Consider the following 72089-nt stretch of genomic DNA (forward strand, 5'->3'; position numbering starts at 1 on the left):
GTTTGATAGAATTCTGCACTAAACCCGTCTGGACCTGGGCTCTTTTTGGTTGGGAGACCTTTAATGACTGCTTCTATTTCCTTAGGAGTTATGGGGTTGTTTAACTGGTTTATCTGTTCCTGATTTAACTTCGATACCTGGTATCTGTCTAGGAAATTGTCCATTTCCTGAAGATTTTCAAATTTTGTTGAATATAGGTTTTTATAGTAAGATCTGGTGATTTTTTGAATTTCCTCTGAATCTGTAGTTATGTCTCCCTTTTCGTTTCTGATTTTGTTAATTTGGACGCACTCTCTGTGTCCTCTCGTTAGTCTGGCTAAGGGTTTATCTATCTTGTTGATTTTCTCAAAGAATCAACTTTTGGTTCTGTTGATTCTTTCTATGGTCCTTTTTGTTTCTACTTGGTTGATTTCAGCTCTGAGTTTGATTATTTCCTGCCTTCTACTCCTCCTGGGTGTATTTGCTTCTTTTTGTTCTAGAGCTTTTAGGTGTGCTGTCAAGCTGCTGACATATGCTCTTTCCTGTTTCTTTCTGCAGGCACTCAGCGCTATGAGTTTTCCTCTTAGCACAGCTTTCATTGTGTCCCATAAGTTTGGGTATGTTGTACCTTCATTTTCATTAAATTCTAAAAAGTTTTTAATTTCTTTCTTTATTTCTTCCTTGGCCAGGTTATCATTGAGTAGAGCATTGTTCAATTTCCACGTATATGTGGGCATTCTTCCCTTATTGTTATTGAAGACCAGTTTTAGGCCGTGGTGGTCCGATAGCACGCATGGGATTATTTCTATCTTTCTGTACCTGTTGAGGCCCGTTTTTTGACCAATTATATGGTCAATTTTGGAGAAAGTACCATGAGGAGCTGAGAAGAAGGTATATCCTTTTGCTTTAGGATAGAATGTTCTATAAATATCCGTTAAGTCCATTTGGCTCATGACTTCTCTTAGTCTGTCTCCATCTCTGTTTAATTTCTGTTTCCATGATCTGTCCATTGATGAGAGTGGGGTGTTGAAATCTCCCACTATTATTGTGTGAGGTGCAATGTGTGTTTTGAGCTTTAGTAAGGTTTCTTTTACGTATGTAGGTGCCCTTGTATTTGGGGCATAGATATTTAGGATTGAGAGTTCATCTTGGTGGATTTTTCCTTTGATGAATATGAAGTGTCCTTCCTTATCTTTTTTGATGACTTTTAGTTGAAAATTCATTTTATTTCATATTAGAATGGCTACTCCAGCTTGCTTCTTCTGACCATTTCCTTGGAAAGTTGTTTTCCAGCCTTTCACTCTGAGGTAGTGTCTGTCTTTGTCTCTGAGGTGTGTTTCCTGTAGGCAGAAGAATGCAGGGTCCTCGTTGTGTATCCAGTTTGTTAATCTATGTCTTTTTATTGGGGAGTTGAGGCCATTGATGTTGAGAGATATTAAGGAATAGTGATTATTGCTTCCTGTTATATTCATATTTGGATGTGAGGTTATGTTTGTGTGCTTTCACTCTCTTTGTTTTGTTGCCAAGATGATTAGTTTCTTGCTTCTTCTAGGGTATAGCTCCTTATGTTGGGCTTTACCATTTATTATCCTTTGTAGTGCTGGATTTGTAGAAAGATATTGTGTAAATTTGGATTTGTCATGGAATATCTTGGTTTCTCCATCTATGTTTATTCAGAGTTTTGCAGGATACAGTAACCTGGGCTGGCATTTGTGTTCTCCTAGGGTCTGTATGACATCAGTCCAGGATCTTCTGGCCTTCATAGTTTCTGGCGAGAAGTCTGGTGTGATTCTGATAGGTCTGCCTTTATATGTTACTTGACCTTTTTCCCTTACTGCTTTTAATATTCTTTCTTTATTTTGTGCGTTTTGTGTTTTGACTATTATGTGACAGGAGGTGTTTCTTTTCTGGTCCAATCTATTTGGAGTTCTGTAGGCTTCTTCCATGCCTATGGGTATCTGTTTTTTTAGATTAGGGAAGTTTTCTTCTATGATTTTGTTGAAGATATTTACTGGTCCTTTGAGCTGGGAGTCTTCACTCTCTTCTATACCTATTATCCTTAGGTTTGATCTTCTCATTGAGTCCTGGATTTCCTGTATGTTTTGGACCAGTAGCTTTTTCCGCTTTACATTATCTTTGACAGTTGAGTCAATGATTTCTATGGAATCTTCTGCTCCTGAGATTCTCTCTTCCATCTCTTGTATTCTGTTGGTGAAGCTTGTATCTACAGCTCCTTGTCTCTTCTTTTGGTTTTCTATATCCAGCGTTGTTTCCATGTGTTCTTTCTTGATTGCTTCTATTTCCATTTTTAATTCCTTCAACTGTTTGATTGTGTTTTCCTGGAATTCTTTCAGGGATTTCTGCGATTCTTTCAGGGATTTTTGCTATTCCTCTCTGTAGGCTTCTACTTTTTATTAATGTTTTCCTGTGTTTCCCTTAGGGAGTTCTTCACGTCTTTCTTGAAGTCCTCTAGCATCATGATCAAATATGATTTTGAAACTAGATCTTACTTTTCTGGTGTGTTTGGATATTCCATGTTTTTTTGGTGGGAGAATTGGGCTCCGATGATGCCATGTAGTCTTGGTTTCTGTTGCTTGTGTTCCTGCGCTTGCCTCTCGCCATCAGATTATCTCTAGTGTTACTTTGTTCTGCTATTTCTGACAGTGGCTAGACTGTCCTATAAGCCTGTGTGTCAGGAGTGCTGTAGACCTGTTTTCCTCTCTTTCAGTCAGTTATGGGGACAGAGTGTTCTGCTTTCGGGCGTGTAGTTTTTCCTCTCTACAGGTCTTCAGCTGTTCCTGTAGGCCTGTGTCTTGAGTTCACCAGGCAGCTTTCTTGCAGCAGAAAAGTTGGTCTTACCTGTTGTCCCGAGGCTCAAGTTCGCTCGCGGGGTGCTGCCCACGGGCTCTTTGCAGCGGCAGCAACCAGGAAGACCTGTGCTGCCCCTTCCGGGAGCTTATGCAGCCTCAGGAGTGCCCACCTGACCAGGCAGTGAGGTCTCTTTCCCACGGGGTCTGGGAGCAGAGAGCTGCTGCGGGCCAGGATCCGCGGGTGTGGGACTTCCGGTAAACACAGGAAGTGCCCGGTCCTAGAGGAATTCTGCCTCTGTGTGTCCCGATTTCACCAGGCAGCCTTCTTGCAACAGACAAGTTGGTGTTACCTGTGGTCCCGAGGCTCAAGTTTGCTCGCGGGGTGCTGCCCACGGGCTCTCTGTGGCGGCAGCAACCAGGAAGACCTGTGCCGCCCCTTCCGGGAGCTTCAGTGCACCAGGGTTCCAGATGGCCTTTGGTGTTTTCCTCTGGCGTCTGAGATGTATGTACAGAGAGCAGTCTCTTCTGGTTTCCCAGGCTTGTCTGCCTCTCTGAAGGTTTAGCTCTCCCTCCCACGGGATTTGGGTGCAGAGAACTGTTTATCTGGTCTGTTTCCTTCAGGTTCTGGCAGTGTCTCAGGCAGGGGTCCTGCTGCTCCTGGGCCCTCCCCCACGGGAGCCCAGAGGCCTTATACAGTTTCCTCTTGGGCCAGGGATGTGGGCAGGGGTGGGCAGTGTTGGTGGTCTCTTCCGCTCTGCAGCCTCAGGAGTGCCCACCTGACCAGGCGGTCGGGTCTCTCTCCCACGGTGTCTGGGAGCAGAGAGCTGCTGCGGGCCGGAATCCGCAGGTCTACTTTGTGTTATATCAACAGCAGAATTTCTACTGAGATGGGAGAGCCTCCATCATGCGGAAGACTCCTTTGTGGCTGTATCTAGGAGTTGTACATGCCTTGGCAGTGGTATGGCTCACTCAATCTGTGCATGAGTATATCAAAAAACATGTGGGTGCTGAGACAAATACCACAGCTGCTAAATGGTGATAGGTTTAAATAGTTCCAAAAGCTACAACCAATAAACTCTCCAAGTTTATTTGGTCTTCGTCAAAGCAATCAATATCATATTTTCAACATTTTCTTCCAGGAAGGGTATTTTCCAAAAATAAGAACCAATTGTCACTTTGACATTTGCTTTACAAACTGATCAGATATGTTGACTTCCCTGTTATATTTCACCCTTTAAAGAAAACACATTGTCCAGATAAAGTGTAACTAACTCAGTGGCTGGAGAGGTTTTAAGACAGGGCAAAAGCTCTTAATGTCCCAGTAAAATCAGATTGTGGGTTCAGCTCTTTGCTCCCTTAAACATATCTTGCTGTGACAACGAATTCTACATACTAAGGACCAAATACAATGATTTCTGACAGTGAAAAGAATTCCTCTACAGGATTTTGAATAAATTATTTTACTAAGCTCCTGGCAAATGTTTAAATGGGTTCTTACATCAATCTCTAACATTAAAAATTAATCATGATAAAAGAAGTTCTCATTACTGGACTGCAGGTGGACCATTTCATCAAAAAGTAGACAATTTTAGACCATTATTAACAGAGTTTCAAACATGAAGGGAAAGTCATGGGGTTTGTTTGCAATGGGCTTTTCCCACTTTATGTTTAAATTTAAGAACAGAGTCGGTGTATTTTCACTTTAAAATTGAAATTGTGTCTTGTAAAAATGTATGCTGTCTGCTGCAAAAATCTGCAGTGAATCATTGACCTGCTTAGATCTGCAGTGCTCACTCAACAGTTTGTACAAATGGGTAAGGACAAGAAAGCAGACTCAAGTCTGACCACTCAGTTCAGTCCCAGACAAAGGAAAGCATGCATTGGCCGAGTTAGAAGCCTGCTTCAGAAAATGACCTAGGCCTGACTATGGGCAGCACCAACAGCAGAATTTGTGGTGAGGCTCAGTATTAGGTGAAAGTGTGGACCCCCTTCTGTAAGTGGTAATACTCACGATGAAAACAGCAGAACTCTCCCAAGCTTGGCCTCTTGTGGACGTGGGATCCCCAGTGACGACCTGAGCAATGGTCTCTCTGTGATTACAGGAAACCCATGGCAATATTTAAGAGAACGAAAAGGACTAAAGCACCTAGGTTATAAACTAGCTCTATATCCATGTGATATTGAAGGGTGTTGTAGACCCACACTTCATACTTTTACCTTATTATCATGACTGCACTTTCTACCTGATATAAAAGATGGCAGGGAGAGTAAACCTCCCAAAGGTGGAGACTTGCTCCTTATCCTAACAGTTACCTCAGAGCACAAAACCCTACATTAATCTGCCTATTTATCAACTCCCAGTGGCAGAGGCCCTTCTAATGAGTAACATCAGGATACACTACACCACAAGGACAAATGAATTTTGCTATGCGATGCATAAGTGGGAAGTAAGGGGTTTCACACAAGTGTAGTGCTCCAAGTAACAAGTTTAATTCCCTCAAACAATACATAAAGCTCTGACAAACATCATTTACAGAGAGAAGGAGCTAAGGCTATCACTGCAGATAAAATTATGCATCTCAGTTATTCTGACACCCAAGGCAACTATGTGACACATATGCTAGGATCAAGAGTTCTGTGGGTGAACAGTCTATAAAGTGCCAGGATGTGAAAGCCAGCTGCTTCACAGATCCCTAGATGATTAATCCAAGAGTAGCAACTCAGTCAATTGCAGTCTTAAGAGTAAAGGGAAAGTCTTCACTGTCTTTAATATTATTCATTTGTTTGCTCTTACAAAACAGTTTTCCCAATACACAGGGAACATGACAGGCATGTGCATCAGATCAATAAGTGTTACTAAGCAAGCATAAATCTGAACCCTGAATCAACACCACTTAATTTTCCATTCTCAACTTAACCTTGCATGTTGTCAGAGACAGATATGTACTTGGTTTTCAGAAAATGGTTCTCTTGATGCTCTGCCAAAGGCCTGTAGAGTATGATCAGAAAATAGCAGGGAATAAAGCAAAATGTGTATGGTCTGCTAGTCAATCATCACTCTGAGGGTCAGTCTCCTACCCCTTTAGATTCTGGAAGATATGGTCCTCATTTTTACCATGGTCAAGTCTCTGTCTGTTTGGATTTGTAAATTACTGCCATGTTTTTCCCATCAGTTGCCTTTGGACCTGAAGCCAGACTGTGATGTTCCTGGTCCTCTCTTAAGATAGAGTTGCTTAATAGGAACTGATGTGTGCTCATCTGGAACATCCGGGGACTCTAGTGTCCACTTGCAAGTGAGCAACATCACAGGAGGTGACTGGTTTGCAGATAGAACAACATGGACCACTGTGGAGAAATGAATTCAAAGAGCACAAGAAAGCAACTATGAAATTAACCTCCAATGAGCCACAGGCAGGAGGCTGATGAGAAAACAAATGCAAGACAGGCCTTCCACCTTCCTCTGTTGCAGACCAATGATTCTCAACCTTCCTAATGCTGCGACACTTTAATACAGTTCTTCATGCTATGGTGACTCCCACCATAAAATTATTTCATTGCTACTTCATAGCTATAATGTTGCTGCTGTTATGAATTCTAATGTAAATATCTGATATTTGGGATAGCTGATGAGACCCCAGTGGGGTCAATATCCACAGGTTGAGAGTCACTGTTGTAAGCCAAAACAGTGGGCCACTGGAAGTAAGACAGAGTTATCTTTAGTGCATGAAATCAGAAAGTGAAAATAAGGTACATGACCAAAAAAACAAGGCAACTGTGAGTCATCTGTGACAGGCTTTCTTATTAAAGACACTTCTCAACAGAAATGCCACATTGTCCTTTTGCCTGTTTGTTTTTATTTTCATTTGTGTGGTTTTATGGGGTCTTTTATTCATTTTTCCATTGCTTTTTTATTTAAAGAAGGAGAGAAAGAACATAAAGTTTGGTGGGGAGGGTCTTAGAGTTTGGGGAAAACCATAATCAAAAAATATTATGTAAATATTTTAATAGAAAAGCCATATTCATTCTTAAACATAATAGACTGAGCTCCAGTTACATCCCAAGACTTGTTCCCTACATACATTGACATGACACCGATGAAAGTATCAGCCTCATTGCCACGCCTGGGGACCTGAATTTGATCCCTGGGAATTATATGGTGGAAGAGGAGAACTTACTCTGTTCTTTGACCTGAACATGTATGCCATTGTGTATACATGCATACATGCACAAATAAATGTAAAAACGTTCTAATGAAGAAAGAATATCCTGCAGTCTCTGCCTTTGTGGCATCTACTGAGTGGGAAGATTGATAGTTGAACATGTGGTTCTCTGTCGCTATAAGTGTAAGAGACATCTCGTGTTTGTTTCATGTCACAGCATTAACCAAGCACTTCTTTCCTCAGTTGCATCTTCAATATCCATGACACACAGGGATTATGCTTACTACTAAACAGAAGAAAGCACATTAAGTCAGGAAGTGACTGAGAATAACATTTTCTGCACCCTCTTTAAAATGTACTAACTTACACTCACTTTGAAGGACTACTGTGAAACAGAGGACATGCAAAGTGCCCCGAATGACATCTGCCATGTGCCCCATATCAAGTGTACACAGAGACATGTGGCCCACATCAGGGATCCTCAGAGTATCCTTTGGTTATCTTTCATTGTCAGACAACTTTGCCAGACATGCTTTGGCTTATAGACAAGAGAGGAAAGGATGACAGAAAAAGGATCCGGCACAGGATACATTTACCTTTAGATGACTTGTGAGCATCAGAGTAGAAGAAAGAGCCGTTGCTTTAGAAAGAAAATTAGTCTGGAGTGAGGACAGTGAAAGAGAGGCTTATTTTCTGGTTATCAAAATTGTCAAGCAAATTGGTATTTATACCTACGGTTTTGCATACTGACTGTCACAGAGTCAGAGCTACAGAGTCTTTAAGCATGTTTCCAATATCACAGTGTGGCATACAAACTTTGATGCTCTCAGTATTTCCTGCCGAGAAGAATCCGCTCCTGGAAATGCTGCAAACAGCGGGCACCACTCATGAATCTGAATGACAGTTTTATTAAAATTGTCTCTAACCTTCTTGCTGGAAAAAAACTGTGCCAAAAAAAGCATAGCTTTATACTCCTTGTGAACTCACAAAGGCAGCAATGGAAAAATATATGATGTACAAATCAAAAACTAATGAGAAAATATCTAAGAGTTTTCCCAGGCAATATGTGGAGAGGTACAGAGGTAAGACTCAGAGACTAACAAATGTATTTTACTTTCTACTAGTGTGGTCAGTTTTCTTTCCTGGTCACCTTAACATAGACAAAGTTACCTGGACATTTGTGAAAGTCTACAAATGTATTTAAATAGTGCTTCAGGCTTTAGTTTTGGGTAAGAATCATCATCCCGAGAAACAACTATGAGAACACGGTCATGCATCTAAGACACATGGTACACCCACTCTCCAATTGCATTTTGTATAGATTACATAATTACAATGACTGTTGTGCTTTCTGCGTCGCATGAGTTAGCAATGTTCCTGCAGACTTTCAGGTATCCTTAAAGCAGACTCAGTGCGGATTCATTTATTAATAAGCATCCTTTGCCAAAGAAAACAGCTCTTTTGGCACCTGCAAAGTACAGAAGTCCTGTTGTTCATGGACTGATGCTCCGCCCCCACCACCCCCATTGAAAGAACTCTTGATCTCTTACAACCACAGCTACACCTTCTCAACCTCTGATGTAATTTCTAGTTCAGACCCTGGAGTTTCAGCACTGGCCCATAGTGTATGCTTTTTCACAAAAGCTGAATTTAAAAACTGGATAGCTTGAACAAAGAAATTTCTTATAGTTCTGAATATTAGTCCTATCTTTTATATATTGAACATCCATTATCAAACTAGCTTTACATATCTGGACAGTGTGTGTCTTTTTTATCCAGAAGCTAAAGCAATTTGTGTACCATTCCTAAAGAATTGGGATATTACACATTTGACTGTATTTTTAATCTTTAAAATAAGTTCAAATTTCTCATGTTGGCAGTTTTTAATTTCAATGTGAAGACCTCTATTTAGCCTTCTTGCTTTGTCAGACCAAGTAATGATGAATTTCTTATACTTGTTTTTTGGTCTGGAACAGTGTTTATTGCCTTTTCATTTCTGAGGGCCAGATTTTCTGGAATGCACCCTTTCTTGGCATTTTCTTTATTGTCACAATGTGGACTGTCCTTCCATGCTCCTCTGCCTTCTCTGGTTTGTACACAGGAATCTGCTGAAGGTCTAATGAGGCGTTCCTGATAAATGACTGGTCACTTGTTCATGCTATTTTCAACATTTTTCTCTTTGTGGTTAACTTTTGGAATTGGAGGTAATATGTGTTGGGGGGCTTCTTGTATATAGGTGGGACTCTGTGGCTTGATGTGTATGAATCTTAGTACCCACTGTAAATTTCTAGATAGAAAACCCTGTTTAGGTTTTAGTTATTTAGATGCAAATGATTGAAGTCCACACAGGGAAGGGAAAAACCCTGCTGGAACCTGGATTTCTGCTCATTATCTCACGTTTTACTCCGTTTCTCCTGCAAATGTCCTTTACATCCCCAAATTCTCTGAGAGACTCTGGACAGAATGTCCACTTCAAGAAAGGCTTTGAACAAGGCTTTCCTCACACCAACCTCTGTCTCCTGACCTTTATTACCAGTGTAATAAAATGAGGGTAGATTGACCTCTCTGGCTAAAGTATTTCTTACTAAATTATCCTTTCCACCGTATGGGAATTGACTAGCAGCAATTAAATCTATGGAAAACGTGTTTGCTTGCAACCTTAACAGTGCTCGCATGACTGGTGTCAGACAGGTGCTAGAAGCTTTCAGCTCTAAAGTGTTGAGTTCATCATCATGCAAGTTAAGTATAAATTCCACCTTATAATCTTATTAAATCAGCAGTTAGCTGTTAAGCTTGTCTTAAACTTTTTAAAGAGAGACAGTTTCTAATTAGACCTGAAGAAGAGTCTTTGTAGCTAGTGACTTCTGTGAAAGGGAACAAATCATGGTATGTAGATGAAGGGAAGAGACCACAGTGTGGGTGATGGACAAATGCAGGATCTGACTGATTGAGACTGCTTCTAACTAAAGCTGAACTGCGGGCCTGGGCACGCTTATATTTTTGATGAAATTTGGACCTTGCCTACACATAATCTGTTCTAAAGTTTCCTGATATAAACCTGAAGACCTGAAATCAGTCTTTTTTTTTTTAAAGAATTATATATTTATTTTAGGTATATGGGTACACTGTAGCTATCCTCAGACATACCAGAAGAGGGCATCAGTCCCCTTTACAGATGGTTTCTGGGAATTGAACTCAGGACCTCTGGAAGAGTAATCAGTGCTCTTAACTTCAGAGCCATCTCTCCAGCCCCAGAAATCACTCTTTTGTGGTAAATGCAGCAGATTTTTCTTAGGATTTCTAACACGTGCACACTCATACCCAAACTCATACACCCAGCCACATACACACTGACACACACACACACACACTCACACATATTCACACATACTAACACACACTCAACAAAGTCACATATACTCACATACATATGCTCACACACACGCACACTCACAACTCATATACAAATATTCACATATACATAGACACGTACTCACAGACACTAATGAACAGACTCATACTCACATACACTCAATCACACTCATTCTCTCTCTCTCTCTCACACACACACACACACACACACACACACACACACAAACACACACATAGCCAACACCTGCCAGGAAGTTTTCTTATTTATAAACATAATTCAGGAATGGAATGCAGTTGGGTTTGTGCCTTTTTGTTGTTATCGACACAAGGAGATAATGGAAGAAAATGATGAATTTAAGGAAACAATAAATACATATCACAAATTTATATTTGTGATGCTCAGGGCTTATGCTCATTTTCAATGTCCCAGATATGAATAGAGGAACAAATCCAACCACTTGTTTTCTGCAAACCTCAGAATTTATTCATATTCCCCATGTGCCCTTGTTGATACGCAAAACACAGCTCTCACCTCAAAGGGGATAAGAGTTTCTTTCTGAATAACCCTAACTCAGGTTATGGTGCCTACCTAGGAACACAGATTTAAGTTACCCCACTTCCAATGTGAGGACTGTTTGATGAAGGTTTTATAGTAACAGAATGAGGAAAGTTATAAATTAAGGCACCTTTCAAGAACATTAACTAGGCTGGTTATAGAAAAAGTGGGAGGGGGGCTAGCCTCAGATGTTGTCTGATGGTATTCCTAGCCTTTTAGTTTGTAGAAACTATGGCTTTGTTATGTAAATAACACAAAAGGTTTTTAATCTATTAACCACAGGATGTTAGATCAGACACCTAGGTAGGCAAGGCTGGCTATTTAGGGGATAAACAGCTTTGTAATTAGACTCTATACCTGCAGCCTTCCCAGCTCTTCACATAATCATTTCATAGTGAGCTAATCAGTCTCACAGGGTTCAGATGAAGGTGTCATTTCTTTCTGGAAACTTCCATACATGTTATAACAAAGTAGGGAAGAGTCTGGTATGAACCCCAGATGCCATTTGATAGTATTAACCCCTTGGTTAGGTGGAGCCTGGAAGTATATTTGGAAATTCCCAGTGATCACTTAGCAGTGATCACTGAGATATTGAGTCAGTTCCAGGGAAAACAACAAATTAAATTGGCTAACAATGCCCCAAAGATAATAAGGTTCTAGTCCTGCAATATTCCAATCCCTCGCTATCACAGATATTCTAATTCATCAGTCAGCCTTGCAGAAAGGTCAGTAAAAGCTGGGACTCTTTTCTGGAATTTTCCTTTGCATCTTTTAAAAACTTGAAGCTTCTTTCTAAAAGGAATTAGGATGGCAGCCAAGAAGCTTGTCCATCGCTCCTGAGGAATACCTGTGCGTGGCTAGGACGTCCATCAGGAATAAAGGTGTTTTAGAGACATCTATATTGAGTACCTCTCAGTGACTAGGATTAGTCTAATTGTTTAACAATTGTCTAATTTCCTAGGAAATTGGAGTTTCCCTAAGAACTTCCTGCTGAGAGATGAAATGATCGGTCGAGGCCCTGGGGGAATCCAGAGGAGGAACTTAACTCCAGTAGAAAGTCTTAAAACTTATCAACTGGCCTTGCTACAGGCTGATCTTATAATGGTAGATAAGGGTGGGGAACACACTTTGGGCAGGTTGCTTAGGCCTTCACATCTAAAACTTCTGTTTAAACCTTAACATTGGCCTGGGATGCTGGACTTGGGTGTTCACTGGGTCTTCATCCCCTTTCCCAAGGTGGCCACAGGAAATCTTTCCTTCCCTTGCTTCTCTATTAATCTCTATGGTTCAATTGGCTTATCAAGAATCAATGGCCAAATCTGGCTTTGGGGGCCACAAGTTATGACTCCCAAGGTCAGAAACATGAGGGATGCCAAGCCTAGTTGCAGATGTCCAATTACCACTATAGGCAGTTAATATTTCCAACTTGATGACCACATTTCTAAAGGATGACTCCCAGGTCCTAGACAAACACTCTGGGTTTTAAAGTAAGCAACAGTCCCATTTCACTCAGAAAATAAGATTTGCACACATCTCAGAGAGACAGAGAGAAACCTAGCAATTGTGTGGTTTTCCAAGGAGATGCTCCAGTAAATGGGAAAACTAGAAGTTTCCTTCCCTTAAATTCAATGAGGAGAATTAAGACTTTAATTGTTATTCTGTATCTGCTTCACATTGAGAAAGTGCTGTAGAAAATACCACGTTCAATTTCAATTCATTTTAAGATGGTTACAGCTAAACTGGAACGAAATCTCTTCTGCAGGTGATGTTTGTAAGACCAGACATTTATTCTTAGGAGGATTTCCAGTAATCAGTTGCTAACAGCATTTGAAAACAACATAATGAGGACAAGAATTCAGCAGAACATGAAGAGCCTCGTGATGCTTATTTGTACTGTCCTAGGAGTTAGCCAGCCTTAGTAGTTGATCACTAAACTGTTTTATTATGTTTCAAAGCATTTTTAAACACTTTAAATCCATCCTTCTTGTGGGTAAACACAGAGGGCAGCTAAAATTCAAGTTCCAAACTGTGAAACAAAGATCTAGGGTAACCCTCTAACCTCAAGTGATGAACGAATGAATCTGAATAGCAGAGAATTTGGAGTCCAGTCCCAACCTCTCAGCTATTATTGTGTACACTGATTCCCTTCTGGTCTTCTGAAATGAGTCACTAGAAAGGTGTGATTAATTATGCAGAAGGCCCACAGTACCTTTTGCTGTAATCATTAATAAATGCAAATTACACAGATTCAGAAAAATATGGTGATCGCTAGAAAGAAAGCCAAGAACAATGTTTCTTCCACTTTTTAATAGACTTGCATTAAAAATACAGAAACAGGTTAAGGGTTTTTCTCTTTCAACATGCAACTTTTACAGTGCTGAGCCCCTTATGGAACTTGCTCATTTTTCTTTTCATTTTTTTCTTTGCTTTATTTGAAAGAATAATTTCTTCATCAATAGTACTCAGATGAAAGCAGCTTTGAGCTTTCAGAAGAGAACAGAACTGTTTCAAAGCCAAGCTGGTGCTGAGAATACACTATTACCACTTTACCATGAGAGGCCCCAGCTGAGCAGGGGCATTAGCCAAGGTCAAAGCAGAAAGATGAGCATTCATTAGAATTTCCTACTAAAAAACCCATTTTAAGTCGTTCTCATAAAAATCTCATATAAAATGTAAATCCGTGCTCATCTATTCTTCAGGAGCTCTATCATGATCCACTCTCTATTATCTTGTCTGGTTTTGAACAAAATATCAGTCTTTCATTCTATCAGAGAGAGGGAATAGCTTCAGACTTCCGCATCCTGAGTTACAAAGAATAGAAGCAGACACCAGGAGATGGCGTTCATCTGCTCCTGTCATATTATTTCTTTGGGATTTTGCTGTTTGCCATCATCAACTTCAAATCTAAAAAAGGCAGTTAGAAAACTGTCATGGAATATAATTCATGTACTATACTTTTATACTATTTAAACAAATATGTTTAACTTTATATGGTGAACAATACGATTTCAATGATTGAGATGCATCTTTAAATACTGTTTTAATGTATACCACTTTGTGAAAAACAGTATAAATGAAAAAAAACTTAAGTCAACAAAATGTTCCCCCCACATTCCACTATTCATGTTGAACTATCATCTGATAATGCCACTGTAAAGTTATTCAAATGCTACTTTGTTCTACTGCTCTATTTGACTGAATAAACCATTCTTGTTAGTTAAAAATACACAAAATGTGTTTTTGTTCCCTGGACAGTAAAATCCTTAGTAATATAGTGATCTTTTCAGAAGGTACATATGTAAAAAGAATAGTAGTTATGTACACACATGTGCTATTTGTTTGTAGGCAGGTGCACATAAGTGCAGGTGCCCCTAAAGTGTAGACAAAAGTATCTGATCACCATGGAACTGGAGTTACATGGTGAGTCCCCAATACAGGTTCTAGGAATGAATTTTCCGTACTCTGAAAGAGCAGTCTGAGTACTTAACCACTGAATCATCTCTTCAGACTCTGAAGTGACATTTTAAGGAAATGGACATAATGTATTTCATTTCCTGCCTTAAGTCCTTGCGAAAATGAGAGGATGTTTTTCCAGTGTATAAGTGGGTTTGCCTTAAATAGTTGGATACAGATTCTCTCTCATACCTTCCCTTATCAAACAAAAAGTCCAGGACCAGGTTTGAAATATTGCCCTTTGACCAGGGGTTTCTACAGGTCCTCTCCCCAGACAAACATCAAAAAACAAAACAAAACAAAACAAAACAAAACAGAACCAGACTATTACAATTGCTGTTTGATGTTCGCTAGAACTAGACGGTAAAACGCTGTTGCTGAACACATCATTTATTTGAGTCATAAGGCATTGAGATATCAAGTACTTACTAACTTGCAAACTAACTTCCTACTTGCTAGTGTCCATAGTACCTAAAGTTGCTATACAAGAATATGCAGCTTTGAACCCTGCTAACTACAATAATTATTAATATAACTGGATATACTCACTGGTGTAACAGTGGCATGAATGTTATGGAGGTTAACCAACTATATTCTCTTTGACTTTAAGACTTGCTCTACAGATTAATGTTCATGCCTGGTACACAAACTCAGCCAACAATCCTAGACTACAGTGGTCATCAACCCTAGAGGAGAGCATACTACCATTACTCTGTTAAACAGATTTAGTGTCCAACAGCCTTCTAAATACCTATCTCTATATTTGTGCACTGGTGCAGATCTCAACTCTCATCAGCGATGCTTTGGTTTTCAGTGAAGAACACTTCATAAACACTCACAGCTGGTCTGAATGCAGAGTAAATGTATTCATGAATTCACAGGGACTATAATAATTGAATGAACAAGACCTGCACAAGATCAAGCCAGTGAAAAGTCCAGCATTGCCAAGGAGCATTAGCAGTTGAAGTCCAGTGGGCAGGAAAAATCAGTTCTCTTCAGGGAGGTGACCCCTGGTAGATTGCCCATGTTCCAGTGGATAGCCCTACATCCATACTTAGGATCAGAACTAATGGAGCTCACTGGATTTTGAAAAGAAGATACAATGTTATGAGGGTGATATTGTAGGGACACAGAATGAAGAGTAAATAGTTAATATGAGCAAAACATATTTGATGTGTTTGAATAAGATGTCTCCCATAATCTTAGGCATTTATTACTGGCTCTTCAATTGGTCACAGTATTTAAGCAGGCTTAAGAGGTATATTGCTTTACAGTAGGAAGCAAATCACTGGAGTGGTCTTTGAAAGTTCAAACACATGAGCTACTCCTGTATCACTCTTTATGCTTGGCACTTAGAGTCTGAAGGCATAAAATCTCACTTCATGCCACCATTCTCATGGGCCCACTCTATCATCAGACTCTTATCCATTTACAACAATAAGAACACATCAAGCCTTCCTTCTATCCATTGCGTCAGTATGATATTTCATCACAGAAATAGAAAAGTAACTTATATAGAGATTAGTAGTAGGAATAGGCTCTTGTTTTACCATTGTTTTTTGGAGGCATGTAGAAAACATTGAGACTTTGAACCAGGAAAACAGTTAAATGCTGTAAACAGAGCTCAATAGGCCATCCTAGTAGAACTAAAAAGACAGTAGTGCTGAAAGCAATGTGGATAATGGAGAGGAAAGGAAATACAAAATTTACAATTTGGAGAAAAAGAATGCTGGAAAGCTTAATGCTACAGCCAAAGTTTTGCAAAAGAGGCTGAAATAGCTAAGGGCATTATTGCCATATGGTGAGGTCATGGGTTTGGAACATGAATACAAAGAAGGGAGCCCTCAGGGCAAGGTCCAATCCAGCTAATCTTCCAACTTGCAAAGAAGATTATAAGGTATTTTCTGTCCACAAAAAGCTGCAATCAATAGATACTGCTAATGTGATTCAAGGAGGTCAGGGTCCACCCCAAGTAGGTTGTTATACATGGCAGTATTGTCTGTAGCCTTGTCTCAGGCCAGTTGGTTGGTGTTCCTCCTGATGTCTGCCTGCCTAGAAGTCTGATCTGCTTTTTATGTGTCACCATGTTCCTGTAAGTAACCTCTGCACGCGTGTGTGTGTGTGTGTGTGTGTGTGTGTGTGTGTGTGTGTATGTGTGTGTGTGTGTGTGTTTAGGAAGAGCCACACAGCATGTGCAAATATTTTAAAATGGAAAGTGAAATGGTCATATTAACTTCAAACAAAATGAGTCTTCAAACAAGACATGCTTTGAGCTGGAGAGATTGCCCAATGGTTCACACCACTGACTGCTCTTCCAGAAGTCCTGAGTTCAACTCCCAGCAACCACATGGTGGCTCACAACCATCTGATGCCCTCTCCTGGTGGGTCTGAAGACAGCAACAGTCTGCTGATAATTAAAAAAAAAAAAAAAAGACATGTTTTATGAGGGGTGGGAAGGGGTTTATGAAAACAAAAAACCTTATGTGCTTGTACATATTTAAATAGATTCAAATTCCACACCAAAAAAGAGCAAAACATTAATGTTAAAATAGTGGGGAATTGAGCATACTTCTTTCCATAATGGTGGAATACAGACATATAGGCACCTAACAGGCAAAGAGGACTCAAAAATCACCTTCAAACCTTCTTGGCAGAACAAACTATGGGCTGAGCCTTCAGAACAAGCTGCTTAATAAGACCCCAGCCAGAAAATCCATGAGAAATAGTCAGTCCAACAGATGTGCAAATCACAAGAAAAAAAAAACTTAGAAACAGGAAAGAGTTGAGCAATGACTCTTCCAGAGATCAGAACTACTCTACTCCTGAATTCAAGAATAATGAGTCAAGTAAGATGCCAGATGAAGACTTAGAAAGGTTTCTGGTAAACATAATGAATGACCTCAAAGAGGACACAAGCAATCACTCAGACTAGGCCACTGGGGGAAAAAGTCATCAAGATAGATGGAAAGTCAGCAAATACACACTATTAAATATCTAATCAGTTCAGGAGGAAACAGTAATGCTAACTTTAATATAATAAAAACTCCATCATAACAAAAATATGAGAAATCAAAATTATTGTAAAATAATAAAAAAAGTTCTAAGAAGGAAATATGTTTTAAATACTTATGTTAGAAAGGCTGATAGAGTTGTCTTAAGACAAACTAAAAATCAATATAACCAAAGAAAACTGGAAAAAAATGAAAACAGCAAAGTAACTATAAAGTAGGGGACAAAGATATTGGGTTTTTTTTTTTTTTGGTCTTTTTTTCGGAGCTGGGGACCGAACCCAGGGCCTTGTGCTTCCTAGGCAAGCGCTCTACCACTGAGCTAAATCCCCAACCCCAAGATATTGTTAATAGAGACAATGAATACATTCAAAAGAACATTCTTTTAAAGATAAAAGAAACAGACCAAATCTTATAGACATCAGGAAAATCCAAAAATAATATTAAATATGATATATTAAATAATTAAAACAATTTTTAAAGACAATATGAACGACATGTATGTACACACACACATATCGAGGAGTAAGAAATTAGAGGTTACTTACTTACTATGGTGGAGGTCCCAGGGTTTTTGTTGGAATGCTAGGAGGGCACACAGGACTCCAGATATTTTGCCATGTCCCTGTCTATTACAGTCAACAGTCAGCAGAAGAACAAGGTACAAGGAGGAAACTCAGGAAGGACTTCATGGCCTCTTTCCCAGTCATAGAGGACACATTTATTCCCTCTAGGAATAAGCAATGGTGGTGGATGGGAGGTTTGGAGCGCCACAGAAATGTCTTACATTATTTCATTTTAAAAAATGCAGCCCAAACAGTTTCTAGCTACATTCTACCCCAACTGCTAACAGAAAATTACTTTAATCTACAAATTCTTTAAAATTACCTATCAGCATAAAGGGGCAATGTTCTAAAAATCTACAATAACTAAATTGACAGCCTTTGTCACTTTGTATGCATATTATTTGTAACATTCACAAAGCTTAGAAAAGAAAACGGGGTTGGGGATTTAGCTCAGTGGTAGAGCGCTTGCCTAGGAAGCGCAAGGCCCTGGGTTCAGTCCCCAGCTCCGAAAAAAAAAAAAAAAGAAAAGAAAAGAAAACAATGTCAATAGACAAGAATAGTTCTTTCTTTGGAAAAAAATCATAAAATAGAATGTAAATGCTATACTCTAAGAACAAAAATAAAAGTATTTGCCTAACAAAAATCTATCAGAAATGCACTGCAAGAATTATCATTAATGGATATTTTATGAATATCCTTAGAACCAGAAATAAGTGAAGGGAATGGAGGTGCTCTGTTTTGTTTTTCTATTGCTATGGTAAAACATTGAGACGAAAAGCAACTTGGGAAGAAAAGCATTTGTTTGGTTTATAATTCCAACGAATAACGGAGGGAAATTGAGTCAGAAACTCGAGGCATGAACCTGGAAGCAGGAACTAAACCAGAGACAACAGAGGGGTGCTGCATACTGGCTTGCTCTTCATGGATTTATCAGCTTTCTTTCTTATGTCATCCAGGGCCTCGTACCTAAGGTTGGCAGTTGACAGTAGGTTTTGCCTTCTTACATTAATCATCGATAAGAACCTCAGCTGAGATTCACTCTTCCAAGATGATCCTAGTTTGTAGCAAATTGACAAAAACAAAAACAAAAACAAAAACCCTAACCTACACAGAGCTAGTTAAATTTCATTATATACATACATGAAATTGTCAAAGAAATAAAAAGATAGGCATACCTTCTATTGCTACTTCAAACCAGTGTCATTTTTTAAAAAGTACTACATGATTCTGAATGATGAATGGCAGATAATAAGGAACTTGAAGAATGGAAAACAAGAAATACAACACATATTTATAGGCTTTCTCCTATAAAACATTAGAATTCATGAGCATGTATAGCAAGTTTACTAGGTACACAAGAGTAATACAGAAAAAAGTTAAGTTTATGTGCACTAGTAATTATGATTTAGAACATGTAACTTCTTGAAAGACACATTTTAAAATCAATGGGAGATATTTTATATCTAGAAATAAAATTAACCAAAGATATATAAACTAACATTAAAATGTAAAAGTTTATTGAAAGACATTAAAAATCTATATAAACGGAGAGCAATAAGTTGCTCGAGGATAGAAAGTTATAAAATGATAGGATTTTAATTCTATGAAAATTGATTTATTAATTCAATATAACAATCGAACTTCTAAAACTGCTCTCTACAAAAGCCGAGGAGCTAACACTAAATTGAATAGTGAAGCACAAAGAACCAAGAACTGCCAAGATATTTCTGAAACAAAAAACATTTTTTCTCTCATAATACAAAACTATCCCTAAATGTATCCATGAGAAAGGCACATCTAATTAAGTCCATAATTGAATGTTTTAGCACCTACATTTTAAAAACAATCTGATACTGCCAAGATGTTTAGTAATTGGAGGAATTATTTGAGGCTTTTATACAGATTTGACTGGAATCTAAGTTGGAAAAGGTACTTTTAAAAATGCATAATGTTCTCTTATATATGTAAACATTAGTGTTACTAATAACCCAGCAACTATACTTGGAGGAACAAACTATAGGATTGCACAGGCACTCATACAAACACACACACACGAATGCATGCATATATACATACATGTATTTACATATTTACACATACCAGAAGACTGTACAAAAACACATGATGCAACACAGTCTACAAAGGAGACTCGGAAAAAAACCTTATGTGCGTATTTAATAGAAAAACATTGCATACAAATGTGCATGTATTAATAGTTCTGATTGAACATAAATTAATTATTATACATAACATAAACTATTATACACAACTGTCTAGAAGATTCTCAAGTACAGTGTGAAATTTAGTAGTCCACTGTGAGTTAACTTATGAACATCCAAGTCTTCTGTAAGATCAGGGTTAAAAATCATGTTCCTGAAAAGAAGCAACCTGTCCTCCTGTCACAAACATCTAGGTGGGATTGAATATTGTCCATTAAGGGGAGTGGCTAGATGCAGAGAGGAGTGTCTAGAATTAAGTGCAGTGAGGGGAGCATCCGTGTGAGGGGGTTGTGGATATGTGCCTGGCTTGGCACGTTCAAACCTGAGCTTCAGGAAGGACGCCTTTTTCCATTATCAGATCTTTTCACTGAGATACCTGGAAACAGTAACACTCCAAGCAATGAGTATGCTTCAATCCCAGATTTGGTTTATAACATCTTTCTCCAGTAAAAACAACCAGGGTTTACTGGATAAATGGCTAATATCTTAGCAGATTTAAGACCCTAGTATAAGAAGAATTTCAAACATCATATTGAGCCAAAAATTAATAAAAGAGGAGATGAATCAAAGATGCTTAACACATTAAGAAGATAAAAGTTCCAGCATTAATTATCTTTCCCTGGACAAATCCAGAACAATTTAAACATCAAAATCATCAATGGTGGAATAGAATAAATGAAGTAAAAGGAAGTCATCACTGCTACTAACAAAGTTTTGTTGGTAGTATTCTGGAAACATGATTTTGAAGGCCTTCCACACAAAATGACATTCATTACAAAAGAGAATAAATAACCCTATGGCAGAATCCTGGTGGGAACCACTTTAATCATTGATCAAAATTAATGTGGCCCGACTAGAAGCAGCTGAAGTCATTTCTTGCATAATGGAATGCAGTGTGAACAGAAAGATCACTTTGTGAAATGTCTGCCAGAGTTACTACAAGGAAACCTAGACTCAAGTTGATTACGCTTAGACAAAACTCCAAGTCAGACCTCTTAAAGAATCATCACAAAATCTAAGAAAGCACCCAGGACCGATAGAACACAAAAGGGACAACCTACATGTTCTGGGTCATTTGAACTCACCACTTTCACTTGAGGGCCTTATTGCAATAATCTGTAAGGCAGAACAAAAATCAACTATTTTAAGAAAATAGTGTATCTGCTATAGTTTCAAGATTTTGATGGTCGCCTTAAGAATCACCCCCTTCTTCTGTTAAACTTACACTAACATATTCAGAGATGATGGGGCCTTAAGCTCACAAATTGTTTTGACATGGCCAGAAGAGAGTCCTATGCAGTGTCCCTGTACTTTGCTCTGTAAATGTGATGTGCCTTTTAGTTATGTCAAGAAAAGAAGGAAAGACGTGATAAGCATAACACTGGTTCCTCTTGGGATTGAAAGACAAGAAAAGAGAAGCCATAACAGAGCTAACATGCCTCCCCAACATTATGTCTGAAAACTAATTTGCAGGTGTACCTTTTGTGTTATGGTTTGCATATGCATTCTGCCTATATATGATACTGTAATGATGTTAAATCCATTGTTCATAGACCCCTGACTGAGAGAAAAGCAAACCAAACCCGGTGTTCAGCTGTTCTACTCATTATCCACATAGTCTTGGGAAAGATGATTGAACCTTCAGGACTTGAGTTTCCTCATCAGCAAAATGAAAACCATGGCACCCACATCTGACTGACCATTAGGTAAGCAATGTACATGTCAACAAACAAAACTTTAATAGAAGTTTTAAATACTAGTGAATAAAACAATAATAATTATTGCCAATTATTGCATGGTGATTATCTATTATTGGATGATTCAGTTTTTCTGTCTGCTATGTTAAAATGAATCCTGATATAGGAACTTTCCTGCAGAAATATTACCAAAGTGGAGAAGGGACAAATTAGACCTGTTGGAAAACTAAAAATGGGGAACAAAATAATATTTTAAGACACATTGGAACTTACTGCTGAAGAGCTTACACACACACACACACACACACACACACACACACACACACACTTTTTTGGTGCTTTCCAAAAAGTTACAACTTTGAGTCCATACTGTTGTAGTTTCCAAACCTTAAAACAAATAAACTTTATACTGTCATTTATCCAAACAGACTCTGAGGCTGATCTCTAGGTTTTGTCTTCACAGTGAGTTATTGCATCTGTCACTCAGGGTTACTTAGCTTAGACCTGTGCTGTCACAGATTTTCATCATGCAAGATGCTGAGAGACCAGATCTTGGGTTCAGACTCCATCTTAGAGAGACTGGCCTAAGGTTAATCAACAAGCCGGCACTTAGCACCAGTTTCCAGATTATTCCTCAACAAGCCTGCATCTAACGCTAGTTTCCAGGTTATTCCCAAACAAACCTACACCTAGCACTGGTTTCCAGGTTACTCTCTAATAATACTAGCCTGGCACTTCACTTCCTAACAACCGATCAGGAGGAAAACGGAAGTTAAGTTTACAGTTTTACTACCAGAACCAGCCAATTATTTTACAGGGCAACAAGCTTCCACAATAGACACCCAATCAGATGTGTGCCAGGCTAGAAACCGCCTTGCTTCTTTGCTTATCCCTGTAAATGCTTGCTTGAAACTGGGCTCAGGGATTCACCTTTCTGTCCTGCTGTGTCAGGGTCCGCAGCAGTGAACCCAGGCTTGAGCTTGAATAAAAAGACCCTAGTGCGATTGCATCGAAGTCTGCTCCTCAGTCTTTTTGGGGTTCTTGAATGGACATAACACTACCAAGATAGCCATATGAAGGGGTGAGGGGAAGGAGTCAAGCAAAAATCTTGATCCTTATACCGGCTATCTACCAGGGCATTTTCAACACAAATAATTGAGCCTTTGCCTTCAATTCCCTCCCATGGACGCAGGTATAATCGTTCTTACACTCAAGCCTTGTGGAAGGAAATGAGGTAGCTCCCTATGCCAAGGAAGGCAAAAGGCAGCAGACAGTTCAAGCTGAAGCTTGAAACATCTCATAAGTAGATAAAGCTTCCCAAATGTTCACATTTCTGCATAAATGTCCCATGGGGTCCTTAAGAGCTGAGTGTAATAAAAATTCTATCTGGTCAGATAGGTGACTTCCTAGAACAGTGTGTCTTATAGGATACTAGAGTCATTCTATAATTCAGTGATTATAATAACATAATTCTGCTAAACATTTCATATTTTCATGTTTTAAATATGAAGCCATTATTAAATAAAAGTCACCCTGATGCACGTATAAACCTAATATAGTATGTCTATGTTTCTGATAAATTACAAAGAAATGGTAGACATTATAATTTTGGCCTGGGTTGGTTAACTTTATTCTGTATATAAAGTCACACAGAGGTGATAAGGCAAAAAAAAAAAAGAGCAAGATATAGAAAAGCTATAGGGACCACTGTAACAGAGTAACACAGCATGACTGTTCTACTTGGATATAAATGAATCTAGGTAACAGTTATCTACATTATGATAACAAACCAATCACCAAATCCCAGGAAATTAGTGTAAATTTCTTATCCACAATCTATATCCACTACAAGTCAGCATTGGGCTCTGCACTGACTAATCAGAGACATAAGGAAACAGAATCTATGCCAACTAAGACCTGGGAGCCTGCAGTTCACTCTGGCTACTACAGCAATGGACTAGTGTTAGAGGACTGTGAATGGCCCTTGAATGTCAAAATCACTTGGGCATAGCAATCTTCTGATGTCACATAGAAGAGGGTAAAGAAAGGAAAGAAGATCATGGGTGTCCCAAGCGAAAGGAAGGGCAGTTTCATTGATGTCCAGGGACTCCTCCTAACAAAGGGAAGGCTGAATAGAGACAAAGAAACTGGAGAAACCATAAAAATACTTGAAGATGAACAACAATGCCAAACAACCAGAGCTTCCAGGGACTAAGCCACTACCCAAAGACTACACATGGACTGACCCTGGGCTCCAACCTCATAGGTAGCAATGAACAGCCTAGTAAGAGCACCAGTGGAAAGGGAAGCCCTTGGTCCTGCCAAGACTGAATCCCCAGTAAACGTGATTGTTGCGGGGAGGGCGGTAATGGGGGGAGGATGGGGAGGGGAACACCTATAGAGAAGGGGAGGGGGAGGGGCTAGGGGGATGTTGGCCCAGAAACCGGGAAAGGGAATAACAATCAAAATGTAAATAAGAAATACTCAAGTTAATAAAGAAAAAAACAGAAAAAAAGATCAAATTAAAAAAAATACTTGAAGATGATATTTGCCTCTTAACTGTGGCATTGGTTTGCTTGCTATTTGTTTTTTAGTGAACCATACCAATTTAGCAATTCTAAATACCAATATTCTTTCTAGTTTACTATTTCTACTGCCACTTTTACAGCTGCTCCGACTGGTTGTAAGAGATTTACATGTGTCACCTTTCTGTATTGGTTAAAGTCATAGTTCAAAGACTGACAATCATTCTTCAGTCAATGCTAAGCCACATTTTCAGAGACTTCATCCACTATTTTATGCATATATTAGTGGTATTTCTCATATATTTAAATTTCAGCAATATAAATGATACAAGCCTCTGATTATTACTTCAAGTATTTAAAATACAACTCATACAGAAGCACAAGATTAAAGATTCATTACCACCTATAGTTTGCATAAATATTACTTTCAAGTTTGATTAAAAGTTAGATATGCTTTTTATTTGTCTGCCTTTTAGTAAGAAAGGGAACACTGTTTTATAGGCCCTACACTTAGTTAGCACAGTGTTGTCTTAAATTTTTTCGCAACCTACTTTTAATAAGGGTTCAACTTCTCTTCTATCCCACCACCCAGCAGAGGTAGTGGAAAAGAAAAGTTATTAGGATGTGGGGGAAGTGGACCTGTTCAGTAATAGTTCTTTGGGGATTAGCTCAATCATCTTTGTCAGCAGTTCAGTTTGCCTAGGCAGGCAGACACTAGGAAGGACCACCAACTGGCCTGAAACAAGGTTGCCAAAGGAGCCTCATGAGCAGTTCTTGGGTGAGTTTCTCTCAATGGCAGCATTACCATAAGTTGAGCTCCAACAATGCTATGTAAAGTGACCCAATACATGCGTGTTGTTAGCAAGGAATAATGAGGCAGAACAAAGCAAACCAATGCTCAATGCTCATCTCCCACTATCTGTGGGGTCATATTTATACTCCTGCATCAAGGGTCCTTTCATGTGATTACTATAGCCAAACATCCGTTCATCTGTGTCTGCTTCAGGAAAACATTCTTTCGTGTGTCTGCTTTAGGAAGACATTCTTTTACATGTGTCCCCAGGAAAACATCATTTGATGTATCTTTCCAAAGAAACTACAATTGTCTACTTCAGCAGAGCGATTCAGCTAAGTTCTCACAGCTGCAAAGAATGAGACACATTTTTTTTTATTTTGAGTATTTCTTATATACATTTCGAGTGTTATTCCCTTTCCGGTTTCCAGGCAAACGTCCCCCTCCCACCTCCCCTTCTTTATGGGTGTGCCCCTCCCAACCCTCCCCACATTACCGGCCTCCCCCCAACAGTCTAGTTCACTGGGGGTTCAGTCTCAGCAAGACCCAGGGCTTCCCCTTCCACTGGTGCTCTTACTAGGATATTCATTGCTACCTATGAGGTCAGAGTCCAGGGTCAGTACATGTCTAGTCTTTAGGTAGTGGCTTAGTCCCTGGAAGCTCTGGTTGCTTGGCATTGTTGTGCATATGGTGTCTCGGGCCCCTTCAAGCTCTTCCAGTTCTTTCTCTGATTCCTTCAACCGGGGTCCTGTTCTCAGTTCAGTGGTTTGCTGCTGGCGTTCGCCTCTGTATTTGCTGTATTCTGGCTGTGTCTCTCAGGAGCGATCTACATCCCGCTCCTGTCGGTCTGCACTTCTTTGCTTCATCCATCTTCTCTAATTGGGTGGCTGTATATGTATGGGCCACATGTGGGGCAGGCTCTGAATGGGTGTTCCTTCAGTCTCTGTTTTAATCTTTGCCTCTCTATTCCCTGCCAAGGGTATTCTACTTCCCCTTTTAAAGAAGGAGTGAAGCATTCACATTTTGATCATCGGTCTTGAGTTTCATTTGTTCTAGGTATCTAGGGTAATTCAAGCATTTGGGCTAATAGCCACTTATCAATAAGTGCATACCATGTATGTCTTTCTGTGATTGGGTTAGCTCACTCAGGATGATATTTTCCAGTTCCAACCATTTGCCTACGAATTTCATAAAGTCATTGATTTGATAGCTGAGTAATATTCCATTGTGTAGATGTACCACATTTTCTGTATCCATTCCTCTGTTGAAGGGCATCTGGGTTCTTTCCAGCTTCAGGCTATTATTAATAAGGCTGCGATGAACATAGTGGAGCACGTGTCTTTTTTATATGTTGGGGCATCTTTTGGGTACATGCCCAAGAAAGGTATAGCTGGATCCTCAGGCAGTTCAATGTCCAATATTCTGGGGAAACTCCAGACTGCTTTCCAGAATGGTTGTACCAGTATGCATCCCACCAACAATGGAGGAGTGTTCCTCTTTCTCTACATCCTCACCAGCATCTGCTGTCCCCTGAGTTTTTGATCTTAGCCATTCTCACTGGTGTGAGGTGAAATCTCAGGGTTGTTTTGATTTGCATTTCCCTTATGACTAAATATGTTGAACATTTCTTTAGGTGTTTCTCAGCCATTCGGCATTCCTCAGCTGTGAATTCTTTGTTTAGCTCTGAACCCCATTTTTAATAGGGTTATTTGTCTCCCTGCAGTCTAACTTCTTGAGTTCTTTGTATATTTTGGATATAAGGCCTCTATCTGTTGTAGGATTGGTAAAGATCTTTTCCCAATCTGTTGGTTGCCATTTTGTCCTAACCACGGTTTCCTTTGCCTTACAGAAGCTTTGCAGTTTTATGAGGTCCCATTTGTCGATTCTAGATCTTAGAGCATAAGCCATTGGTGTTTTGTTCAGGAAATTTTTTCCAGTGCCCATGTGTTCCAGATGCTTCCCTAGTTTTTCTTCTATTAGTTTGAGTGTGTCTGGTTTGATGTGGAGGTCCTTGATCCACTTGGACTTAAGCTTTGTACAGGGTGATAAGCATGGATTGATCTGCATTCTTCTACATGTTGACCTCCAGTTGAACCAGCAACATTTGCTGAAAATGCTATCTTTTTTTCCATTGGATGGTTTTGGCTCCTTTGTCAAAAATCAAGTGACCATAGGTGTGTGGGTTCATTTCTGGGTCTTCAATTCTATTCCAATGCTCTATCCGTCTGTCTCTGTACCATTACCATGCAGTTTTTATCACTATTGCTCTGTAATACTGCTTGAGTTCAGGGATAGTGATTCCCCCTGAAGTCCTTTTATTGTTGAGGATAGCTTTAGCTATCCTGGGTTTTTTGTTATTCCAGATGAATTTGCAAATTGTTCTGTCTAACTCTTTGAAGAATTGGATTGGTATTTTGATGGGGATTGCATTGAATCTGTAGATCGCTTTTGGTAAAATGGCCATTTTTACTATATTAACCCTGCCAATCTATGAGCATGGGAGATCTTTCCATCTTCTGAGGTCTTCTTCAATTTCTTTCTTCAGTGTCTTGAAGTTCGTATTGTACACATCTTTTACTTGCTTTGTTAAAGTCACACCGAGGTACTATATATTATTTGGGTCTATTATGAAGGGTGTCGTTTCCCTAATTTCTTTCTCGGCTTCTTTCGCTTTTGTGTAGAGGAAGGCTACTGATTTATTTGAGTTAATTTTATACCCAGCCACTTTGCTGAAGTTGTTTATCAGCTTTAGTAGTTCTCTGGGGGAACTTTTGGGATCACATAAATATACTATCATATCATCTGCAAATAGTGATATTTTGACTTCTTCTTTTCCGATCTGTATCCCCTTGACCTCCTTTTGTTGTCTGATTGCTCTGGCTAAAACTTCAAGAACTATATTGAATAAGTAGGGAGAGAGTGGGCAGCCTTGTCTAGTCTCTGATTTTAGTGGGATTGCTTCAAGTTTCTCTCCATTTAGTTTAATGTTAGCAACTGGTTTACTGTATATGGCTTTTACTATGTTTAGGTATGGGCCTTGAATTCTTATTCTTTCCAGGACTTTTATCATGAAGGGGTGTTGAATTTTGTCAAATGCTTTCTCAGCATCTAATGAAATGATCATGTGGTTTTGTTCTTTCAGTTTGTTTATATAATGGATCACGTTGATGGTTTTCCGTATATTAAACCATCCCTGCATGCCTGGGATGAAGCCTAATTGATCATGGTGGATGATTGTTTTGATGTGCTCTTGGATTCGGTTTGCCACAATTTTATTGAGTATTTTTGCGTCCATATTCATAAGGGAAATTGGTCTGAAGTTCTCTTTATTTGTTGGGTCTTTGTGTGGTTTAGGTATAAGAGTAATTGTGGCTTTGTAGAAGGAATTCGGTAGTGCTCCATCTGTTTCAATTTTGTGGAATAGTTTGGATAATATTGGTAAGAGGTCTTCTATGAAGGTCTGATAGAATTCTGCACTAAACCCGTCTGGACCTGGGGTCTTTTTGGTTGGGAGACCTTTAATGACTGCTTCTATTTCCTTAGGAGTTACGGGGTTGTTAAACTGGTTTATCTGTTCCTGATTTAACTTCGTTACCTGGTATCTGTCTAGGATATTGTCCATTTCCTGAAGATTTTCAAGTTTTGTTGAATATAGGTTTTTATAGTAAGATCTGATGATTTTTTGCATTTCCTCTGAAACTGTTGTTATGTCTACCTTTTCATTTCTGATTTTGTTAATTTGGACACACTCTCTGTGTCCTCTTGTTAGACTGGCTAAGGGTTTATCTATCTTGTTGATTTTTCTCAAAGAACCAACTTTTGGTTCTGTTGATTCTTTCTATGGTCCTTTTTGTTTCTACTTGGTTGATTTCAGCTCTGAGTTTGATTATTTCCTGCCTTCTACTCCTCCTGGGTGTATTTGCTTCTTTTTGTTCTAGAGATTTAGGTGTGCTGTCAAGCTGCTGACATATGCTATTTCCTGTTTCTTTCTGAAGGCACTCAGCGCTATGAGTTTTCCTCTTAGCACAGCTTTCATTGTGTCCCATAAGTTTGGGTATGTTGTACCTTCATTTTCATTAAATTCTAAACAGTTTTTAATTTCTTTCTTTATTTCTTCCTTGACCAGGTTATCATTGAGTAGAGCATTGTTCAATTTCCACGTGTATGTGGGCATTCTTCCCTTATTGTTATTGAAGACCAGTTTTAGGCCGTAGTGGTCTGATAGCACGCATGGGATTATTTCTATCTTTCTGTACCTGTTGAGGCCCGTTTTTTTTTTTTTTAAACTGTATTTTTTTTAATTAACTTGAGTATTTCTTATACATTTCGAGTGTTATTCCCGGTCCCGGTTTCCGGGCAAACATCCCCCTCCCCCCTCCCCGTCCTTTTGGGTGTTCCCTTCCCAACCCTCCCCACATTGCCGCCCTCCCCCCCACAGTCTAGTTCACTGGGGGTTCAGTCTTAGCAGGACCCAGGGCTTCCCCTTCCACTGGTGCTCTTACTAGGATATTCATTGCTACCTGTGAGGTCAGAGTCCAGGGTCAGTCCATGTATAGTCTTTAGGTAGTGGCTTAGTCCCTGGAAGCTCTGGTTGCTTGGCATTGTTGTACATATGGGGTCTCGAGCCCCTTCAAGCTCTTCCAGTTCTTTCTCTGATTCCTTCAACGGGGGTTCTATTCTCAGTTCAGTGGTTTGCTGCTGGCATTCGCCTCTGTATTTGCTGTATTCTGGCTGTGTTTCTCAGGAGCGATCTACATCCGGCTCCTGTCAGTCTGCACTTCTTTGATCCATCCATCTTCTCTAATTGGGTGGCTGTATATGTATGGGTCACATGTGGGGCAGGCTCTGAATGGGTGTGCCTTCAGTCTCTGTTTTAACCTTTGCCTCTCCCTTCCCTGCCAAGGGTATTCTTTTTCCTCATTTAAAGAAGGAGTGAAAATTCACATTTTGATCATCCGTCTTGAGTTTCGCTTGTTCTAGGGATCTAGAGTAATTCAAGCATTTGGGCTAATAGCCACTTATCAATGAGTGCATACCATGTATGTCTTTCTGTGATTGGATTAGCTCAGTCAGGATGATATTTTCTGGTTCCAACCATTTGCCTACGAATTTCATAAACTCGTTGTTTTTTTTTTCTTTCTTTTTTTTTTTTACATTTTTTTTATTAACTTGAGCATTTCTTATATACATTTCGAGTGTTATTCCCTTTCCCGGTATCCGGGCAAACATCCCCCTCCCACCTCCCCTTCCTTATGGTTGTTCCACTCCCAACCCTCCCCCCATTGCCGCCCTCCCCCCACGAGTCTAGTTCACTGGGGGTTCAGTCTTAGCAGGACCCAGGGCTTCCCATTCCACTGGTTCTCTTACTAGGATATTCATTGCTACCTACGAGGTCAGAGTCCAGGGTCAGTCCATGTATAGTCTTTAGGTAGTGGCTTAGTCCCTGGAAGCTCTGGTTGCTTGGCATTGTTGTACAAATGGGGTCTCGAGCCCCTTCAAGCTCTTCCAGTTCTTTCTCTGATTCCTTCAAGGGGGCCTGTTCTCAGTGCAGTGGTTTGCTGCTGGCATTCGCCTCTGTATTTGCTGTATTCTGGCTGTGTCTCTCAGGAGCGATCTACATCCGGCTCCTGTCGGTCTGCACTTCTTTGCTTCATCCATCTTCTCTAATTGGGTGGCTGTATATGTATGGGTCACATGTGGGGCAGGCTCTGAATGGGTGTGCCTTCAGCCTCTGTTTTAACCTTTGCCTCTCTCTTCCCTGCCAAGGGTATTCTTCTTCCCCTTTTAAAGAAGGAGTGAAGCATTCACATTTTGATCATCTGTCTTGAGTTTCATTTGTTCTAGGCATCTAGGGTAATTCAAGCATTTGGGCTAATAGCTACTTATCAATGAGTGCATACCATGTATGTCTTTCTGTGATTGGGTTAGCTCACTCAGGATGATATTTTCCAGTTCCAACCATTTGCCTACGAATTTCATAAAGTCATTGATTTGATAGCTGAGTAATATTCCATTGTGTAGATGTACCACATTTTCTGTATCCATTCCTCTGTTGAAGGGCACCTGGGTTCTTTCCAGCTTCAGGCTATTATAAATAAGGCTGCGATGAACATAGTGGAGCACGTGTCTTTTTTATTTGTTGGGGCATCTTTTGGGTACATGCCCAAGAAAGGTATAGCTGGATCCTCAGGCAGTTCAATGTCCAATTTTCTGAGGAAACTCCAGACTGCTTTCCAGAATGGTTGTACCAGTATGCATCCCACCAACAATGGAGGAGTGTTCCTCTTTCTCTACATCCTCACCAGCATCTGCTGTCCCCTGAGTTTTTGATCTTAGCCATTCTCACTGGTGTGAGGTGAAATCTCAGGGTTGTTTTGATTTGCATTTCCCTTATGACTAAATATGTTGAACATTTCTTTAGGTGTTTCTCAGCCATTCGGCATTCCTCAGCTGTGAATTCTTTGTTTAGCTCTGAACCCCATTTTTAATAGGGTTATTTGTCTCCCTGCAGTCTAACTTCTTGAGTTCTTTGTATATTTTGGATATAAGGCCTCTATCTGTTGTAGGATTGGTAAAGATCTTTTCCCAATCTGTTGGTTGCCATTTTGTCCTAACCACGGTTTCCTTTGCCTTACAGAAGCTTTGCAGTTTTATGAGGTCCCATTTGTCGATTCTAGATCTTAGAGCATAAGCCATTGGTGTTTTGTTCAGGAAATTTTTTCCAGTGCCCATGTGTTCCAGATGCTTCCCTAGTTTTTCTTCTATTAGTTTGAGTGTGTCTGGTTTGATGTGGAGGTCCTTGATCCACTTGGACTTAAGCTTTGTACAGGGTGATAAGCATGGATCGATCTGCATTCTTCTACATGTTGACCTCCAGTTGAACCAGCAACATTTGCTGAAAATGCTATCTTTTTTTCCATTGGATGGTTTTGGCTCCTTTGTCAAAAATCAAGTGACCATAGGTGTGTGGGTTCATTTCTGGGTCTTCAATTCTATTCCAATGCTCTATCCGTCTGTCTCTGTACCATTACCATGCAGTTTTTATCACTATTGCTCTGTAATACTGCTTGAGTTCAGGGATAGTGATTCCCCCTGAAGTCCTTTTATTGTTGAGGATAGCTTTAGCTATCCTGGGTTTTTTGTTATTCCAGATGAATTTGCAAATTGTTCTGTCTAACTCTTTGAAGAATTGGATTGGTATTTTGATGGGGATTGCATTGAATCTGTAGATCGCTTTTGGTAAAATGGCCATTTTTACTATATTAACCCTGCCAATCTATGAGCATGGGAGATCTTTCCATCTTCTGAGGTCTTCTTCAATTTCTTTCTTCAGTGTCTTGAAGTTCGTATTGTACACATCTTTTACTTGCTTTGTTAAAGTCACACCGAGGTACTATATATTATTTGGGTCTATTATGAAGGGTGTCGTTTCCCTAATTTCTTTCTCGGCTTCTTTCGCTTTTGTGTAGAGGAAGGCTACTGATTTATTTGAGTTAATTTTATACCCAGCCACTTTGCTGAAGTTGTTTATCAGCTTTAGTAGTTCTCTGGGGGAACTTTTGGGATCACATAAATATACTATCATATCATCTGCAAATAGTGATATTTTGACTTCTTCTTTTCCGATCTGTATCCCCTTGACCTCCTTTTGTTGTCTGATTGCTCTGGCTAAAACTTCAAGAACTATATTGAATAAGTAGGGAGAGAGTGGGCAGCCTTGTCTAGTCTCTGATTTTAGTGGGATTGCTTCAAGTTTCTCTCCATTTAGTTTAATGTTAGCAACTGGTTTACTGTATATGGCTTTTACTATGTTTAGGTATGGGCCTTGAATTCTTATTCTTTCCAGGACTTTTATCATGAAGGGGTGTTGAATTTTGTCAAATGCTTTCTCAGCATCTAATGAAATGATCATGTGGTTTTGTTCTTTCAGTTTGTTTATATAATGGATCACGTTGATGGTTTTCCGTATATTAAACCATCCCTGCATGCCTGGGATGAAGCCTAATTGATCATGGTGGATGATTGTTTTGATGTGCTCTTGGATTCGGTTTGCCAGAATTTTATTGAGTATTTTTGCGTCCATATTCATAAGGGAAATTGGTCTGAAGTTCTCTTTATTTGTTGGGTCTTTGTGTGGTTTAGGTATAAGAGTAATTGTGGCTTTGTAGAAGGAATTCGGTAGTGCTCCATCTGTTTCAATTTTGTGGAATAGTTTGGATAATATTGGTAAGAGGTCTTCTATGAAGGTCTGATAGAATTCTGCACTAAACCCGTCTGGACCTGGGGTCTTTTTGGTTGGGAGACCTTTAATGACTGCTTCTATTTCCTTAGGAGTTACGGGGTTGTTAAACTGGTTTATCTGTTCCTGATTTAACTTCGTTACCTGGTATCTGTCTAGGATATTGTCCATTTCCTGAAGATTTTCAAGTTTTGTTGAATATAGGTTTTTATAGTAAGATCTGATGATTTTTTGCATTTCCTCTGAAACTGTTGTTATGTCTACCTTTTCATTTCTGATTTTGTTAATTTGGACACACTCTCTGTGTCCTCTTGTTAGACTGGCTAAGGGTTTATCTATCTTGTTGATTTTTCTCAAAGAACCAACTTTTGGTTCTGTTGATTCTTTCTATGGTCCTTTTTGTTTCTACTTGGTTGATTTCAGCTCTGAGTTTGATTATTTCCTGCCTTCTACTCCTCCTGGGTGTATTTGCTTCTTTTTGTTCTAGAGATTTAGGTGTGCTGTCAAGCTGCTGACATATGCTATTTCCTGTTTCTTTCTGAAGGCACTCAGCGCTATGAGTTTTCCTCTTAGCACAGCTTTCATTGTGTCCCATAAGTTTGGGTATGTTGTACCTTCATTTTCATTAAATTCTAAACAGTTTTTAATTTCTTTCTTTATTTCTTCCTTGACCAGGTTATCATTGAGTAGAGCATTGTTCAATTTCCACGTGTATGTGGGCATTCTTCCCTTATTGTTATTGAAGACCAGTTTTAGGCCGTAGTGGTCTGATAGCACGCATGGGATTATTTCTATCTTTCTGTACCTGTTGAGGCCCGTTTTTTTTTTTTTAAACTGTATTTTTTTTAATTAACTTGAGTATTTCTTATACATTTCGAGTGTTATTCCCGGTCCCGGTTTCCGGGCAAACATCCCCCTCCCCCCTCCCCGTCCTTTTGGGTGTTCCCTTCCCAACCCTCCCCACATTGCCGCCCTCCCCCCCACAGTCTAGTTCACTGGGGGTTCAGTCTTAGCAGGACCCAGGGCTTCCCCTTCCACTGGTGCTCTTACTAGGATATTCATTGCTACCTGTGAGGTCAGAGTCCAGGGTCAGTCCATGTATAGTCTTTAGGTAGTGGCTTAGTCCCTGGAAGCTCTGGTTGCTTGGCATTGTTGTACATATGGGGTCTCGAGCCCCTTCAAGCTCTTCCAGTTCTTTCTCTGATTCCTTCAACGGGGGTTCTATTCTCAGTTCAGTGGTTTGCTGCTGGCATTCGCCTCTGTATTTGCTGTATTCTGGCTGTGTTTCTCAGGAGCGATCTACATCCGGCTCCTGTCAGTCTGCACTTCTTTGATCCATCCATCTTCTCTAATTGGGTGGCTGTATATGTATGGGTCACATGTGGGGCAGGCTCTGAATGGGTGTGCCTTCAGTCTCTGTTTTAACCTTTGCCTCTCCCTTCCCTGCCAAGGGTATTCTTTTTCCTCATTTAAAGAAGGAGTGAAAATTCACATTTTGATCATCCGTCTTGAGTTTCGCTTGTTCTAGGGATCTAGAGTAATTCAAGCATTTGGGCTAATAGCCACTTATCAATGAGTGCATACCATGTATGTCTTTCTGTGATTGGATTAGCTCAGTCAGGATGATATTTTCTGGTTCCAACCATTTGCCTACGAATTTCATAAACTCGTTGTTTTTTTTTTCTTTCTTTTTTTTTTTTACATTTTTTTTATTAACTTGAGCATTTCTTATATACATTTCGAGTGTTATTCCCTTTCCCGGTATCCGGGCAAACATCCCCCTCCCACCTCCCCTTCCTTATGGTTGTTCCACTCCCAACCCTCCCCCCATTGCCGCCCTCCCCCCACGAGTCTAGTTCACTGGGGGTTCAGTCTTAGCAGGACCCAGGGCTTCCCATTCCACTGGTTCTCTTACTAGGATATTCATTGCTACCTACGAGGTCAGAGTCCAGGGTCAGTCCATGTATAGTCTTTAGGTAGTGGCTTAGTCCCTGGAAGCTCTGGTTGCTTGGCATTGTTGTACAAATGGGGTCTCGAGCCCCTTCAAGCTCTTCCAGTTCTTTCTCTGATTCCTTCAAGGGGGCCTGTTCTCAGTGCAGTGGTTTGCTGCTGGCATTCGCCTCTGTATTTGCTGTATTCTGGCTGTGTCTCTCAGGAGCGATCTACATCCGGCTCCTGTCGGTCTGCACTTCTTTGCTTCATCCATCTTCTCTAATTGGGTGGCTGTATATGTATGGGTCACATGTGGGGCAGGCTCTGAATGGGTGTGCCTTCAGCCTCTGTTTTAACCTTTGCCTCTCTCTTCCCTGCCAAGGGTATTCTTCTTCCCCTTTTAAAGAAGGAGTGAAGCATTCACATTTTGATCATCTGTCTTGAGTTTCATTTGTTCTAGGCATCTAGGGTAATTCAAGCATTTGGGCTAATAGCTACTTATCAATGAGTGCATACCATGTATGTCTTTCTGTGATTGGGTTAGCTCACTCAGGATGATATTTTCCAGTTCCAACCATTTGCCTACGAATTTCATAAAGTCATTGATTTGATAGCTGAGTAATATTCCATTGTGTAGATGTACCACATTTTCTGTATCCATTCCTCTGTTGAAGGGCACCTGGGTTCTTTCCAGCTTCAGGCTATTATAAATAAGGCTGCGATGAACATAGTGGAGCACGTGTCTTTTTTATATGTTGGGGCATCTTTTGGGTACATGCCCAAGAAAGGTATAGCTGGATCCTCAGGCAGTTCAATGTCCAATTTTCTGAGGAAACTCCAGACTGCTTTCCAGAATGGTTGTACCAGTATGCATCCCACCAACAATGGAGGAGTGTTCCTCTTTCTCTACATCCTCACCAGCATCTGCTGTCCCCTGAGTTTTTGATCTTAGCCATTCTCACTGGTGTGAGGTGAAATCTCAGGGTTGTTTTGATTTGCATTTCCCTTATGACTAAATATGTTGAACATTTCTTTAGGTGTTTCTCAGCCATTCGGCATTCCTCAGCTGTGAATTCTTTGTTTAGCTCTGAACCCCATTTTTAATAGGGTTATTTGTCTCCCTGCAGTCTAACTTCTTGAGTTCTTTGTATATTTTGGATATAAGGCCTCTATCTGTTGTAGGATTGGTAAAGATCTTTTCCCAATCTGTTGGTTGCCATTTTGTCCTAACCACGGTTTCCTTTGCCTTACAGAAGCTTTGCAGTTTTATGAGGTCCCATTTGTCGATTCTAGATCTTAGAGCATAAGCCATTGGTGTTTTGTTCAGGAAATTTTTTCCAGTGCCCATGTGTTCCAGATGCTTCCCTAGTTTTTCTTCTATTAGTTTGAGTGTGTCTGGTTTGATGTGGAGGTCCTTGATCCACTTGGACTTAAGCTTTGTACAGGGTGATAAGCATGGATCGATCTGCATTCTTCTACATGTTGACCTCCAGTTGAACCAGCAACATTTGCTGAAAATGCTATCTTTTTTTCCATTGGATGGTTTTGGCTCTTTTGTCAAAAATCAAGTGACCATAGGTGTGTGGGTTCATTTCTGGGTCTTCAATTCTATTCCAATGCTCTATCCGTCTGTCTCTGTACCATTACCATGCAGTTTTTATCACTATTGCTCTGTAATACTGCTTGAGTTCAGGGATAGTGATTCCCCCTGAAGTCCTTTTATTGTTGAGGATAGCTTTAGCTATCCTGGGTTTTTTGTTATTCCAGATGAATTTGCCAATTGTTCTGTCTAACTCTTTGAAGAATTGGATTGGTATTTTGATGGGGATTGCATTGAATCTGTAGATCGCTTTTGGTAAAATGGCCATTTTTACTATATTAACCCTGCCAATCTATGAGCATGGGAGATCTTTCCATCTTCTGAGGTCTTCTTCAATTTCTTTCTTCAGTGTCTTGAAGTTCGTATTGTACACATCTTTTACTTGCTTTGTTAAAGTCACACCGAGGTACTATATATTATTTGGGTCTATTATGAAGGGTGTCGTTTCCCTAATTTCTTTCTCGGCTTCTTTCGCTTTTGTGTAGAGGAAGGCTACTGATTTATTTGAGTTAATTTTATACCCAGCCACTTTGCTGAAGTTGTTTATCAGCTTTAGTAGTTCTCTGGGGGAACTTTTGGGATCACATAAATATACTATCATATCATCTGCAAATAGTGATATTTTGACTTCTTCTTTTCCGATCTGTATCCCCTTGACCTCCTTTTGTTGTCTGATTGCTCTGGCTAAAACTTCAAGAACTATATTGAATAAGTAGGGAGAGAGTGGGCAGCCTTGTCTAGTCTCTGATTTTAGTGGGATTGCTTCAAGTTTCTCTCCATTTAGTTTAATGTTAGCAACTGGTTTACTGTATATGGCTTTTACTATGTTTAGGTATGGGCCTTGAATTCTTATTCTTTCCAGGACTTTTATCATGAAGGGGTGTTGAATTTTGTCAAATGCTTTCTCAGCATCTAATGAAATGATCATGTGGTTTTGTTCTTTCAGTTTGTTTATATAATGGATCACGTTGATGGTTTTCCGTATATTAAACCATCCCTGCATGCCTGGGATGAAGCCTAATTGATCATGGTGGATGATTGTTTTGATGTGCTCTTGGATTCGGTTTGCCAGAATTTTATTGAGTATTTTTGCGTCCATATTCATAAGGGAAATTGGTCTGAAGTTCTCTTTATTTGTTGGGTCTTTGTGTGGTTTAGGTATAAGAGTAATTGTGGCTTTGTAGAAGGAATTCGGTAGTGCTCCATCTGTTTCAATTTTGTGGAATAGTTTGGATAATATTGGTAAGAGGTCTTCTATGAAGGTCTGATAGAATTCTGCACTAAACCCGTCTGGACCTGGGGTCTTTTTGGTTGGGAGACCTTTAATGACTGCTTCTATTTCCTTAGGAGTTACGGGGTTGTTAAACTGGTTTATCTGTTCCTGATTTAACTTCGTTACCTGGTATCTGTCTAGGATATTGTCCATTTCCTGAAGATTTTCAAGTTTTGTTGAATATAGGTTTTTATAGTAAGATCTGATGATTTTTTGCATTTCCTCTGAAACTGTTGTTATGTCTACCTTTTCATTTCTGATTTTGTTAATTTGGACACACTCTCTGTGTCCTCTTGTTAGACTGGCTAAGGGTTTATCTATCTTGTTGATTTTTCTCAAAGAACCAACTTTTGGTTCTGTTGATTCTTTCTATGGTCCTTTTTGTTTCTACTTGGTTGATTTCAGCTCTGAGTTTGATTATTTCCTGCCTTCTACTCCTCCTGGGTGTATTTGCTTCTTTTTGTTCTAGAGATTTAGGTGTGCTGTCAAGCTGCTGACATATGCTATTTCCTGTTTCTTTCTGAAGGCACTCAGCGCTATGAGTTTTCCTCTTAGCACAGCTTTCATTGTGTCCCATAAGTTTGGGTATGTTGTACCTTCATTTTCATTAAATTCTAAACAGTTTTTAATTTCTTTCTTTATTTCTTACTTGACCAGGTTATCATTGAGTAGAGCATTGTTCAATTTCCACGTGTATGTGGGCATTCTTCCCTTATTGTTATTGAAGACCAGTTTTAGGCCGAAGTGGTCTGATAGCACGCATGGGATTATTTCTATCTTTCTGTACCTGTTGAGGCCCGTTTTTTTTTTAAACTGTATTTTTTTTAATTAACTTGAGTATTTCTTATATACATTTCGATTGTTATTCCCTGTCCCGGTTTCCGGGCAAACATCCCCCTCCCCCCTCCCCGTCCTTTTGATTATTCCCTTCCCAACCCTCCCCCATTGCCGCCCTCCCCCCCACAGTCTAGTTCACTGGGGGTTCAGTCTTAGTAGGACCCAGGGCTTCCCCTTCCACTGGTGCTCTTACTAGGATATTCATTGCTACCTATGAGGTCAGAGTCCAGGGTCAGTCCATGTATAGTCTTTAGGTAGTGGCTTAGTCCCTGGAAGCTCTGGTTGCTTGGCATTGTTGTACTTTTGGGGTCTCGAGCCCCGTCAAGCTCTTCCAGTTCTTTCTCTGATTCCTTCAACGGGGGTTCTATTCTCAGTTCAGTGGTTTGCTGCTGGCATTCGCCTCTGTATTTGCTGTATTCTGGCTGTGTCTCTCAGGAGCGATCTACATCCGGCTCCTGTCAGTCTGCACTTCTTTGATCCATCCATCTTCTCTAATTGGGTGGCTGTATATGTATGGGTCACATGTGGGGCAGGCTCTGAATGGGTGTGCCTTCAGTCTCTGTTTTAACCTTTGCCTCTCCCTTCCCTGCCAAGGGTATTCTTTTTCCTCATTTAAAGAAGGAGTGAAGAATTCACATTTTGATCATCCGTCTTGAGTTTCGCTTGTTCTAGGGATCTAGAGTAATTCAAGCATTTGGGCTAATAGCCACTTATCAATGAGTGCATACCATGTATGTCTTTCTGTGATTGGATTAGCTCAGTCAGGATGATATTTTCTGGTTCCAACCATTTGCCTACGAATTTCATAAACTCGTTGTTTTTTTTTTCTTTTTTTTTTTAAATTTTTTTTATTAACTTGAGCATTTCTTATATACATTTCGAGTGTTATTCCCTTTCCCGGTATCCGGGCAAACATCCCCCTCCCACCTTCCCTTCCTTATGGTTGTTCCACTCCCAACCCTCCCCCCATTGCCGCCCTCCCCCCACGAGTCTAGTTCACTGGGGGTTCAGTCTTAGCAGGACCCAGGGCTTCCCATTCCACTAATTCTCTTAGTAGGATATTCATTGCTACCTACGAGGTCAGAGTCCAGGGTCAGTCCATGTATAGTCTTTAGGTAGTGGCTTAGTCCCTGGAAGCTCTGGTTGCTTGGCAATGTTTTACAAATGGGGTCTCGAGCCCCTTCAAGCTCTTCCAGTTCTTTCTCTGATTCCTTCAAGGGGGCCTGTTCTCAGTGCAGTGGTTTGCTGCTGGCATTCGCCTCTGTATTTGCTGTATTCTGGCTGTGTCTCTCAGGAGCGATCTACATCCGGCTCCTGTCGGTCTGCACTTCTTTGCTTCATCCATCTTCTCTAATTGGGTGGCTGTATATGTATGGGTCACATGTGGGGCAGGCTCTGAATGGGTGTGCCTTCAGCCTCTGTTTTAACCTTTGCCTCTCTCTTCCCTGCCAAGGGTATTCTTCTTCCCCTTTTAAAGAAGGAGTGAAGCATTCACATTTTGATCATCTGTCTTGAGTTTCATTTGTTCTAGGCATCTAGGGTAATTCAAGCATTTGGGCTAATAGCTACTTATCAATGAGTGCATACCATGTATGTCTTTCTGTGATTGGGTTAGCTCACTCAGGATGATATTTTCCAGTTCCAACCATTTGCCTACGAATTTCATAAAGTCATTGATTTGATAGCTGAGTAATATTCCATTGTGTAGATGTACCACATTTTCTGTATCCATTCCTCTGTTGAAGGGCATCTGGGTTCTTTCCAGCTTCAGGCTATTATAAATAAGGCTGCGATGAACATAGTGGAGCACGTGTCTTTTTTATATGTTGGGGCATCTTTTGGGTACATGCCCAAGAAAGGTATAGCTGGATCCTCAGGCAGTTCAATGTCCAATTTTCTGAGGAAACTCCAGACTGCTTTCCAGAATGGTTGTACCAGTATGCAATCCCACCAACAATGGAGGAGTGTTCCTCTTTCTCTACATCCTCACCAGCATCTGCTGTCCCCTGAGTTTTTGATCTTAGCCATTCTCACTGGTGTGAGGTGAAATCTCAGGGTTGTTTTGATTTGCATTTCCCTTATGACTAAATATGTTGAACATTTCTTTAGGTGTTTCTCAGCCATTCGGCATTCCTCAGCTGTGAATTCTTTGTTTAGCTCTGAACCCCATTTTTAATAGGGTTATTTGTCTCCCTGCAGTCTAACTTCTTGAGTTCTTTGTATATTTTGGATATAAGGCCTCTATCTGTTGTAGGATTGGTAAAGATCTTTTCCCAATCTGTTGGTTGCCATTTTGTCCTAACCACGGTTTCCTTTGCCTTACAGAAGCTTTGCAGTTTTATGAGGTCCCATTTGTCGATTCTAGATCTTAGAGCATAAGCCATTGGTGTTTTGTTCAGGAAATTTTTTCCAGTGCCCATGTGTTCCAGATGCTTCCCTAGTTTTTCTTCTATTAGTTTGAGTGTGTCTGGTTTGATGTGGAGGTCCTTGATCCACTTGGACTTAAGCTTTGTACAGGGTGATAAGCATGGATCGATCTGCATTCTTCTACATGTTGACCTCCAGTTGAACCAGCAACATTTGCTGAAAATGCTATCTTTTTTTCCATTGGATGGTTTTGGCTCCTTTGTCAAAAATCAAGTGACCATAGGTGTGTGGGTTCATTTCTGGGTCTTCAATTCTATTCCAATGCTCTATCCGTCTGTCTCTGTACCATTACCATGCAGTTTTTATCACTATTGCTCTGTAATACTGCTTGAGTTCAGGGATAGTGATTCCTCCTGAAGTCCTTTTATTGTTGAGGATAGCTTTAGCTATCCTGGGTTTTTTGTTATTCCAGATGAATTTGCAAATTGTTCTGTCTAACTCTTTGAAGAATTGGATTGGTATTTTGATGGGGATTGCATTGAATCTGTAGATCGCTTTTGGTAAAATGGCCATTTTTACTATGTTAACCCTGCCAATCTATGAGCATGGGAGATCTTTCCATCTTCTGAGGTCTTCTTCAATTTCTTTCTTCAGTGTCTTGAAGTTCGTATTGTACACATCTTTTACTTGCTTTGTTAAAGTCACACCGAGGTACTATATATTATTTGGGTCTATTATGAAGGGTGTCGTTTCCCTAATTTCTTTCTCGGCTTCTTTCGCTTTTGTGTAGAGGAAGGCTACTGATTTATTTGAGTTAATTTTATACCCAGCCACTTTGCTGAAGTTGTTTATCAGCTTTAGTAGTTCTCTGGGGGAACTTTTGGGATCACATAAATATACTATCATATCATCTGCAAATAGTGATATTTTGACTTCTTCTTTTCCGATCTGTATCCCCTTGACCTCCTTTTGTTGTCTGATTGCTCTGGCTAAAACTTCAAGAACTATATTGAATAAGTAGGGAGAGAGTGGGCAGCCTTGTCTAGTCTCTGATTTTAGTGGGATTGCTTCAAGTTTCTCTCCATTTAGTTTAATGTTAGCAACTGGTTTACTGTATATGGCTTTTACTATGTTTAGGTATGGGCCTTGAATTCTTATTCTTTCCAGGACTTTTATCATGAAGGGGTGTTGAATTTTGTCAAATGCTTTCTCAGCATCTAATGAAATGATCATGTGGTTTTGTTCTTTCAGTTTGTTTATATAATGGATCACGTTGATGGTTTTCCGTATATTAAACCATCCCTGCATGCCTGGAATGAAGCCTAATTGATCATGGTGGATGATTGTTTTGATGTGCTCTTGGATTCGGTTTGCCAGAATTTTATTGAGTATTTTTGCGTCCATATTCATAAGGGAAATTGGTCTGAAGTTCTCTTTATTTGTTGGGTCTTTGTGTGGTTTAGGTATAAGAGTAATTGTGGCTTTGTAGAAGGAATTCGGTAGTGCTCCATCTGTTTCAATTTTGTGGAATAGTTTGGATAATATTGGTAAGAGGTCTTCTATGAAGGTCTGATAGAATTCTGCACTAAACCCGTCTGGACCTGGGGTCTTTTTGGTTGGGAGACCTTTAATGACTGCTTCTATTTCCTTAGGAGTTACGGGGTTGTTAAACTGGTTTATCTGTTCCTGATTTAACTTCGTTACCTGGTATCTGTCTAGGATATTGTCCATTTCCTGAAGATTTTCAAGTTTTGTTGAATATAGGTTTTTATAGTAAGATCTGATGATTTTTTGCATTTCCTCTGAAACTGTTGTTATGTCTACCTTTTCATTTCTGATTTTGTTAATTTGGACACACTCTCTGTGTCCTCTTGTTAGACTGGCTAAGGGTTTATCTATCTTGTTGATTTTTCTCAAAGAACCAACTTTTGGTTCTGTTGATTCTTTCTATGGTCCTTTTTGTTTCTACTTGGTTGATTTCAGCTCTGAGTTTGATTATTTCCTGCCTTCTACTCCTCCTGGGTGTATTTGCTTCTTTTTGTTCTAGAGATTTAGGTGTGCTGTCAAGCTGCTGACATATGCTATTTCCTGTTTCTTTCTGAAGGCACTCAGCGCTATGAGTTTTCCTCTTAGCACAGCTTTCATTGTGTCCCATAAGTTTGGGTATATTGTACCTTCATTTTCATTAAATTCTAAACAGTTTTTAATTTCTTTCTTTATTTCTTACTTGACCAGGTTATCATTGAGTAGAGCATTGTTCAATTTCCACGTGTATGTGGGCATTCTTCCCTTATTGTTATTGAAGACCAGTTTTAGGCCGAAGTGGTCTGATAGCACGCATGGGATTATTTCTATCTTTCTGTACCTGTTGAGGCCCGTTTTTTTTTTTTTTAAACTGTATTTTTTTTAATTAACTTGAGTATTTCTTATATACATTTCGATTGTTATTCCCTGTCCCGGTTTCCGGGCAAACATCCCCCTCTCCCCTCCCCGTCCTTTTGATTGTTCCCTTCCCAACCCTCCCCCCATTGCCGCCCTCCCCCCCACAGTCTAGTTCACTGGGGGTTCAGTCTTAGTAGGACCCAGGGCTTCCCCTTCCACTGGTGCTCTTACTAGGATATTCATTGCTACCTATGAGGTCAGAGTCCAGGGTCAGTCCATGTATAGTCTTTAGGTAGTGGCTTAGTCCCTGGAAGCTCTGGTTGCTTGGCATTATTGTACTTTTGGGGTCTCGAGCCCCGTCAAGCTCTTCCAGTTCTTTCTCTGATTCCTTCAACGGGGGTTCTATTCTCAGTTCAGTGGTTTGCTGCTGGCATTTGCCTCTGTATTTGCTGTATTCTGGCTGTGTCTCTCAGGAGCGATCTACATCCGGCTCCTGTCAGTCTGCACTTCTTTGATCCATCCATCTTCTCTAATTGGGTGGCTGTATATGTATGGGTCACATGTGGGGCAGGCTCTGAATGGGTGTGCCTTCAGTCTCTGTTTTAACCTTTGCCTCTCCCTTCCCTGCCAAGGGTATTCTTTTTCCTCATTTAAAGAAGGAGTGAAGAATTCACATTTTGATCATCCGTCTTGAGTTTCGCTTGTTCTAGGGATCTAGAGTAATTCAAGCATTTGGGCTAATAGCCACTTATCAATGAGTGCATACCATGTATGTCTTTCTGTGATTGGATTAGCTCAGTCAGGATGATATTTTCTGGTTCCAACCATTTGCCTACGAATTTCATAAACTCGTTGTTTTTTTTTTTCTTTTTTTTTTTTTTACATTTTTTTTATTAACTTGAGAATTTCTTATATACATTTCGAGTGTTATTCCCTTTCCCGGTATCCGGGCAAACATCCCCCTCCCACCTTCCCTTCGTTATGGTTGTTCCACTCCCAACCCTCCCCCCATTGCCGCCCTCCCCCCACGAGTCTAGTTCACTGGGGGTTCAGTCTTAGCAGGACCCAGGACTTCCCATTCCACTGGTTCTCTTACTAGGATATTCATTCCTACCTACGAGGTCAGAGTCCAGGGTCAGTCCATGTATAGTCTTTAGGTAGTGGCTAGTCCCTGGAAGCTCTGGTTGCTTGGCAATGTTGTACAAATGGGGTCTCGAGCCCCTTCAAGCTCTTCCAGTTCTTTCTCTGATTCCTTCAAGGGGGCCTATTCTCAGTGCAGTGGTTTGCTGCTGGCATTCGCCTCTGTATTTGCTGTATTCTGGCTGTGTCTCTCAGGAGCGATCTACATCCGGCTCCTGTCGGTCTGCACTTCTTTGCTTCATCCATCTTCTCTAATTGGGTGGCTGTATATGTATGGGTCACATGTGGGGCAGGCTCTGAATGGGTGTGCCTTCAGCCTCTGTTTTAACCTTTGCCTCTCTCTTCCCTGCCAAGGGTATTCTTCTTCCCCTTTTAAAGAAGGAGTGAAGCATTCACATTTTGATCATCTGTCTGGAGTTTCATTTGTTCTAGGCATCTAGGGTAATTCAAGCATTTGGGCTAATAGCTACTTATCAATGAGTTCATACCATGTATGTCTTTCTGTGATTGGGTTAGCTCACTCAGGATGATGTGTTCCAGTTCCAACCATTTGCCTACGAATTTCATAAAGTCGTCGTTTTTGATAGCTGAGTAATATTCCATTGGGTAGATGTACCACATTTTCTGTATCCATTCCTCTGTTGAAGGGCATCTGGGTTCTTTCCAGCTTCTGGCTATTATGAATAAGGCTGCAATGAACATAGTGGAGCACGAGTCTTTTTTATATGTTGGGGCATCTTTTGGATATATGCCCAAGAGAGGTATAGCTGGATCCTCAGGCAGTTCAATGTCCAATGTTCTAAGGATCCTCCAGACTGCTTTCCAAAATGGTTGTACCAGTATGCAATCCCACCAACAATGGAGGAGTGTTCCTCTTTCCCCGCACATCCTCGACAGCATTTGCTGTCCCCTGAGTTTTTGATGTAGCCATTCTCATTGGTGTGAGGTGAAATCTCAGGGTTGTTTTGATTTGCATTTCCCTTATGACTAGAGATGTTGAACATTTCTTTAGGTGTTTCTCAGCCATTCGGCATTCCTCAGCTGTGAATTCTTTGTTTAGCTCTGAACCCCATTTTTTAATAGGGTTATTTGTTTCCCTGCGGTCTAACATCTTGAGTTCTTTGTATATTTTGGATATAAGGCCTCTATCTGTTGTAGGATTGGTAAAGATCTTTTCCCAATCTGTTGGTTGCCATTTTGTCCTAACCACGGTGTCCTTTGCCTTACAAAAGCTTTGCCATTTTATGATATCCCATTTGTCGATTCAAGATCATAGAGCATAAGCCATTGGTGTTTTGTTCAGGAAATTTTTTCCAGTGCCCATGTGTTCCAGATGCTTCCCTAGTTTTTCTTCTATTAGTTTGAGTGTGTCTGGTTTGATGTGGAGGTCCTTGATCCACTTGGACTGAAGCTTTGTACAGGGTGATAAGCATGGATTGATCTGCATTCGTCTACATGTTGACCTCCAGTTGAACCAGCAACATTTGCTGAAAATGCTATCTTTTTTCCATTGGATGGTTTTGGCTCCTTTGACAAAAATCAAGTGACCAAAGGTGTGTGGGTTCATTTCTGGGTCTTCAATTCTATTCCATTGGTCTATCTGTCTGTCTCTGTACCAATACCATGCAGTTTTTATCACTATTGCTCTGTAATACTGCTTGAGTTCAGGGATAGTGATTCCCCCTGAAGTCCTTTTATTGTTGAGGATAGCTTTAGCTATCCTGGGTTTTTTGTTATTCCAGATGAATTTGCAAATTGTTCTGTCTAACTCTTTGAAGAATTGGATTGGTATTTTGATGGGGATTCCATTGAATCTGTAGATCCCTTTTGGTAAAATGGCCATTTTTACCTTATTAACCCTGCCAATCCATGAGCCTGGGAGATCTTTCCATCTTCTGAGGTCTTCTTCAATTTCCTTCTTCAGTGTCTTGAAGTTCTTATTGTACAGATCTTTTACTTGCTTGGTTAAAGTCACACCGAGGTACTTTATATTATTTGGGTCTATTATGAAGGGTGTCGTTTCCCTAATTTCATTCTCGGATTGTTTCTCTTTTGTATAGAGGAAGGCAACCGATTTATTTGAGTTAATTTTATACCCAGCCACCTTGCTGAAGTTGTTTTTCAGCTTTAGTTGTTCTCTGGTGGAACTTTTGGGATCACATAAATATACTATCATATCATCTGCAAATAGTGATATTTTGACTTCTTCTTTTCCGATCTGTATCCCCTTGACCTCCATTTGTTGTCGGATTGCTCTGGCTAGAACTTCAAGAACTATATTGAATAAGTAGGGAGAGAGTGGGCAGCCTTGTCTAGTCCCTGATTTTAGTGGGATTGCTTCAAGTTTCTCTCCATTTAGTTTAATGTTAGCAACTGGTTTGCTGTATATGGCTTTTACTATGTTCAGGATTGGGCCTTAAATTCCTATTCTTTCCAGGACTTTTATCATGAAGGGGTGTTGAATTTTGTCAAATGCTTTCTCAGCATCTAATGAAATGATCATATGGTTTTGTTCTTTCAGTTTGTTTATATAATGGATCACGTTGATGGTTTTCCGTATATTAAACCATCCCTGCATGCCTGGGATGAATCTTAATTGATCATGGTGGATGATTGTTTTGATGTGCTCTTGGATTCGGTTTGCCAGAGTTTTGTTGAGTATTTATGCGTCGATATTCATAAGGGAATTTGGTCTGAAGTTCTCTTTCTTTGTTGTGTCTTTGTGTGGTTTAGGTATAAGAGTAATTGTGGCTTCATAGAAGGAATTCGGTAGTGCTCCATCTGTTCAATTTTGTGGAATAATTTGGATAATATTGGTAAGAGGTCTTCTATGAAGGTCTGATAGAATTCTGCACTAAACCCATCTGGACCTGGGGTCTTTTTGGTTGGGAGACCTTTAATGACTGCTTCTATTTCCTTAGGAGTTATGGGGTTGTTTAACTGGTTTATATATTCCTGATTTAACTTCGGTACCTGGTATCTGTCTAGGACATTGTCCATTTCCTGAAGATTTTCAAGTTTTGTTGAATATAGGCTTTTATAGTAAGATCTGATGATTTTTTGAATTTCCTCTGAATCTGTTGTTATGTCTACATTTTCATTTCTGATTTTGTTAATTTGGACACACTCTCTGTGTCCTCTCGTTAGTCTGGCTAAGGGTTTATCTATCTTGTTGATTTTCTCAAAGAACCAACTTTTGGTTCTGTTGATTCTTTCTATGGTCCTTTTTGTTTCTACTTGGTTGATTTCAGCTCTGAGTTTGATTATTTCCTGCCTTCTACTCCTCCTGGGTGTATTTGCTTCTTTTTGTTCTAGAGCTTTTAGGTGTGCTGTCAAGCTGCTGACATATGCTCTTTCCTGTTTCTTTCTGCAGGCACTCAGCGCTATGAGTTTTCCTCTTAGCACAGCTTTCATTGTGTCCCATAAGTTTGGGTATGTTGTACCTTCATTTTCATTAAATTCTAAACAGTTTTTAATTTCTTTCTTTATTTCTTCCTTGACCAGGTTATCATTGAGTAGAGCATTGCTCAATTTCCAGGGGTATGTGGGCATTCTTCCCTTATTGTTATTGAAGACCAGTTTTAGGCCGTAGTGTTCTGATAGCACACATGGGATTATTTCTATCTTTGTGTACCTGTTGAGGCCCGTTTTTTTTTTTAACTATATTTTTTTTTATTAACTTGAGTATTTCTTATATACATTTCGAGTGTTATTCCCTTTCCCGGTTTCCGGGCAAACATCCCCCTCTCCCTCCTCCCCTTCCTTATGGGTGTCCCCCTCCCAACCCTCCCCCCATTGCCGCCCGCCCCCCCACAGTCTAGATCACTGGGGGTTCAGTCTTAGCAGGACCCAGGGCTTCCCCTTCCACTGGTGCTCTTACTAGTATATTCATTGCTACCTATGAGGTCAGAGTCCAGGGTCAGTCCATGTATAGTCTGTAGGTAGTGGCTTAGTCCCTGGAAGCTCTGGTTGCTTGGCATTGTTGTACATATGGGGTCTCGAGCCCCTTCAAGCTCTTCCAGTTCTTTCTCTGATTCCTTCAACGGGGGTCCTATTCTCAGTTCAGTGGTTTGCTGCTGGCATTCGCCTCTGTATTTGCTGTATTCTGGCTGTGTCTCTCAGGAGCGATCTGCATCCGGCTCCTGTCAGTCTGCACTTCTTTGCTTCATCCATCTTGTCTAATTGGGTGGCTGTATATGTATGGGCCACATGTGGGGCAGGCTCTGAATGGGTGTTCTTTCAGTCTGTTTTAATCTTTGCCTCTCCATTCCCTGCCAAGGGTATTCTTTTTCCTCATTTAAAGAAGGAGTGAAGCATTCACATTTTGATCATCCGTCTTGAGTTTCATTTGTTCTAGGCATCTAGGGTAATTCAAGCATTTGGGCTAATAGCCACTTATCAATGAGTACATACCATGTATGTCTTTCTGTGATTGGGTTAGCTCACTCAGGATGATATTTTCCAGTTCCAACCATTTGCCTACGAATTTCATAAACTCGTTGTTTTTGATAGCGGAGTAATATTCCATTGTGTAGATGTACCACATTTTCTGTATCCATTCCTCTGTTGAAGGGCATCTGGGTTCTTTCCAGTTTCTGGCTATTATAAATAAGGCTGCGATGAACATAGTGGAGCACGTGTCTCTTTTATATGTTGAGGCATCTTTTGGGTATGTGCCCAAGAGAGGTATAGCTCGATCCTCAGGCAGTTCAATGTCCAATTTTCTGAGGAATCTCCAGACTGATTTCCAGAATGGTTTTACGAGTCTGCAATCCCACCAACAATGGAGGAGTGTTCCTCTTCCTCCACATCCTCGCCAGCATCTGCTGTCACCTGTGTTTTTGATCTTAGCCATTCTCACTGGTGTGAGGTGAAATCTCAGGGTTGTTTTGATTTGCATTTCCCTTATGACTAAAGATGTTGAACATTTCTTTAGGTGTTTCTCCGCCATTCGGCATTCCTCAGCTGTGAATTCTTTGTTTAGCTCTGAACCCATTTTTAATAGGGTTATTTGTTTCCCTGTGCTCTAACTTCTTGAGTTCTTTGTATATTTTGGATATAAGGCCTCTATCTGTTGTAGGATTGGTAAAGATCTTTTCCCAATCTGTTGGTTGCCGTTTTATCCTAACCACAGTGTCCTTTGCCTTACAGAAGCTTTGCAGTTTTATGAGGTCCCATTTGTCGATTCTTGATCTTAGAGCATAAGCCATTGGTGTTTTGTTCAGGAAATTTTTTCCAGTGCCCATGTGTTCCAGATGCTTCCCTAGTTTCTTCTATTAGTTTGAGTGTGTCTGGTTTGATGTGGAGGTCCTTGATCCACTTGGACTTAAGCTTTGTACAGGGTGATAAGCATGGATCGATCTGCATTCTTCTACATGTTGACCTCCAGTTGAACCAGCAACATTTGCTGAAAATGCTATCTTTTTTCCATTGGATGGTTTTGGCTCCTTTGTCAAAAATCAAGAGACCTTAGGTGTGTGGGTTCATTTCTGGGTCTTCAATTCTATTCCATTGGTCTATCTGTCTGTCTCTGTACCAGTATCATGCAGTTTTTATCACTATTGCTCTGTATTACTGCTTGAGTTCAGGGATAGTGATTCCCCCTGAAGTCCTTTTATTGTTGAGGATAGCTTTAGCTATCCTGGGTTTTTTGTTATTCCAGATGAATTTGCAAATTGTTCTGTCTAACTCTTTGAAGAATTGGATTGGTATTTTGATGGGGATTCCATTGAATCTGTAGATTGCTTTTGGTAAAATGGCCATTTTTACTATATTAATCCTGCCAATCCAAGAGCATGGGAGATCTTTCCATCTTCTGAGGTCTTCTTCAATTTCTTTCCTCAGTGTCTTGAAGTTCTTATTATACAGATCTTTTACTTGCTTGGTTAAAGTCACACCGAGGTACTTTATATTATTTGGGTCTATTATGAAGGGTGTCGTTTCCCTAATTTCTTCTCGGCATGTTTCTCTTTTGTGTAGAGGAAGGCTACTGATTTATTTGACTTAATTTTATACCCAGCCACTTTGCTGAAGTTGTTTATCAGCTTTAGTAGTTCTCTGGTGGAACTTTTGGGATCACTTAAATATACTATCATATCATCTGCAAACAGTGATATTTTGACTTCTTCTTTTCTGATCTGTATCCCCTTGACCTCCTTTTGCTGTCTGATTGCTCTGGCTAGAACTTCAAGAACTATATTGAATAAGTAGGGAGAGAGTGGGCAGCCTTCTCTAGTCCCTGATTTTAGTGGGATTGCTTCGAGTTTCTCTCCATTTAGTTTAATGTTAGCAACTGGTTTGCTGTATATGGCTTTTACTATGTTCAGGATTGGGCCTTGAATTCCTATTCTTTCCAGGACTTTTATCATGAAGGGGTGTTGAATTTTGTCAAATGCTTTCTCAGCGTCTAATGAAATGATCATGTGATTTTGTTCTTTCAGTTTGTTTATATAATGGATCACGTTGATGGTTTTCCGTATATTACACCATCCCTGCATGCCTGGGATGAAGCCTACTTGATCATGGTGGATGATTGTTTTCATGTGCTCTTGGATTCGGTTTGCCAGAATTTTGTTGAGTATTTTTGCGTCGATATTCATAAGGGAAATTGGTCTGAAGTTCTCTTTCTTTGTTGTGTCTTTGTGTGGTTTAGGTATAAGAGTAATTGTGGCTTCGTAGAAGGTATTCGGTAGTGATCCATCTGCTTCAATTTTGTGGAATAGTTTGGATAATATTGGTATGAGGTCTTCTATGAAGGTTTGATATAATTCAGCACTAAACCCGTCTGGACCTGGGCTCTTTTTGGTTGGGAGACCTTTACTGACTGCTTCTATTTCCTTAGGAGTTATGGGGTTGTTTCACTGGTTTATCTGTTCATGATTTAACTTCGGTACCTGGTATCTGTCTAGGATATTGTCCATTTCCTGCAGATTTTCAAGTTTTGTTGAATATAGGCTTTTATAGTAAGATCTGATGATTTTTTGAATTTCCTCTGAATCTGTAGTTATGTCTCCCTTTTCATTTCTGATTTTCTTAATTTGGACACAATCTCTGTGCCCTCTCGTGAGTCTGGCTAACGGTTTATCTATCTTGTTGATTTTCTCAAAGAACCAACTTTTGGTTCTGTTGATTCTTTCTATGGTCCTTTTTCTTTCTACTTGGTTTATTTCAGCTCTGAGTTTGATTATTTCCTGCCTTCTACTCCTCCTGGGTGTATTTGCTTCTTTTTGTTCTAGAGCTTTTAGGTGTGCTGTCAAGCTGCTGACATATGCTCTTTCCTGTTTCTTTCTGCAGGTACTCAGCGCTATGAGTTTTCCTCTTAGCACAGCTTTAATTGTGTCCCATAAGTTTCGGTATGTTGTACCTTCATTTTCATCAAGTTCTAAAAAGTTTTTAATTTCTTTCTTTACTTCTTCCTTGACCAGGTTATCATTGAGTAGAGCATTGTTCAATTTCCACGTATATGTGGGCATTCTTCCCTTATTGTTATTGAAACCAGTTTTAGGCCGTGGTGGTCCGATAGCACGAATGGGATTATTTCTATCTTTCTGTACCTGTTGAGGCCCGTTTTTTGACCAATTATATGGTCAATTTTGGAGAAAGTTCCATGAGGAGCTGAGAAGAAGGTATATCCTTTTGCTTTAGGATAGAATGTTCTATAAATATCCGTTAAGTCCATTTGGCTCATGACTTCTCTTAGTCTGTCTACATCTCTGTTTAATTTCTGTTTCCATGATCTGTCCATTGATGAGAGTGGGTTGTTGAAATCTCCCACTATTATTGTGTGAGGTGCAATGTGTGTTTTGAGCTTTAGTAAGGTTTCTTTTACGTATGTAGGTGCCCTTGTATTTGGGGCATAGATATTTAGGATTGAGAGTTCATCTTGGTGGATTTTTCCTTTGAGGAATATGAAGTGTCCTTCCTTATCTTTTTTGATGACTTTTAGTTGAAAATTGATTTTATTTGATATTAGAATGACTACTCCAGCTTGCTTCTTCTGACCATGGCTTGGAAAGTTGTTTTCCAGCCTTACACTCTGAGGTAGTGTCTGTCTTTGTCTCTGAGGTGTGTTTCCTGTAGGCAGAAGAATGCAGGGTCCTCGTTGTGTATCCAGTTTGTTAATCTATGTCTTTTTTTGGGGGAGTTGAGGCCATTGATGTTGAGAGATATTAAGGAATAGTGATTATTGCTTCCTGTTATATTCATATTTGGATGTGAGGTTAAGTTTGTGTGCTTTTCTTCTCTTTGTTTTGTTGCCAAGACGATTAGTTTCTTGCTTCTTCTAGGGTATAGCTTGCCTCCTTATGTCGGGCTTTACCATTTATTATCCTTTGTAGTGCTGGATTTGCAGAAAGATATTGTGTAAATTTGGTTTTGTCATGGAATATCTTGCTTTCTCCATCTATGTTAATTGAGAGTTTTGCAGGATACAGTAACCTGGGCTGGCATTTGTGTTCTCTTTGGGTCTATATGACATCAGTCCAGGATCTTCTGGCCTTCATAGTTTCTGGCGAAAAGTCTGGTGTGATTCTGATAGGTCTGCCTTTATATGTTACTTGACCTTTTTCCCTTACTGCTTTTAATATTCTTTCTTTATTTTGTGTGTTTGGTGTTTTGACTATTATGTGACGGGAGGTGTTTCTTTTCTGGTCCAATCTATTTGGAGTTCTGTAGGCTTCTTGTATGCCTATGGGTATCTCTTTTTTTAGGTTAGGGAAGTTTTCTTCTATGATTTTGTTGAAGATATTTACTGGTCCTTTGAGCTGGGAGTCTTCACTCTCTTCTATACCTATTATCCTTAGGTTTGATCTTCTCATTGAGTCCTGGATTTCCTGTATGTTTTGGACCAGTAGCTTTTTCCGCTTTACATTTTCTTTGACAGTTGAGTCAATGATTTCTATGGAATCTTCTGCTCCTGAGATTCTCTCTTCCATCTCTTGTATTCTGTTGGTGAAGCTTGTATCTACAGCTCCTTGTCTCTTCTTTTGGTTTTCTATATCCAGGGTTGTTTCCATGTGTTCTTTCTTGATTGCTTCTATTTCCATTTTTAATTCCTTCAACTGTTTGATTGTGTTTTCCTGGAATTCTTTCAGGGATTTTTGTGTCTCCTCTCTATGGGCTTCTACTTGTTTATTTATGTTTTCCTGGAATTCTTTCAGGTATTTTTGTGACTCCTCTCTATGGGCTTCTAATTGTTTATTTATGTTTTCCTGGAATTCTTTCAGGCATTTTTGCGATTCCTCTCTGTAGGCTTCTACTTGTTCTCTAAGGGAGTTCTTCACGTCTTTCTTGAAGTCCTCCATCATCATGATCAAATATGATTTTGAAACTAGATCTTGCTTTTCTGGTGTGTTTGGATATTCCGTGTTTGTTTTGATGGGAGAATTGGGCTCCGATGGTGCCATGTAGTCTTGGTTTCTGTTGCTTGGGTTCCTGCGCTTGCCTCTCGCCATCAGATTATCTCTAGTGTTACTTTGTTCTGCTATTTTTGACAGTGGCTAGACTGTCCTATAAGCCTGTGTGTCAGGAGTGCTGTAGACCTGTTTTCCTCTTTTCTTTCAGCCAGTTATGGGGACAGAGTGTTCTGCTTTCGGGCGTGTAGTTTTTCCTCTCTACAGGTCTTCAGCTGTTCCTGTGGGCCTGTGTCTTGAGTTCACCAGGCAGTTCACTTGCAGCAGAAAAGTTGGTCTTACCTGTGGTCCCGAGGCTCAAGTTAGCTCGCGGGGTGCTGCCCATGAGCTCTCTGAGGCGGCAGCAACCAGGAAGATCTGCGCCACCGTTTCCAGGAGCTTCAGTGCACCAGGGTTCCAGATGGCGTTTGGTGTTTTCCTCTGGCGTCCGAGATGTGTGTGCAGAGTGCAGTCTTTTCTGGTTTCCCAGGCGTGTCTGCCTCTCTGAAGGTTTAGCTCTCCCTCCCACGGGATTTGGGTGCAGAGAACTGTTTATCCGGTCTGTTTCCTTCAGGTTCCGGCGGTGTCTCAGGCAGGGGTCCTGCCACTCCTGGGCCCTCCCCCACGGGAACCCAGAGGCCTTATACAGTTTCCTCTTGGGCCAGGGATGTGGGCAGGGGTGGGCAGTGTTGGTGGTCTCTTCCGCTCTGCAGCCTCAGGAGTGCCCACCTGACCAGGCGGTGGGGTCTCTCTCCCACGGGGTCTGGGAGCAGAGAGCTGCTGCAGGCCGGGATCTGAGGGTGTGGGACTTCCGGTAAACACAGGAGGTGCCCGGTCTTAGAGGAATTCTGCCTCTGTGTGTCCCAAGTTCACCAGGCTGGTCTCTTGCAGCAGAAAAGTTGGTCTTACCTGTGGTCCAGAGGCTCAAGTTCGCTCGCGGGGTGCTGCCAACGAGCTCTCTGCGGCGGCAGCAACCAGGAAGATCTGCGCCGCGGTTTCCGGGAGCTTCAGTGCACCAGGGTTCCAGATGGCGTTTGGTGTTTTCCTCTGGCGTCCGAGATGTGTATGCAGAGTGCAGTCTCTTCTGGTTTCCCAGGCGTGTCTGCCTCTCTGAAGGTTTGAGACAGATTTTAAATTAGTGTTCCGTCTGCTGTTGTGGGTACATCTGGGCACTCCATGAAGAGAAGTCAGTTTGCCTGCTCTAGTTCCTTGCCTACAATATAAACAAGAAATGCTTCTATCTGTAGATGTGAGAAATTTATTTACTATCAAACACAATATACTGCCCAGAAATAAATTTAAAAGTTTAGTGCACACCTTACCAACCAAACTGTCATCAGTAATACTGACAAATAAAAATTCAAAGCATACATTCTAGTTTCATAAAACATGAACTTCATAAACACCACCTTACTAAAAAGGTCTTTGATGATAACTATAGAGAGAGATTTATTAATATGTAACTGAGTATGTTCTGTGTAACATTTAAAAAGTGATCCAAATTTCAATATATTATGAAGGGAGATCTCATGGGAATTCCAATTACTTGGCATGATTAAAATATTTTTTGGCAGCTTAAATTCCCAAGGGTTGAATATGTTTCTTTTGTCACTCTGAGCATTTATGGTTGCATGCTAATGCCTTTGTAAAGATGGGTGTAGACATGGATCCCCTGTAAACTAGTGTCAAGGACTCTACAAGTTTTCAAGAAGTAAAATTTTCAGATATTGATGCACTGAGCCTGCCTCTCAGCAGAGGCCACGGGCCACAAGGGGATTCAGTGGATCACTAGCACAGAAAAGGAAGAAAACAGATCAAAGAAGAGGTTCTTTTTGTTTAGGATTTATGAACCTCTTCCAACCAAATTTATCCATCAGGGTGTGTGTGTGTGTGTGTGTGTGTGTGTGTGTGTGTGTGTGTGTGTGCACCTTACAAATGTTTACAATGTGATCAAAAGTTTCTTTTTCTCCCTTACTTTCTGGTAGTGTGACCAAAAGTTCTCAAAGCTTTGATATTTTTGTCATGCAAAATATTTGGTATCATCATTGATTGTCAACTCTGTTTACTCTTTTCACATGATGTTCTATGTGGCTTGGCTCCTTAGCATCTCTAACAAAGAAAAGAATGATTAACCCCTTTGGACACAGAATTGCACTAGTGCCTCTTTCCAAGCTCCCAACAGTTCCCTCTCCTGCTATACTCTGTCTCTACTTGTGCTGTCTCCATAAAGACCCCTTTGGTTATCGCCAGTCTATTTTTGGAAAACAGCTTCCTAACTAGTTTCTCTATCCAACCTCCTTACTTACCCTGAGGTCTAGAGCCATTAAGAACTCTACATTACTAACCTGATTGCGTCTCCCCCTCCCTTAAAGTCATTGCAAAACTTCTTACTGTCCAAGGATGAAACAGGAAGTCTAAAAACTCTCTCTACCTGTTCCACTAACTTAGCAGCTCATTTTCACTCTTGTCATTCTGTGGTTCTTTCCTCTGTGCACACAGAGTAGATCACCAAGCACCAAGATTCTTTCAACCTTTTTTTTATGTTTATAGAAAATTTTTAATTGGATATATATTTATTTACATTTCAAATCTTATCCCCCTTCCCCATCAAACAACCCACACCTTCCTGACATTCGCCCTGACTTTCGCCTGCACTGGGGGTCTAGCCTTGGAAGAACCAATAGCTTCTCCTCCCATTGGTGCCCAACAAGGCCACCCTCTGCTACATATGCAGCTGGAGCCATGGGTCTGTCCATGTGTACTCCTGGGTGCTGGTTTAGTCCCTGGGAGCTCTGGTTGGTTGGTATTGTTGTTCTTATGGAGTTGCAAATCACTTAAGCTCCTCCAATCCTTTCTCTAACTCCTCCAATGGGGACTCCATTCTCACTTGAAGGGTTAGCTGCAAGCATTCGTCTCTGTATTTGTCATGCTCTGGCACAGCCTCTCAGGAGACAACTCTATCAGGTTCCGGTCAGCATGCACTTCTTGGCTTCAGCAATATTGTCTGGGTTTGGTGGCTGTATGTGTATGGGCTAGACCCGCAGCTGTGGCAGACTCTGGATGGTCAATCCTTCAGTCTCTGCTCCAAACTTTTTCTCTGTATCTCCTCCTATGAATATTTTTATTCTCCCTTCTAAGAAGGACTGAAGCATCCACACTTCGGTGGTCCCTCTTCTTGAGCTTCACATCTGTGGATTGTATTTTGAGTAATCTGAGCTTTTGGGTTAATATCCACTTATCAGTGAATGCATACCATGTGTGTTTTTTTGTGACTTGGTTACCTCAATCAGGATGATATTTTCTAGTTCCATCCATTTGCATATGAATTTCATGAAGTCATTGTTTATAATAACTGAGTAGTACTCCATTGTGTAGATGTACAACATTTTCTGTTCTCTGTTGAAAGACATCTGGGCTCTTTCCAGATTCTGGCTATTATAAAAAAAAAAAAAGGCTGCTAAGAACATAATGGACCGTGTGTACTGGTTATATGTTGGAGCATCATTTGGGTATATGCCCAGGAGTGGGACAGATGCGTCCATGGGTAGTACTATGCCCAATTTTCTGAGGAACCTCCAGACTAATTTCCAGAGTAGTTGTACCAGTTTGCAATCCCACCAACAATGAAGGAGCATGCCTCTTTCTCCACATCCTCGACAGTATCTGTTGCTCCCTAATGGTTTTTTTTTTATCTTAACCATTCTGACTGGTGTGAGGTGGAATCTCAGGGTTGTTTTGATTTACATTTCCTTGATGACTAAGGATGTTAAACATTTCTTTAGGTGCTTCTCAGCCATTCAATATTCCTCAGCTGAGAATTCTTGTTTAACTCTCTACCCCACTTTTAATAGGGTTATTAGATTCTATGGAGTCTAACTTCTTGAGTTCTTTGTATATATTTGATATTAGCCCTCTATTGGGTATAGAATTGGTAAAGATCTTCTCCCAATCTGTTGGTTGTATTTTGTCCTGATGACTGTGTCCTTTGCCTTAGAGAAGTTTAGCAATTTTATGAGGTCCCATTTTTTGATTCTTGATTTTAGAGCATAAGCCATTGGTGTTCTGTTCAGGAATCTATCCCCAGTGCCCATGTGTTTGAGGCTATCCCCCACTTTTTCTTCCATTAGTTTGAGTGAACTGGTTTGAAGTGGAGGTCCTTGATCCACTTGGACTTGAGTTTTAAACAGTGAAATAGAAATGGGTGGATTTGCATTCTTCTACATGATGACCTCTAGTTGAACCAGCACCATTTATTGAAAATGGTATCTTTTTCCCACTGGATATTTTTAGCTCCTTTGTCAATGTTCAAGTGACCATAGGTGTCTGGGTTCATTTCTGGGCCTTCAATCCTATTTCATTGATCTATCAGGCTGTCTCTGTTCCAATACCATACGCTTTTTTTCATCTTCATTAACGTGGGTATTTCTTATTTACATTTCGATTGTTATTCCCTTTCCCCGTATCCTGGCCAGCATCTTCCTAACCCCGCCCCCTTCCCTTCTCTATGGGTGTTCCCCTCCCCATCCTCCCCCATTACCAACCTCCCCCGAATAATCACGTTCACTGGGGATTCAGTCTTGGCAGGACCAAGGGCTTCCCCTTCCACTGGTGCTCTTATTAGGCTATTCATTGCAACCTATGAGATTGGAGCCCAGGGTCAGTTCATGTATAGTCTTTGGGTAGTGGCTTAGTCACTGGAAGCTCTGGTTGGTTGGCATTGTTGTTCGTATGGGGTCTCAAGTCCATTCAAGGTCTTTCAGTCCTTTCTAAGATTCCTTCAATGGTGGTCCCATTCTCAGTTTACTGGTTTAATGATGGTATTTGCCTATGTATTTGCTGAATTCTGATTCTCAGGAGAGCTATACATCCAGTTCCTGTCAGCCTGCACTTCTTTGCTTCATCCATGTTATCTAGTTTGGTGGCTGTATATGTATGGGCCACATGTGGGGCAAGCTCTGAATGGGTGTTCCTTCTGCCTCTGTTCTAAACTTTGCCTCCCTATTCCCTCCTAAGGGTATTCTTCTTCCCCTTTTAAAGAAGGAGTGAAGCATTCACATTTTGGTTATCCTTCTTGAGTTACATGTGTTCTGTGCATCTAAGGTAATTCAAGGATTTGGGCTAATATGCACTTATTGATGAGTGCATACCATGTTTATTTTTCTGAGATTAGGTTACCTCACTCAGGATGATATTTTCCAGTTCCATCCATTTGCCTATGAATTTCATAAAGTCATTGCTTTTGATAGCTGAGTAATATTGCAGTGTGTAGACATGCCACATTTTCTGTATCCATTCCTCTGTTAAAGGGAATCTGGGTTCATTTCACCTTCTGGCTATTATAAATAAGGCTGCTATGAACATAGTGGAGCACGTGTCTTTCTTATGTGTTGGGGAATCATTTGGGTATATGTCCAAGAGAGGTATAGCTGGGTCCTCGGGTAGTTCAATGTCATATTATCTGAGTAACCTACAGACTGATTTCCAGAATGGTTGTACCAGTCTGCAATCCCACCAACAATGGAGGAGTGTTCCTCTTTCTCCGCATCCTGGCCAGCATCTGCTGTCACCTTAGTTTTTGCTCTTAGCCATTCTCACTGGTGTGAGGTGAAATCTCAGGGTTGTTTTGATTTGCATTTCCCTTATGAGTAAAGATGTTGAACATTTCTTTGGTGTTTCTCAGCCATAAGGCATTCCTCAGCTGTGAATTCTTTGTTTAGCTCTGAACCCCATATTTAATAGGGTTATTTATCTCCCTGCAGTGTAATTCTTGAGTTCTTTGTATATTTTGGATATAAGCCATCTATCAGTTGTAGGATTGGTAAAGATCTTTTCCCAATCTGTTGGTAGCTGTTTTATCGTAACAACAGTATCCTTAGCCTTACAGAAGCTTTGTAGTTTTATGAGATCCCATTTGCCGATTCTTGATCTTAGAGCATAAGCTATTGCTATTTTCTTCAAGAATTTTTCTCCAGTGCCCATGTGTTCAATATTCTTCCCCAATTTTTCTTCTATTAGTTTGAATGGATCCAGTTTGATGTGGAGATCCTTGATCAACTTGGACTTAAACTTTGTACAGGGTGATAAGTATGGATCGATCTGCATTCTTCTACATGCTGCCCTAGAGTTGAACCAGCACCATTTGCTGAAAAGGCTATCTTTTTTTCCATTGGATACTTTTGGCTCATTTGTCAAAAATCAAGTGACCATAGGTGTGTGGGTTCATTTCTGGGTCTTCAATTCTATTCCACTTGTCGGTCTGTCTGTCTCTGTACCAATACCATGCAGTTTTTATCATTATTGCTCTGTAATACTGCTTGGGTTCAGGGATGGTTATTCCCCCTGAAGTCCTTTTATTGTTGAGGATAGTTTTAGCTATCCTGGGTTTTTTTGTTATTCCAGATGAATTTGCAAATTGTTCTGTCTAACTCTTTGAAGAATCGATTGGTATTTTGATGGGGAATGCATTGAATCTGTACATCACTTTTGGTAAAATAGCTATTTTTCCCATGTTAATCCTGCCAATCCATGAGCATAGGAGATCTTTCCATCTTCTGAGGTCTTCTTCAATTTCTTTCTTCAGTGTCTTGAAGTTCTTATTGTACAGATCTTTTACTTGCTTGGTTAAAGTCACACCGAGGTATTTTATATTATTTGGGTCTATTATGAAGGGTGTCGTTTCCCTAATTTCTTTCTCGGCTTCTTTCTCTTTTGTGTAGAGGAAGGCTACTGATTTATTTGAGTTAATTTTATACCCAGCCACTTTGCTGAAGGTGTTTATCAGGTTTAGTAGTTCTCTGGTGGAAGTTTTGGGATCACTTAAATATACTATCATACCATCTGCAAATAGTGATTTTTGACTTCTTCTTTTCCAATCTGTATCCATTTGATCTCCTTTTGGTGTCTGATTGCTCTGGCTAGAACTTCAAGAACTATATTGGGTATATAGGGAGACAGTGGGCAGCCTTATCTAGTCCCTGATTTTAGTGGGATTGTTTCAAGTTTCTCTCCATTTAGTGTAATATTAGCGACTGGTTTGCTGTATATGACTTTTACTATGTTTAGGTATGGGCCTTGAATTCTTGTTCTTTCCAAGACTTTTATCATGAAGGGGTGTTGAATTTTGTCAAATGCTTTCTCAGCATCTAATGAAATGATCCTGTGGTTTTTATCTTTCAGTTTGTTTATATAATGGATCACGTTGATAGTTTTCCATATATTAAACTATCCCTGCATGCCTGGGATGAAGCCTACTTGATCATGATGGATGATTGTTTCTATGTGCTCTTGGATTCTGTTTGCCAGAATTTTATTGAGTATTTTTGCGTCGATATTAATAAGGGAAATTGATCTGAAGTTCTCTTTCTTTGTTGGTTCTTTCTGTGGTTTAGGTATAAGAGTAATTGTGGCTTCATAGAAGGAATTTGGTAGCGCTCCATCTATTTCAATTTTGTGGAATAGTTTGGATAGTATTGGTGTGAGGTCTTCTATGAAGGTCGGATAGAATTCTGCACTGAACCCATCTGGACCTGGGCTCTTTTTGGTTGGGAGACCTTTAATGATAGCTTCTATTTCATTAGGAGTTATGGGGTTGTTTAAATGGTTTATCTCTTCCTGATTTAACTTCGGTACCTGGTATCTGTCTAGGAAATTGCCCATTTCCTGCAGATTTTCAAGTTTTATTGAATATAGGCTTTTGTAGTAGGATCTCATGATTTTTTGGAATTTCCTCTGATTCTGTAGTTATGTCTCACTTTTCATTTCTAATTTTGTAAATTTGGACACACTCTCTGTGTCCTCCTGTCAGTCTGGCTAAGGGGTTATCTATCTAGTTGATTTCCTCAAAGAACCAACTTTTGGTTCTGTTGATTCTTTCTATGGTCCTTTTTGTTTCTACTTGGTTGATTTCAGCTCTGAGTTTGATTATTTCCTGCCTTCTACTCCTCCTGGGTGTATTTGCTTCTTTTTGTTCTACAGCTTTTAGGTGTGGATTTAAGCTGCTGATATATGCTCTCTCCTGTTTTCTCTGCAGGCACTCAGAGCTATGAGTTTTCCCCTTAGCACAGCTTTCATTGTGTCCCATAAGTTTGGGTATGTTGTACCTTCATTTTCATTAAATTCTAAACAGTTTTTAATTTCTTTCTTTATTTCTTCCTTGACCAGGTTATCATTGAGTAGAGCATTGTTCAACTTCCACGTATATGTGGGCATTCTTCCATTATTGTTATTGAAGACCAGCTTTAGCTCGTGTGGTCTGGTAATGGGATTATTTCTATCTTTCTGTATCTGTCAAGGCCTGTTTTATGACCGAATATATCATCAATTTTGGAGAAAGTACCATGAGGTGGTGAGAAGAAGGTACATCCTTTTGTTTTAGGATAGAATGTTCTATAAATATCTGTTAAGTCCATTTGGTTCATGACTTCTCTTAGTCTGTCTATGTCCCTGTTTAATTTCTGTTCCCATGATTGGTCCATTGATGAGAGTGGGTAATCTCTTACTATTATTGTGTGAGGTGCAATGTATGCTTTGAGGTTTAGTAAAGTTCTTTTATGTATGTAGGTGCCCTTGTATTTGGAGCATAGTTATTTAGGATTGAGAGTTCATCTTGGTGGACTTTTCCTTTGATGAATATGAAGCGTCCTTCCTTATATTTTTTGCTGACTTTTAGTTGAAAATCGATTTTATTTGATATTAGAATGGTTACTCCAGCTTGCTTCTTCAGACCATTTTCTTGGAAAGCTGTTTTCCAGCCTTTCACTCTGAGGTAGTGTTTGTCTTTGTCTCTTATGTGTGTTTCCTGTAGGTAGCAGAGTGCAGGGTCCTCATTGTACATCCAGTTTGTTAATCTATGTCTTTTTATTGGGGAGTTGAGGCCATTGATGTTGAGAGATATTAAGGAATAGTGGTTGACGTTTCCTGTTATATTTGTATTTGGATGTGAGATTATGTTTGTGCGCTTTTCTTCTCTTTGTTTTGTTGCCAAGACAATTAGTTTCTTGCTTTTTCTAGGGTGTAGCTTCCCTCCTTATGTTGGGCTTTACCATTTAATATCCTCTGCAGTGTTGGATTTATAGAAAGATATTGTGTAAATTTGGTTTTATCATGGAATATCTTGGTTTCTCCATCTATGTTAATTGAGAGTTTTGCAGGGTACAGTAATCTGGGCTGGCATTTGTGTTCTCTTAGGGTCTGTATGACATCTGTCCAGGATCTTCTGGCTTTCATAGTCTCTGGCAAAAAGTCTGGTGTGATTCTGATAGGTCTGCCTTTATATGTTACTCGATCTTTTTCCCTTACTGCCTTTAATATTCCTTCTTTATTTTTGCATTTGGTATTTTGACTATTATGTGATGGAGGAGTTTCTTTTCTGGTACAATCTATTTGGAGTTCTGTAGGCTTCTTGTATGTTTATGGGCATCTCTTTCTTTAGGTTACTGAAGTTTTCTTCTATGATTTTGTTGAAGATATTACTGGTCCTTTGAGCTGGGAGTCTTCACTCTCCTCTATACCTATTATTCTTAGGTTTGATCTTCTCATTGAGTCCTGGATTTCCTGTATGTTTTGGAGCAGTAGCTTTTTCTGTTTTACATTATCTTTGACAGTTTTCTCCATGATTTTTATGGAATCTTCTGCTCCTGACATTTTCTCTTTTATCTTTTGTATGCTGTTGGTGATGCTTGTATCTATGGCTCCTTGTCTCTTCCTTTGGTTTTCTATATCCAGGGTTGTTTCCCTGTGTTCTTTCTTGATTGCTTCTATTTCCATTTTTAATTCCTTCAACTGTTTGATTTTGTTTTCCTGGAATTCTTTCAGGGATTTTTGTGCTTCCTCTCTGAAGGCTTCTACTTGTTTATTTATGTTTTCCTGCATTTCTCTAAGGGAGTTCTTCATGTCTTTCTTGAAGTCCTCCAGCATCATGATCAAATATGATTTTAAATCTAGATCTTGCTTTTTTTTTTAAAGATTTATTTATTTATTATATATAAGTACACTGCAGTTGTCTTCAGATGCACCAGAAGAGGGCATCAGATCTCATTACAGATGGTTGTGAGCCACCATGTGGTTGCTGGGAATTGAACTCAGGACCTCTGGAAGAGCAGTGAATGCTCTTAACCACTGAGCCATCTCTCCAGCCCCTAGATCTTGCTTTTCTGGTGTGTTTGGATATTCAGTGTTTGCTTTGGTGGGAGAATTGTGCTCCGATGATGCCATGTATTCTTGGTTTCTGTTGCTTGGGTTCCTGTGCTTGCCTCTCACCATCAGATTATCTCTGGTGTTACTTTTTTCTGCTATTTCTGACAGTGGCTTGACTGTCCTATCTGCCTGTGTGTCAGGAGTGCTGTAGACCTGTTTTCCTGTTTTCTTTCAGCCAGTTATGGGAACAGAGTGTTCTGCTTTTGGGTGTATAGTTTTCCCTGTCCACTGGTCTTCAGCTGTTCCTGTGGGACTGTATCCTGAGTTTACCAGGCAGGTCACTTGGAGCAGAAAAGTTTGGTCTTACCTGTGGTCCCGCAGCTCAAGTTTGCTTGTGGGGTGTTGCTTTTGAAATTTCCGTGAGGGCGGCAACCAGGAGGGCATGCGCTGCCTTTTCTGGGAGCCCCCGTGCACTGGTGTCCCAGATGGCGTTAGATGTTTTCCTCTCAAGTCAGAAATGTGGGCAGAGTGTAGTCTCTTCTGGCTTCCCAGGTGTGTCTGCCTCTCGGAAGGTTTAGCTCTCCCTCCCACGGGATTTGGGTGCAGAGAACTGTTGATCAGGTCCCTTCATGTCCCAGTGGTATCTGGAGCGCAGGGGACCTGCCACTTGAGTGCCCCTATCTTCTGGTTCCCATAGGCCCTATACAGTTTCCTCTTGGGCCATGGATGTGTGTAGGGGTGGGCAGTATTGGTGGTCTCTCCCGCTCTGCAGTCTCAGGAGTGCCCACCTGTCTGGGTGGTGAGCTCTCTCTCCCACGGGGTTTGAGAGCAGGGATCAATACCATACTCGTTTTATCACGATTGCTCTGTAATACAGCTTGAGGTCAGGGATGGTGGTTCCCCCAGAAGTTCTTTTATTGTTGAAGATAGTTTTCACTATCCTGAGTTTTTCGTTACTCCAAATGAATTTGCAAATTGCTCTTTCTAACTGTATGAAGAATTGGATTGAAATTTTGATGAGGATTGCATTGAATCTGTAGATTGCTTTTAACAAAATGGACATTTTTACTGAATTAATCCTGCCAGTCCATGAGCATGGAAGATCTTTCCATCTTCTAAGATCATCTTCAATTTCTTTCTTCAAAGACGTGAAGTTCTTGTCATACAGATAATTTACTTGCTTGGTTAGAATCACACTGAGGTATTTTATATTATTTGTGACTATTGTGAAGGGTGTCATTTCCCTAATTTCTTTCTCAGCCTGTTTATCCTTTGAGTAGAGAAAAGCTACTGTTTTGTTTGAATTAATTTTATATCCACCCACTTTCCTGAAGTTGTTTATCAGGATTAGTAGTTATCTGGTGGAACTTTTGAAGTCAGTTAAGTATACTATCATATCATCTGCAAATAGTGATCTTTTGATTTCTTCCTTTCCAATTTGTATCCTTTTGATCTCCTTTTGTTGTCAAATGCTTTCTCAGCATCTAATGAGATGATCATATTGGTTTTTTCTTTCAGTTTGTTTATATTGTGGATTATTGTGATGGATTTCCATATATTGAACCGTCCCTCCATCCCTGGGATGAAGCCTACTTGATCATGATGAATGATTGTTTTGATGTGTTCTTAGATTCAGTTTGCAACCTTTTAACTCTTGCCCTTCAGCTTGGAATTCTCTACCAGGTTCAGCATTACACATGGCTTTAGCTCTCCACCTAAATACATTAAAAAACAAAAACAAAAAACTCCATCACATATTTGTGTGTGTTGTGAAATATAATACAAAAATACCATAGATTAAACACACACACACACACACACACACACACACACACAGACAGACAGACAGAAGAAAAAATAGGTTAAAGTGTAATAAAGGGAAAGGCACTGAACATTGATGAGCATTAAGTTACAAAGATATGACTGCATTAGCATAAATCTGTGTTGTGCCACTTCAGGGTTACAGAATTTTTGTTACTAGATGGTCCATGCCTTTGATCATTATTCTTATATAGAGATACTTGTTCTGTAAAATAAATTCTTAGTCTACAAAATGAAAGTACAATCATCATTATTAGAAGACACCAATTGAAAATTTACCATATGAATATCCCCTCGTGAGAAAGAGTAAAATCTGCAATTACATCATCCAGAAGAAAGGGTGAGGGATCTCGGATGCTCAGATTGTCAAGACATAATATTTACTGTTCTATGTGGTTATTGTCTGTTTTGTGACTTTCTCATTAGAAGTAAGGCACCCTAACATGTGTTTAACAATGTACATCCCTTAGCAACTTAAGAGAACCTGGCATTTAATATACACTACATATAGATTTGACTTGGTTTGGCAACACTTTCAAAATATTGAAGGGTATTTACTTTTTAATTATTTGCTTATTGATTCTTCTCTCATGAATCACATCTCAATCACAGTTTTCTTTCCCTCCTTTCCTCCCAGTCCCACCCCCCCCCCATCAATCTCCCAGATACTCTGCTCTTCCACTTCCCTTCAGAAAAGAGCAGGCCTCCCAGGGATAGCAAGCAAACATGGCTTAACAAATTACAATAAGACTGGGTACATACCAAGGCTAGGGAGAAACCCGGCATGAGGAGAGGCCCTGTAGCCCTTCTGACAGAGATTCTTTCTTCTCAGGGACACTGGTGACTTTAGTACAACATTGTGATAGCACTGTATTCAGTTGACTACAGAGCTTTTGTAAACCCTCTATTCTTAGCTTTAAACTGATCGAGCTTCTGACAAGGGCAAGTTTTGAAGTACCATAGTTGATATCATGGTGGCTTTCAGGTTATCAGCTTGTATTAAAGCTCTGCTAGCTGCCTTAGTTGTCTGAAACAGTCAAACTAAATCGATTTAGAAGATAAAGCTTCTTTATGTTTTATATGCCCTTTGGTAACTTTTTCAGAAATCAGAAAGGTTCATAGTGTAAGAGATTCAACAGAACATCACAATAGTACGTGTGCATCTTTCCTGCACAATCTTTTCCTGCACTTTCTGTTTCTTGGCATTATCTTAACAAATTCCTTTGCAAATAAACTAGAAATTTCTAGGCAATTTCCCAGCCCAGCCCAATCATTTTCAATAGACCAACAGTCTAACACTTAAAGCCAAAGCTTTTCTTCCTGGTGTTTGAGCTACACCATATGGATTCACTTTGGTTCTCAGTGGAATTCAACCATACATTTTTGGGGTAGCTAATATTATATCAACGTGGTTCACCATAAAACTCAGTGTTTCATTAAATACCAGTCTAGAAGCTAATCAGTAGATATTTTACAATATACTAATATTTAAATCATAGGCTTACAAATTTATATTATCAGTCATAATCTAGGTAGGCCAGCCACTGAAGGCATTAAGAAAACTGAATGATATTCACCAGGAAGAAGAGAATTTTGTTTGTAGACTACAATCCAACTTGAGAATGCAACCTCAGTCTCTGTGTGTATTCATCTAGTTTGCCTTTCAGATTCATGTCCTTCATTTCCCCAAACTCACTGATACAATTCTTGAAAATAAAATTGCATATATTTTATGTATATATGTTTATGTAAATACCACCTATTGATCTGTATCTCAGAAGAGCACTGGCCAACATAAGTATAAGCCAATAATTACTTTAAGACATTAACACATTTTAAAACTGTGCAGTTTATTTTTTGTCAACTAGAATCATTATTGAGTAATTATTTTATAATTTATAAAGAGATGGTATTATTTATATTGGGAATAATGGTGACATGAATAATGGAGGTTAAACTTGGTCTCATTTTTGCTACCAATTTTAATACTATTTACCAAGAATTTTTTGACTTGAATAATAAAATTCCAGATCACAGAGGAAACAAATACCTCTCAACTGAGGCTTAGCATTGGAAGGCATGCTATAAAGAACTAATTTCATATGGAACAGATATACTAGAAAAAAAATGTAGGCAGTAAGCCTATCAAAGCAACATAATTGCACAGACTCATTGTTGTTATGGGAAGAACTGTATCCTCATAAATTTGCATGTGAAAGGAGAGATTACCAGTTGTTAAGAACACTTGTTGCTCTTACAAAGGACCCAAGTTACATTCTCAGGACCCAAATGGGGCAGCTCAGAGGTGCCTGTACCTCCAGCCTCTTCTGGACTCCATGAGCACCTACACTCACATAGATAACACCCACACACAAATATATACTTAACTACAAACAAAAGTCTTGAAAGTCTTCTTTTAAAAATTTACATGGTTAAAGCCTTAAACATTGTGCCTCGGAATATAAATTTGAAGACAATGTTTTTATAAAAGAAGAAGATACAATATAGAGGCTATCAAAGATGAAGGCAAAGATCAGATGTTGCTTTAAGGAAATCATGAAATACTGTGAATACCAGGAAACCATCAAGAGCTAAAGAGAAGCTTGGAACAGATTCACAGCGATATCCTCCCAGTGGATCCAACCCTGAAGAGAGCTTGGTTCCCAAGATTCCAAACTCCAACATAATTCATTTCCATAGCTTAAACCTGTAGTACATTATTATGGCAGTCCTGGCAAAGTAATTCAATTGTGCTAATTGATTTTTTTCTTTAACAAAAAGTAATGAGATATTATATGATTCCTGTTTATTCACTAATCTTATAAACAGTATTTAATAACTACATTTTCTGTTCATTATTTTTTGAATAATTAGTCAGCTATTGGAAATAATGATGATGGTGGTACATAGCTCCAAGAGAGAATTTATAACTTCACGGGCACTGCTTTAAGGCTATGTGTATTAACTCAGAGATAAAACAGCACTTGCCCCAGTTTGCAGAACAGACCACAGAGCAGAGAGAAGCAAGCAGTGTATGTGTATACATATGGTAAATATCTTTCCGTAGGTGGAAGCAAGTTCTTATTCTGGAGTGAGTGGCTATAATTGCAGAAGAATTGAAACTATCACTTACATGACCAATAAAGACTTTGTTTTCCTCACCCCAAAACCTTCTCAAACCCTAAGTACATCTGAGACCCTGTATTCACAGTAGATGCCTATATGATGCCTAGGTGTTAACGGGAATGCTTAAACATAGTCATCAAACTTGGGGCCCATAGTTGTGTTTACTCACCTTCTTTCATGTTATATATATAGGATTGGGACTATTTACCTTATTTGGGATGTATTTTAATGGAGGAAACATAGTAATTTTTTGTTTTTTAACCAAATGATTTTTACTGATATTTAAATTGTTTTCATTGTAGGAGAAAGACTAAAATATATGCTTGGGTATCTGTAAGTAATTTCTGTACATGTCAGTCAAGGGCATCAAATGGCATGGGTGGTTGTATGTAATCTATTTGGTGTATGCCATGACATGGAGCTTAGTAAGTACAAAAATAAAACAGCATACACATGTTCACAAACAGGCTCGTGAATTATACTTGGTTATAAGCAATTATTTCCATCAGAATTCAAGTGCAAAATGTCCATTTTATTGTTATCTGGATGTTGAAAATCTGGATGTTAGAGACTGGTGGGTTTCCTCTACTAAACATCACTGAAGCGGCTGTGATCTGAATGTTCACATCTATCCAATTCACATTTTGAAATCCTAACCTCCACAGTAATAAGATTGGGAGCTAAGACCTATAATATTTATCCATTTAAATTTAACTAACATTTTTACCAATGAAGACATGGGAGGTAAAAATCTGCTAGCTCAACGAGGTAACTGTATTCTCTTAATTATATACAAAATATCTACAAGCCTCATCCTACAATTACACTTATAGCTCTTTAGAAATTTCTTTCTCTATGTGTCATTCTACCCATGTAACCTACCTTTCTCTTGAGCTCTGCCAAACCCAAGAGGGCTTCTTAGCTCTGGTTTGCCTGTGTCCTGTCAACTGATTCCCAGAGCTCCTTTCTTGTAATGCTTTTCTAAGCAGAGGGAGAGAGGGAGAAAGGAGAGAGAGAGGGAGGGAGGGAGGGAGGGAAGGAGAGAGGGAGGGAGGGAGAGAGGGAGGGAGGGAGAGAGGGAGGGAGGGAGGGAGGGAGGGAGGGAGAGAGAATTAGAATCTCAAAGATCCCTCTCCTAGACCCTTGGCAACCTGGGATGAACCACATTGCTATCATGATGGGGGAGTTTAAACCAAGTAAGTAGGGGCCAAACCATTTCACCTTCACAGTGAGTATCTCAAAGTGAAGTATGTCAAGCCCAGTCCAGCTAACTTTGCCACAGGCCACAAAGCAAAGACCACAAGACCTCTCCTAATCAACTTGCCTTAAAACAAGCAGAAACTTTCCACTCGTTAGCATTCTTATGATGGAGGCTTTTACAAACTGTATCTCTTCAGGACACTCCTAACTGCATCTGACAAACATAATATCTAACAAAGCATGAATATTTGGCTAATAATTAGTTTTTCTATGTACAATAACAAACATCCTATAACAGAGACTCTTGGTATGTGATTAGTTCATGAAAATAGAATTCTCTTATATGGAATTGGTACCTTCTAAGAGAGGGGTAATAGATTCACTCTTGTGGAGAACAGAAGAAACCATTGAAAGCCTCAAAGCAAGTTTTTACTAGACGTTGGATTTGCCTTGCACATCTACTTTTTATGAATGAAAACCAAACCTCTTTTGCCTTGAGATCTCTATCTTTTGGTATTTTGATAGAGATGCCCAACCAGACTAGGAAACTGGAATTTTCTTTGAATATCAAAATTGTAGTCTCTCATTCTACAATGAGATAACTTGGCTGAGATCTCTGCCCTAATTCCATAGCTCTCTTTTTAAAAAATTTTTATTAGATATATTTCTTTACTTACATTTCAAATGTTATTCCCCTTCCCGGTTTCCTGTCCATAAGCCCCCATTCCCTCCCCCCCAATATGGGTATTCCCCCCATACATTCCCCCTTACTGCCCCCACCCCCATATTCCCCTGCACTAGGGGTCCAACCTTGGCAGGACCAAGGGATTCCCCTTCCACTGGTGCCCCAACAAGGCTATTCTCTGCTACATAGGCAGTCAGAGCACTGGGTCAGTCCATGTATTTTGGTAGTGGTTTAGTCCCTGGAAGCTCTGGTTGGTTGGCATTGTTGTTTTTATTGGGTTGCAAGCTCCTTCAACTCTTTCAATCCTTCCTCTAATTTCCCCAAAAGGGGTCCTGTTCTCAGTTTGGAGGTTTGTTGCCAGCATTGACCTCTGTATTGGACATGCTCTGGATATGTTTCTCAGGAGACATCTATATCCAGTCCATTTCAGCATGCAATTTTTAGCTTCATCAATCTCATCTAGTTTTGGTGGCTGTGTATGTATGTATATATAAATATAAATATATATATATATATATATATATATATATATATATATATATATATGGGCGACAGGTGGGTCAGGCTCTGAATGGTCATTCCTTGAGTCGCTGCTCTCAACTTCACTTCCAAATCCCCTCCTATAGATATTTTTCCCCTTTTAAGAAGTGGGAGCATCCACATTTTGGTCATTCTTCTTGAGCTTCCTGTGGTCTGTGGATTGCATCTTGGGTAATTCAAGCTTTTTGACTAATATCCACTTATCAATGAATACCAAGTGTGTTTTTCTGTGATTGAGTTACCTCACTCAGGATGATATTTTCTAGTTTACTCCATTTGAATAAAC

The sequence above is a fragment of the Rattus norvegicus genome, chromosome 2 (genome assembly GCF_021556685.1).
Source record: "Rattus norvegicus strain SHRSP/BbbUtx chromosome 2, alternate assembly SHRSP_T2T, whole genome shotgun sequence".
NCBI lineage: Eukaryota > Metazoa > Chordata > Mammalia > Rodentia > Muridae > Rattus > Rattus norvegicus.